Here is a 72,089-nt window from a genome sequence, read left to right as displayed (position 1 = left end):
ATTTATTTTTTGCAATTTAATTCTAGCAATTTAATTTGTTGTAATTTATTTTCTTGTGATTTATTTGATTGTGATTTAAATTATTTCTATTTAATAATGTCAAAGAGATTAAGACGTGGTGCCGGTAGTAGTAGTCGTACTGTTAGGGGTGCGCTTAATGAGGAAACATTTGTGGAAGAAACACCTAATTTAGGTATTGATGTTGGTGGAAATAATTCACTTTTAGGTCATGAGACAATGCAACAACATTTTACCGACACTTTTAATGAAGACTTAGATGATGATGATGAAACACAACCCCCCGAAAATCCCATAGGAGATACAGGTCCTGCACAATCACATACACAAGACAAACCGCCTAGAACTCGTAAGCCAACAACTAAAGTTTGGAAATTTATGACTAAGGATAGGGAAAACCAATCAGTTACATGTACCATATGTGGACAAGTATTTAGTTTTAAGCAAGGAACTGGTAAGGATGGTGGAACGGGTACACTAAATGCTCATATGAGAACCAAACATATGGATGTTTGGGGAGAGTAAACGGGTTCAAATGTGGGGGGGATTCAAATGACGATAGACCCACGAACCGGTAGAAATTTTAAGTATGACAAGAAAAAAGAACGCGTAGAAATAGCTAAAATGGTAGCTTATGATTGTTTACCATTTTCCTTTCCCTCTAGTTTGGGGTTTGTTACTTACATTCAACGTTGTTATAACCCGTTATTTGAGGGTATTCCTAGAAGTACTTGTAGAGCCGATGTTATAGATTTGTTTAAAAAATATAGATTTTATTTGCGCCATGTATTTAATTCTTTAAATTGTTATGTTTGTCTTACCGCTGATTTGGGTCTTAGTATTAACCATTTAGATTTTTTTGCTATTACATGTCATTGGGTTGATGACAACTGGGTTATGCAAAAAAGAATTATAACTTTTTTATACGACGAAGGAAAAGGTCGTCACGATGGAAAAGTTTTAGCCGATTCAATGTCTACTATAATGAGATTTTTTAACATTTATAGAAAAACACTTTGTATTGCTTTAGATAATGCTTCTAATAATACAAAGGCAATTGGTCTTTTAAAAAGATAAATAAACCCTCCTCTAAGAAATATTTTTCATGTAAGATGTAGTTGTCACATTTTAAATTTAATTGTTAAAGATGGTCTTGTGCATTTTGATGATTCTGTTCAAAAAGTTAGAAATGCTGTTGCGTTTCTTTTTTGTAATGCTAATAGGGGAAGAATTAGAGATTTTAAGAATGCTTGTGTGGAAAATAACCTTAGACCTAGGAAAATTCAAGTAGAAATTGAGACTAGGTGGAACTTCACTTACATTATGCTACAACAAGCATATGAGTATAGGATTCCCATACAACAAGGTCACAACAAATATAATATTGATAGTGAGGATTGGTTAACTTTTAGGCATTGGGAAGATGTTAAAGAATGTATTGAACTCTTAGAAATTTTTTATAATGCAACTCTTGCTTTTTCTAGACAATTTTATCCCACGGTAACCGGAATTTTAACCTACTTAGCGGAAATAGCTAGAGTTTTACAAGAGTATAAATATATATAGTATATATATTAAGTATATATACTATAGTATATATAGTATACATACATATATATTCTTAGTATACCTAAAATATACTAAGAATATACTTATAAGTATATTAAGTTATATAGTATACTTAAACATATATAAGTATATATAGTATATATAGTATATAAGTAAGTATATATGGTATATAGTACATATATATAAGTATATATTAAGTTATACACATATATAAGTATATATAGTATATATTATATATAAATATATATAGTATATATATTAAGTATATATACTTATATAGTATATATAGTATATATGTATATATAGTATATATATTAAGTTATACATATAGTATATATATTAATTTATACATATATATATATAAGTATATATAGTATATAGTACATATATATAAGTATATATAGTATATAGTACATACATATAAGTATATATAGTATATATAGTATATATATTAAGTTATACACATATATAAGTATATATAGTATATAAGTATATATAGTATATATTATATATAAATATATATAGTATATATATTAAGTATATATACTTATATAGTATATATAGTATATATGTATATATAGTATATATGAATATATAGTATATACATTAAGTTATACATATATATAAGTATATATAGTATATAAGTATATATAGTACATATATATACATATATATAGTATATATATTAAGTTATACATATATTTAGTATATATATTAAGTTATACATATATATAGTGTCACACCCCATTTTAACCGGATAGATTTAAGGAGTATGACGTATTGGTGATTCCCGTTTATTTTGTTTTAAAGAGTCGCCACCTAATTAATTTCACGGTGAATTAGGACACCTAGAGATTAACTAAGGTAAAGTTAAAACTAAACCTCCGTTAATAGTCTGCTTAACCAGTGTGATTCTAGGTAAGGGCTCTATATTATCCTAAAGGGAAGGGGTTAGACATCCTTTAGAATCCGTTAACTTACGGTTATCCGACCAACTTAGGTTGATTAATTAAGGCTAGGGATGCAAATATAATATTTAAAGTTAAAGAAAATAGCTTATAAATACTACTGAAATTTTAAAAAAAATATAAACTATTGCTTGATATAAGATTTAGAGAAAATATAATAATTTATATAAAGGAAGATTTCAAACGTCATTTTGAATAAAACTTATAAAATTGCTAAAAAGATTTAAATAATAATGCTTCTTAAAATAAGATTTGCATAGAATATACAAATAGAAGAAGACGCAGGTTTGTACAGTATTTTAATAAATATTTGAAACAAACCAAACGGAGAGATATTAATAATTCTTTTCTGTGATTTTAAGAGCATAAACAAATATAAAATAACTAATGTGAATCTTAAGTAAACTCATATTATATCAATACACTTATATTATATCAATACGGTGTTATAGAAATGCTTAGACTTATTTTTCTTTAGAAGAAAATTATGATAAAAAAAGAACATAAATTTCCCTCCTTTTTCATTAATTTTTATTAATTATGTTTAGCTAAAATGATGTGCGATTGATTCCAAATTTTGAAGAGTTATTTATAAACGTAATACTTGATTTTATATTTTTACATACTAATGACATTTTGAAGGTTTAGATAAGAAGAACATAATTTCTTTCATTTAAATATATATATATATATATATATATATATATATATATATATATATATAATCATTTTTTATTTTTTTGCAAATAGATCTTTAAATAAATAAATATTAAACACTATAAATGGTTTTAACATGAAAAGAAAAAGAAAGAGTAAAATTTATAGAATTGTTTGTTTGTCTTTCTTGAACTAATTACCCTTTGCTAAAACTAACCCGCTAATTTATTAGAGTTCATCTAAGTTAAGAAAGCAAAACAAAGTAAAATGGGTTAGTCGAATAATACAAACTAAATACATAAAGTAAAATAAGATAAAAAGGATGGAAATTAAATGGATCAGCCCGTTTTAGGGACTGCGGCGGCTGTTTTTCGTTCGCTATTGGGCCTTGGCCCAAAAAGTCTTCTATTTTGTTGCGGGTTGGCTGGACACAAGAGAAAGTCGTGTTGGGCTTTTAGCCCAACCAAATGTGGAGGAAAAGTGAGTCCCTCGAACTCGTATGTGATGATCATGCATAAGACGAAAGGAAAAGGATTAGTATGCAACCAACGAAATGGTGAAACATGTAAAAATATACACCAAAAATAAGTCGGTTAGGTGATATATAATAGGCATATTTCATGTATACGCAATTCAGCCGCTACATATTTACGATATATAAACAGGGCAACAAACAAACTGAATCAAACTATATGGCACCTATTGTGCACCACACGTATGAGAGTTCGGATACGTGCGACAACTGATATATGTAGAGTATTCAGAGTATACTTGGTATATCTGCAAGAGTATACGCTGATATGCGACCCTTGTATACACTTGGTGTACACCAAGGTTCATATATTATGTATACCTCGAGATATATTATACCACAAACAGAAAATCAGATTAGAGAGTATACGAAGATAAGTCAACGTGAGTGTTTGGAGCATCAGTATAACCAATCAGACAGCGGGCATCAAAGATTAATTTCTGATAACTAAATGAGTAGCCATTTATCAGGAATGCATATGAGATTTCAAACCAATTTTCAGATAAGGGAGTTGAAAGCTGCAGACAAAACAAGCAGAAGCCAAACTGGACTCAAAATACCCTTTCACATTTTACCATTCTACAGACCATTAAAAGCCTCCGCAAATTAAGAAGTAAGTTTTAAAACTACAACTATAGTAAGGAATTAACTGGAAACTAATCTTTCCCTTTAAAGAAAACAGACTATAGGCCTGAGTGCAAATTCAACTTGTTTCGAAGGAAAAGAAGAAAGAAAAAGAAACACAGAATCTATCTTTGATTCAAAAAGATATAAAATTGATTCTATACCCAAAAGAGAATAAACCAAATACGTAGTTGTCGTCTTCCTAAAGCAGTTTTAGAAGGCAAAAAGGCCTGTTTTCATCACTACCTATTTTCAATCCAATATACGAATTCAGGCAGCGTAGTACTTTGAATACACTGAGCTACTTTGGGCTCTTCCAAATAAATATTCAACCTCACGGCCACATTTCTTATCAACTATCTCGGGTAAACACACATATGGGAAGCTTTATTTCTTAATCAACAGGCAAATACAAGACAAAGAAACATACATTCGTCTAATCCTAATATTTGATGTTCAATCCAAATGCATATTAACATCTGCCTTTGTCCAAAAAAAAGCTGACATTTGATCTTACTAAAACATGCTTTACACAATTTAACAGAGTACCTTACACATATGTGAACGACCTACAAACACATAAAGAATATAAACCAGCTTGAAACACATAAGGCAATGGCCACACACAGCCTTAAGATTGCTAATAATATTCAAACGATATACTGAGGATCAAATTACCCATCGGAGAGTGAAATGTACCAAACTCAAACTAAACAAAATAAAAACTGAACCAAACTAATCTAAGCAGAACTAGAATGACATCTATCAGTATTATCACATTGCCTCAACCTATGAAAATGTAAGCACATGAAAGCAGATGATACCAAACAGAGGCTGATATAAGCACAACATCGATCAAACATGATTATTCAACATACCGAATCTCTACTAAACAAGGCCTAGGCTACCAAATAAGCAGGAATTAAATACCCTCAGGCATGATTAAATTCAGCCAATAAGAAGAACACAACCAACTTTCACATATGCAATCCTAATTTAGACTACCGAACAACATAATTATACTAACAAACTTCGACATGCCCAAATCAAACACCTGACGATTCTTACTCCTTAACTAATACTGAAACTGAACAAATACATGACGACATGGGAAACTAACTCCTACAAATATCACATAAAAAAAATGAACTTCAAAGAAGAGGGGAAATTGCTGACCTTCTTCGGGTGCAGCGAAGTGGGTGTGGGGTTTCGATATCACTCGAACACTACAAACTCCGATCTCGAATTTATTCGGGCTCGAAAACGGTTGCTGGAAATGAAAGAGGACCAGAATAATCCTCTATTTCGAATCAATATCAAAACAAGATTAAAACTTATGAAGACTTAGTAATTTTTAGACGGGAATTTGAAGCGATTAAAAGAAACTCAAAACTTTAGGGGATTTCTGCAGCTAAACAAAATTGTTCTTGGGGAATTTTATAAATCAAAGATCTCGTTCCTGGGAGGTTCTTCCCGATCCAAAAAAAATCCCCCTTTTATCGATGAATCAACCCCATTTTATAGGGTTTTGGGTTCAAGACAAAAATGGCGAAAGGAACAGAGGGAGAAGTAACGTGGTTATGTCAGAGCACGTGGGGGTATGGGTGTGGTGGAGATGATGGTCACGTGGTGTCAGAGGTATGGGTGCGGGATGGGGGTCACGTGGTGAGGATGGAGTGGAACAGAGGGATGGCAGAGGAGCGACACGATGAAGTGGAATGGCAGTGAGGAGTGGAGATGTCGGGCGTGAGTGGAGATGATGGATATGGGTGTGATGATGTCGGAAAAGTAGTGGGGGTAACGTGGGGGGAAGAGGGTTGCGGCGCTAGGGTTTTGGAGGGTTAAGGGAAAGGGAAGGGATGAAGGAAAGGAGCGGCGGGCGAAAAAGGGAGGAGGGGAAGGGAGAGCCGCGGCGGAGATGAGAGGAAAGAGGGGAGGGGAGGCGGAGACGAGGAGGTGACGATGAAGAGGGAGGCGGAGGAAGGTGGGGGGAGGTGAAGCGGCGGTGATGAGGTGGGAAAGAAATGAGGGGAAACCCTAAAAGGGTTCCCCTTATTTTCACTGAAATGGGTCAGACCCGGTTCATTTACGGACCGGGTCAATTTTTAGACCGGGTATTAAAAGAATGGGCTAACGAATTAAAACACGGACTGGTCTAAAAATTAAGGTAAAAATATAGGCTGGTTAAAAAATATTTATGAATTGATTGGACTTTGATTTGGAATCCGATAAATCAAAATACGGACTGAGTGCGAGAAATAGTTTGGCTTCTAAATTTAAATAAAAGACTTGTTTAAATAACTTCTGTTAAAATATTGCTCAATATGGAATATGTTGTCATTAATGCTTAGATAAAAAATGGCGTTGTAATAGCAGTGCAATAATATTGCGAAAAATCCACAGTAAAATAAATACTATTATTTAATTATGCAAAGATAAATGCGATGCGTGTGCGTAAGCTGGTAAAATACTGAAATGATAAAAATTGTGAACTATAATAATAATAATAATAATAATAATAATAATAATAATAATAATAATAATAATAATAAAAATACGGTAAATAATAATAATTGATAGAATGATACAATGGCGGTATTGATAAGAGGCTAATAATTATAGTAAACATAATATATATTTTTTATTTTTTCCAAAAATATTAGAAGCTTAAAAATAGGTATTTTGGCAGAGAGACGGGACAAAATTGGGTGTCAACATATAGTATATATATTAATTTATACATATATATAAGTATATATAGTATATATAGTAAGTTATACATATATATATATATAAGTATATGTAAGTTATATATATATATATGTATACGAAAAATACTATTCTGTATTGCTGACTTGCTGTCAGGCTGTTAGTCAGTAAATATTTACACTTTAATTATAAAGTTGTATAACATATGTAAATATACCTACAATATACTAATAAATACTATAATATATATATATAATACAAAAAAAAAGATTTTAACTACTCCAAACCGGACCGGTTCCGGTTTGGAGTTTAAAACCGGTTAATCGATTCTGGTTTTTTAACCGGAACCGGCCGGTTCCTTAACCGGTTACCGGTTGGAACCGGTTAACAGGTATAATTATAGCCAAGAGAAAATTCTAATTTTCCTACTTACCGATTTTTATCCGAGTACTAGATAGTACTTGACATTTTCACTAATCTTTTTCTTTTCCCCTTTTCTGAGCATTTCTCATCTGAAAATACACACTGATAGATTTGTACAAAGGGTAAAATTTCTTACTATTTTAATCACATCACCAGACTCAATTAAAAATAATTAGAGTGAAATATTGGGTAAAGGGAGTTTTTAATTTATGGTTAATAGATGATTTTCACGCGTAATCAGTCACTTAAACATCTAACCTCATCTTATCTTCTTTCAAAGACTCGATTTTCAGACCCAAACGCTTTGTCTCCATATTGTTTACTCAAAGTTCAGTGTAGTTTGGGTGGTTAAACGATTCAATTAAATACTTCAGCTAACTCAAAGTTCATGTTATATTTCTATTCCGCACCTATATTCTCCCTACTGATCCCATAAATATGTTACCAATGTATTTTTCTTTTTTCAGTTTAATATCGTAGTTTAAACATAAATGATTATATCCACGAATGTAGGAAAAAAAACTGTATAACAAGAATGATGAGAGAGTATTTCTGATACGTGTTGTTTTTACTTATTGATAAACGCTTTCGTTATATTTTTCATACCACAATCTTGTAAAACTAATTTCAACGTGCAAGATACTAAATGTTAGAATACTAGATATCAATTAAGAGGGGTCAATTTTCCACTATCGACCCCGAGTCATTGTACTTGTTGGGATACATGTGCAATTTCTAAAATGTTTGTCTTCATGATCTCATAGGAGTTGGAAAGAGCTCACTAGATTAATAATATTTATCTTAATTTATTGTATATACCTATTTACGGCATAAAACATGTCGTGTGTGTACACTTCTTTGCATTTGTTGTAGTTGAAATGACGCTCGGTTACACTCAGCTATATATATATATATATATATATATATATATATATATATATATATATATATATATATATATATATTTTTTTTTTTTTTTGGAGTCAATTCTTCTTGGACAAGACATGGATATATAATATTCTAAACATGGTTGAGGACCTATCTCCTTATTTTTTATAATTGTTGATGCTCTATAATTGAGCTAAAAGTATACTCCATAGGCGTTGAAAGAGCATGATGTCTAGACTTTAATGGATAGCTAGAAATCGTTAAAACAATCAAGCATGTAACTTCACACAATAATATTATTATTTCTATTAGTAAGCATTAATTCAAGTAATAATATGTTAGCTACATATTTGCAATACATTATCTTGGATATTATTATAAATTATTTATTTATTAATATGAATATTTAAATAGTTTAATGCAATGTTCTAAAATATTTCTAATGTTAAAGAGTAGACATACTTTCTTTCTTTTTGGTTTATTAAAAGATTTTCTTTCAACAAACTTCAATATTATATAAATAAAAATAAATTATACATACAATATATATAAAAGTCGTATGTGCATTAGAGTTTTTTGGGTCTAAAACAAAACCTTTATTAGCCTTCTCCTTGAACGTACCACCCCTATATTAGATACAATATTTAGCTTGTTTTAGAAATTACCAGATTGCCAAATTGGTTGAAATACAGTCTAAAAATTGACTATTTTCGCCGTGGTTCAAATGGTTTCACGTTCATTGAAATCAACGGGTCAAAAAGGGCTTTCGACGGAACGGTTGCTAGTAAAATAGAGAAAGTAATGAGTATAAGACACTATTGAAAGATTTTCAATTCATTTATGTTTATCTTATTAGAAAATTAGCTTATCAAGCTGTCCACGCTTTAGTTAGGGCGTTATTTCTATGTGATGATACGCTATAAACATGGGTTTTTATCTATATTTTGCCTCTTATTTACTGCACTCTAATCGTGTTTGAGCTATAATGTTAGTATTTTATACTTATTATGTATATTTTCTTGTGTAGGACTTGTTCCCGAGCAAACGAGCTAAATCGGAGTTAAACGAACAAAAAAACCACCAATTGTAGGAAGCAAAGATTTAGTCATTATGCTGCCAATGGGTGAATGAAGTAACAATTGATATTAATGAACACGTGAATTGGCAAGTGATTTGAAGTTATATACTTGGCAGCCAATCAAAATGGAGGGCACATTAATTTTATCTATGTAGCAACGACAAAGAACAATTGAAGTATCCACTGGAAGTGCAGAAGTTAAGAAAAAAACGCACAGGTGCTGGAAATTTACCCTGCCGCGACGCACAGGGCGGGGCAGCCCGCGTCGCGGTAGTGTATTTTGTGCAAAATTTTTATTTCGAATTTTATGAAGGGTATTTCGGTCCGGGCTTATTTTTGGAGGGTTTAAATACCTAAAACACTTCTTTTTGACGGCCATCTCGAGGGGAAAAGGCTTAGAGTTTGATAGAAGACTTGACTACTTTAGGCAATTGATTCAATATGAAAGTTTAGATCAAAAGTTAGTTGTAATGACTTCTAGTTTACTTTCTTCTTCTACTATGTTTTCATTTGCTATTATGGAGTAGTTTATCGTAGGGTTTTGACGGACATGGTTCCTTGAGACTTATTTAAGAATTGATTTCGTTCTTGCTAGAATATTCGTTTGGAGTTTTGAACGTTATGCATATGTTTTCCTTATATTGGTTAATCGAAGGAGAACTACTTTATTGAATATTTATGCTAGTATATTGTTGTTTGAGTGTAATTCTTTTGAGTAATCGTAAGAGCTTTCTTGAAGTGTTCTTGAATCAAGATAGGAAGGTATTCGAGAGAAGTTTTCCTACTATTAAATTCATTCGATGGTTCTAGCATATGTTCTTGAATTTAAATTAGTCTATTCTTGAATATATTTGATTTATTCGAAAGAAGAGGCGAATATTGCAGGTAGACTAATTATTCGTTGAAATCGAAAGAGTCAACGAACCTTAGGAAAAGAACCTAGAACGCTTTATTAATCTTGAATATTTCTTTTGCACCAATCCTGTCATCCGCCCTTAATTCTCCTATTGATAGTAACCCTTGATCCATTTCCTCATTTTCAGTATTCTTTTAATAGTAAATTAGTTACTCGTGGTTCACACTACAAAGACTCTAAAGATTTGATTTCTTGAATAATACTTAGCAAGACTTTGTTTGATTTATTAGTAACACCAATCCCTGTGGAGACGATCTTAAACTATACTATTTTTTACTAGCGAAGCGCTTAAGGAAATTATATTGTGATTTGCGCTCGTCACTATGTCTAGCTTGATGAAACGGGTCCCATCATCTTTTATTTTTGATGTGCTCGTTTTTTATTTAAGTAATAATTGAGAAAATATCTTTTAAAAAAAAATGATTAAACAGAAGCAAAGACAAAAATCTAAATTAACAGATAAAACATCGAATCCGGAACCAAAATGCCCAAAAAAAAAACATTTTGAACCAAGATACCCCAACAAAAAAAAATGTTACCAAAATGCCTTTAGCGCAGTAATTTACTGTACTAAAGTACTTAAAGGGGACGGCTCCGTTAACTGCTATAGCGCAGTAAATTACTGCGCTATAGTCCGTCCTTTTTTTTTTCCGCCCTTTTTGATTAACCCTTCTTCCATTACACTTTTTAACGTACTTTGACCATAGATTAATCATGCTTCGGGACCCCGAAACTTCAATATTTTATATAGAACCCTACTTATTTTTGTGCTATTAATAAGGTAGGATCAATACATCAAGGATACACAAAAGCTCGGATGGCCGTTTTAGTGGTTGAAAAGTGCTCGAACGCCATTTTCGTTTGAAGGCTCGGTGACATTAGCTTGAAGTTCTTTACGAATACTTAACTTGTTCATTAATAATTAATCAAAAGTTAGTCAAAATGACAGCATTCATACAAAAAAAAAAACTAAACTTAATTAAATTACACCATTCATTCATAACCTTGAGTAGATGAAAATACTTAACATACTAATTAATAAGAAAGCCAAACTTTTTAAAATACAATCATCAAAGTAAGAAAAAAACTTAAAAACATTCATCAATTAATGCCCTTGAGTTGATCTTCCGCCACCACCGTGAGATGTGCCGCCACCACTAGAGGTACTTCCACCACGAAAGTTTCCTCCACCACGAGAGGTACTTCCACCGCGAGATGTAGTTTGACCACCATATCGTAAGGGACATGTCACGACCCGACTAGGGGCTGCGACGAGCACCCAGTGCTAGCAGGGGCGGATGTAGTCAAGGCCCAGGGTGTTCACCCGAACACCCTCGGCAAAAAATTACAGTGTATATTTAGGGTCAATTTTCCGTGTTCATGTAGATATATTGACTTTTGAACACCTTGAACAAATGCAAAAATAGGTTCATTTGTTTTTCCGAACACCCTGATTGAAAATCCTGGATCCGCCACTGAGTGCTAGCCCACCCGAGCACCCCCTTAACTTATACTTATGCTTTCATTCATTCGTCAAACTAGTCCTTTTGGACGACATTACCATTATATCGTAATTGGCATCTAGGCCACATCAAATGTACATGGGCTAATGTGGCCGACAAAATGATATACAAAACATAGGCCGACAAGGCCAGACATATCTAACCATATACACGTGACTACGAGCCTTTAAGAAGAGTATGACATAACACATGAGCGGGACAGGACCCCGCTATGCCCATAATTATATACACAAAAAATGAGTACCCAAAAGCTATGGCTCCGAAGGAAATGGAGCTCTGCTATGTAATCTCTGAATAAGCAGCTATGGATCAAGTCTGTCTCCCTGCACACCTGCGGGCATGACGCAGCGTCCACAAACAAAAGGACGTCAGTACGAAGAATGTACTGAGTATGTAAAGCATGATCAATATCAATATGAGCGCATAATAGACAACATATGAAATAGCATAGGAGGGAAGACAATAATAATCATCGTCATGGCACTTACTTGCTTTCCATAGGAACATTCCGTTTCTATTGCGTATCCGCAGACATATATTCATATCCGTACTGTATTACCCTCATAATCATTTACATGACATATTCGTACTTTTAATGATGTCATATACATAGCATATACACATATATACAGGTATACATAGCGTACCCGACCATGAAGGTTCGGTGTTTCATACATACTTGGCCAACCAAGGCTCAAGGTTATATCTACCTGGCCCTACCAAGGCTTCAGGGTTATCCGTACCATCTGCAGATGTGTACGCGCGTTACCTAATCATATACATACATATAAACATAATCTACCCGGCACTATAAGCTCGGGGTTTCATATAGCCCTTCATAGGCACACATACATATAATAGCCCGTAGGCACCTTTAACATCATTAGTATTATCATCATCTTTACTATCATCATCACTATCGTTATGTCAATATTATAGGCTTACTCGTCATATGAGGAACGTAGCACATCGTAGTACATATCGAGGATCATGAGCTTACGGGCTCGGAAGATCAATCATTTGGAGACAACATACTCATAGAGGGAATTTAGGAATTTGGCCAAGAACCATGCCTTATGAAAGAAGGGTTAGCCTTACATACCTTTTCATCGAACTATTCTACGCTTGCACGTACTCCTCCGATGCTTCACGTTTCTACCTTCATTAAGGTCATACTATCATTAGAATTGACAACTAGCACACATGGCTAAAGCTAGAGAAAATCGGACAGCATTTCCTTTACTTATACGTCATTCCTCCATATCGTATCTCAACTACCAAACATCAACAATACATTCACTATATCATAACAATAGCCTTTAATCATGCACATTACCCATATTCTCAATTTACTTCCAATTATCCACTTCCAAGATCATAACACATGATTTCGTCCGTCCACATACAATGTCTATTCCATGATCTTAATGTCATTTATAACACATTCATATCACAACTCAACAACAATCATGATTCAATTCAAACTATGTTCTCAAAACGTCACTATTCATCATCCTTGACCCATTTTGCTATACTCTTCTAGTGACTAAGCATTTCAACTATCAAACACCTTAAACAATATATAAATATCATGAATCTTACCTTAGATGTTGTAGGAACGAGCCTTAGTTGATAATATTCCACTTTGAGCAAAACCCTAGTTTTCCTCCATTTGGATCTCTTGACTTTAGATGATCTTTGATGGGTTCTTACTCTTGATTCACTTATTTAATGTTGTTGATGGCTTATAATCTTTGAAAACTTGTATAATAAATGTAGAGAGATGTTTTAGAGAGAGAGATGAAATGTGGAAATGATTTTGTGAACTTGGTCCCTTATTTAATAACATTCAACTGATCTATCGAATCCATTATACGGTACGTTTTACGGTCCGTATAACCATTATACGGTCCGTAAAGTTTATCGTCAAATGAGCCTGTCCTGCACCCTTCGCTGTGACCGTTTTACGGTCCGTAAAATGATTTTACGGTCCGTATAACTGACCGTAAAACTTCACCAGCGAGCAACCTTCTCTGTGATGGTTTTACGGTCCATTATACGGCCCGTAAAACATTATACGGTCCGTATAATGAGCCGTATAACCCATCAGTCCACTGAACTTGTTCTCGTCACTTCGTTTGATCTCCGATCCTTATGGAACCTTCTTAACACTTGTTCAACACTTCATTATCGATCTAAGGGACATTATAACTCTTCTCCAAGACATCATTAAGTCTTTGCTAACTCATTGCTCGTAATTCCTTTTTCCCATACTTATTAAATATTTTTGCCTTCTCTTGGCAAATCCTCTTCCCTCATCTCTAACATCTTTAAGATCTCAACTAGGGTTATCAGATGCTATTCCTTACTAGATCGTTCACTTGCGTACCAACGGAAAATTTTTCAAGGTGTAACAGGACACTTGCGCTTATCATGACCAACATAATTGTAAAATGAGCATTTTCGAGTGTATCTCCCCGGCGGAACATCCATTTCATTATGAATATGCGAGTATGCATTCTTTCTCAATTTACGGATAAATGCTTTATTTGCAACCATTGAAAATGGATCCGGTGGCCAATAACTCTCACTGCCAAGTGGATAGAACCTTCTAACATACGTTCTTGCACAATTTTCAACTGTATATTCCTCAACCATGTACGAGGAGGCGTTCTTTCCCATTGTGATAAAACACTTGAAGGCATGAGAGCATGTCATGTGATATGATTGCCACTTGCCGCATGTGCATGTTCTTGGAATCTCACACATTGTGTGGACATTACCTCCTTTACCTTGGTGCACACTTGTTGTGAGTTCAAATATGCGCTCTGCAGGGTTGTACTTCATCCGGTCATGTTTCTGAGCCTTATATTTGTGGTACTCGAACAGTTTTGACGGTTTTAGCATCCATCTTAGACCTTCTGTTGCATATGCTTTGGCCTCTTTTGATCTAGTGACGAACCGCTTCACAACCTGCTTAAATGTCATTCTCACCATTGCGGTGACGGGTAGTCCGCGTGCAGATTTTAACAAGCCATTGAATGACTCAAAGCTATTTGTTATCAGCATACCCCATCGCCTACCTTCATCCTGGTGTAATGTCCATTTGTCTTTATCAATTGCATTCAACCAGTGGAAGGCTTCCTCATTCGCCCGCCTAATAATGTCCATCTGCAGGTTAAACTTCTTCTCCTGATGCTCTGTTGTAGCCGCCCACATCCAATTGCAAAGTGCTGGGATTCGATATGCCTTTTGGAAGTTTGCCTTCAAATGCCTTAAACAATAACGATGGTAGGCAAAGGGTGGCTGCCACCCCTGCAAATTGAACATATTGTGCAATATGCCAGCATTTCTGTCTGATATCACACAGATTCCCATGCGATCCTTAATAACGTGTTGCCTTAAGTAGTTCAAAAACATACCCCACGTACTAATGCTCTCATTAGCTGCAATTGTAAAAGCTAGAGGGAATATAACTCCATTTGCATCCATTCCAACTGCTATTAGCAGTTTTATGTCATACTTCCCGTACATATATGTTCCATCTATTGATCTTACAGGCCGACAATGAGCAAAACCATCAATGCATGGTTTGAATGCACAAAACACAAAATCAAAAATATTACCGGGCACACCAGGCTTCGATTTGAGCTTCCATTCAACAACAGTACCATGATTGAAGTGTTGTAGAGCCGCCATGTATCTCGGCAACTTCTTGAAAGAGCCCTCCCAATTGCCGTAGACTATATCATGTGCACGCCTACGCCCAAGATACGCCTTCCTCCTAGTAACAGTTTTGCTATGTACTTTCAGGACGGCTGTAACACAATCTTTAATAGGGAACCTCAAAAGTTAAAATATCAGCATATAACAACGAGGAACATTATATTAACACCAAAAATAAAATAAACTTAGGCGAAAGGGATACCTTGGGTTTTTTCCAATGTCGCCAACTAATACACGCGCAATCAAATTAGTATCTAGATTGCAATGATCATATGGGAGGTCACCCATATCACAAGTGTGCTTTGTGTAGAACTTTGAAATAGTCCACATCTTTTCAGCAATTTCCTTACCACGGAGCATCCATTCGCAGCCTTGATATTTTCACTTGCAGACTAATCGCCAAAGTTTTCGTGTGGAATCGTCAACTTTAAACTCCCTCATCCCTTGGATGCAATAAATCTTAACAGCCCTTTGCAATGATTTTTTGGAGCTAAAAATCATCCCCTTTCCACAAACTTCGCCGAATATGATCATCATCCCTAGTAAAGACAAAGGCATCTGGGCGATCTTGAAGATGATCAAGAAAGGGGATCTCATCGGAATGCCACTAAATCGGCGTCGACTCTTACTGTTGAAATTGGCTTTGCGGCTGAACCGGAGTCGACTCTTGCTGTTCAAATGATTGCTGTGAATTCAGTTCCTTCTCGTGTGCTGGACTATCCATCATGTCTTGCAACAGTTCTACTTGATGTTGAGGATTAGTTCCAACCTCAATCTCATCGTCACTTTGCTCATCGTCACTTTGCTCCGCATTAGGTATTTCCTCACTATCGCTGGATGATGTCACTATATAATTCGGATAATCCGGACCATCCATAGCAGGCCTTTGCCTATAATTTGGTGCAACCACCACATTCTCCCTACATAAGAAATTAGGGTGTTTTAACTACTACACATCAAATAACACTATTGATGTTAAAAAAATAGACGTATCGATATTAATCAACTGCACCGAAACTTAAGGAAGGACCATCACTTTGAGTTGTTGGATAGGCTGAGGATGTTCCAACCTAGTTCCTCCATCCCGATTGAGGAGACCGTCCGATATGATCCATATAAGGTGTATAACCCCTAAATAATATAATCGACATCATTAGTAGCATTCAAGTGCCACTACACATAATAATAATAATAATAATAATAATAATAATAATAATAATAATAATAATAATAATAATAATATTGTAAAAAATGAATATTTACCACTGCCCGTCAAATTGCTGACTTAAACTATCCAGAGGCATTTGGCTAGTCAAAATGCTTTCATAGGTACTCATGTCAGGGTAATTGTGTTGATAAGTAGGTTCCGCTTGAGTGCCTTCGGCCTGAATTATAGACGGGGCTTCCCGACGAGGTCTATTTAGGGGTTCCTCAAGTCGATTAATGGGCACCTTCTCTATATACATTTCAAGGACAATTAAAGTTATGCATTGCCTATAATCATAAGGCGCCTTCAAATAATCAGTCAAAGAATCATCGTCTTGAATGTACCACTGTCCATAACTAGTTACACCTTGCGGCGTAAATGACACTGGATATTTTCCAATTATATTTAGATCAAAATCACTTCTACTAACTTGTAGTCTATTATACAAGGCTTGGAGTAGTTTTGAGAATTTTAAGTCAAGTGGAAACTTAACATGGTATTTTGGGGGAGAATCGTAGCGTAAATTATTTTCCTCGAATATAAGTTGTTCGTCCCAGAATAAAGAAACGCTAATTCTTGGAACATCTGCCATATTTTGAATAACTGAGGAGGGATACAAAATGCTAAAACTAGTTGAAACTAAGAATTTTATACTTTTTTTTGCCTTATACGAACTCGGTATTAATAGGATTTGAAGTTTGAATATAGAACCAACGCATGCATGCAATTACAGTGTCTTGCAGTGTTACGTCAAATCAAATTATGTATGGAGTGTTGCATAACGCATGAAATAAGTGCGTTATACCAGTATAACGCAGTAAATTACTGCGTTATTCTGTCACAACGCAGTAAAATAATGCGTTATGTCAGAATAACGTACTAATTTAATGCGTTATACTGGTATAACGCATTATTTTACTGCGCTATGCCGCTGCATCGTATTGTCACCACAACTGTCAAATAAAAAAACGTTATGATTCGAATCAAACTTTATATAACGTAATTTGACGAATAACTGTTACCAACACAACATTCCACACAAAATTGAGTTACGATGTCATTTTTTGACCAATTTAGAGATATTAATCGTGTTATATCGTTCACTCCAGCAAACATCTTTGAAGCAATGGGTAGGACCTGGGAACTAGGTGATGATGATTTTCATTACTCAAATAACCATAACGACAGATTCAATCGAGAATACAATAATAAAATGAGAGAGGAGTGGGATTGGCGTGTTAGGGAAGCTGAAGCACTAGAACACAAGTTAGCGTCAGTAGGGCTTAAACGCCCAAGAGTCTGGAACCAAAATGCCCAAAAAAAACATTTTGAACTAAAATATCCTAACAAAAAAAAATGTTACCAAAATGCTTTTAGCGCAGTAATATAGCAGTTAACGGAACCGTCCCCGTTAAGTGCTTTAGCGTAGTAAATTACTACGCTAAAGGCATTTTGATAACATTGCTTTTTTTTTTTTTTTTGGCATTTTAGTTCCGGACTCATAAAAGATCCTTAGCTGCTTTAATGAATTGTAAATCATATCTCTGCCTTTGTGGTTCTCAAAAATCTTTTTATTTTATCATACATGTCAGAAACGTATCTCCAGCTCATCAAGGCCACGTGGCATGAGCTTTAATTGTCTGGATGACCCCAAGAAAGGGCAAATTAGTCAAAGTAAAGAAATATTCTATCTATCGTAGGGTCTAGCCGACATGTCAGCTCTCAAAATTGTCGGACTTGCCTTATTTCCACCAACAAAATTGGAGGGTCGCTGTCCCCACCTGTCAACGGCTAAGATTTCTATCCTATACTCTATTTGATTCTCTTTTGTAGATATATTAAAGTTTCGAGTTGGAAATATTTTTATAAATTGAAATCGGAAGAAAAGGATTGTGACAGAGTAACTTGTTCCGATGATAAGCACCTTCTATTTCTAACTTCTAACTGAAGGTTGTGAGTTTGAGTGAAGTAAAAAGGGAGCTCACGAGGGGAGGGCTTAAAAAAAAAAAGAGATTGTAGAAATTATATATGTTTAATGTTTTTTGAGTGTAATACTGGTTTTAACTCACAAATATTTAGTTTTTACAAATGTTTTTGCCCAACTGAAATATTATCCAAACGTCTACTTGTTTTTTGATACTGCTAATAAATTTGTGAATGTAGAGAAAGATTTGTGAGTTTAAAATTTTGAAAGAACTTACGAACCCGTATTATTTATGTCGTAGTCGAAATAGAATCTTTTTAAGTTGATATTAAAAAATGTTTCTGATAGTACTTTGGTTGGGATATATATATATTTTTTTAATTAAATTAATTCCATAGACCATTGTCTATAGCCATTGGGGGGTTTGACGTTGACCCCCATTGGTTGGGATATTAAATATCTTAAAGTTTGTGAAAGCAACTTTTGTTTTTTGATGAATTGAAAGATGAAGATTTTACTTGAAATAGCCATTCAATATTTCACCTGAAATTAAGTATCATGTCCAAACTAATTTTGCATGATAAACTCTCTTTTCTTTTTTTAATTTTTACTACTTCATCCGTCACATAATAAGTGTTACCTTAGTAAAAAACACGCATATTAAGAAACCAATGATGCAATATGAAGTTTACTAAATTACCTCTATATAATAAGCGTAAATTACTTTTTCCTCTGATTAGAGCATGCACAAGTAGTAATCTTTTTGACATTGAAAATCCAACAATACCAAATTACTATGTGATTTTCCCATCATCATTTAGATGTTACTTTAACTTGTTATTTTTTATCTAAGGGTAGAGTTGAAAAAAACTAACCAATTTATATCTTGATTTCCTAAGATAATATTTCTTCTGTTTCAATTTGTTTGAACCTATTTCCTTTTTAGTCCGTGCCAAAATGAATGACCTCTTTTCTAATTTGGAAAAAAATTTACTTTATTAATGATTTACAACCACACAAATTTTCAAGGCTTATTTTGAATCATAAGTCTCAAAAGTCTTTCCTCTTTTTTAAATGTCGTGCCCAGTCAAATGAGTTCATATAAATTGAAACGAAGGAAGTATTTATTATGAATAATTTTTTTTTTATTAAGATAACACTCGTTATGGGACAGACCGAGTACACTAATTAATTTTGAGATGAAACAGGATGGTCAAGTCAAGAAGCTAAATGAGTCAAAAGAGGGAAGCGCATGCGCAAGAACAGGGATCACACGTGAGATGGCGTCTGGCAGCGTACATAACTTTTCCGTGCGCCAATATGAATATCACTGATTGGGATGAGCTTTTAGGTCAGGGTTTAGTTGAAGACTGATCTATTCCTTTTACTGGTTGTTTTTTTCCTTTTCTCTGAAAATTTTAAGAAAATAATATATAGAGGCGAAAATAGAATTTTGAGTTTATAAATTTTAGATTCTACTGTTCTAGAAAAAGAAAGTTATTTAATCTTTATTAATTATTTATTTATATATTAAGTGAATTTTTTTAATACAAATATAAAATTTACGCCAAACTATTGATTCTGTCAAAATCGCAAGTGGAAGTCTATATATTTATGATTCTTGGAGATTTTTTTTTTTTTTTTAAAAAAAGGTTCCGAGAATATTATTGTCAAAAGAGGATAGAAATAGAGACGGAGTTGTGATTTATTGTTTATGGATTCTGTCGAACTTGCACTTAGCTCATAGGCTCATAGCTCGTTTTAGTTAGAAGGTTTATTTTTAATACAAATATAAAATGTAAGTAAAAATTACTGGATTAATCCGAATCCATACCTAATACTATATCTTCCTCTGATCACGAATCATCTCGAAAAGAAAAAAATTGTTCTTATGTAAAAAATGGTTATAGCAACCTCTCAAACAACTGGGACAAAATTCTCACAGTTTGTCCCTCAGCATCCTGGCAATTTGGTCATCTGATTGGCAAGAGAGAAAAATTCCTGAGTCTTTTCTCTTCTTTTAATGAGATGTTTTTTGCTTTTTGAGTCAATTGCAACTCTCTTTGGATGTTGTAACATAAAGTAATAAAGTTGGTCACTGTTTGCATCTCTTTTTGATCCTTCTAGTCTAGGCCCATATCTATGTCGGATCAATCATGCTCTTTCGGATTATTAGAATCTGAAAATCTAAAGGATGATACGCTGTTACAACATTTAATTTGACAGAATTATTTTCACATAATTTTCAGAACCAAAGAAAATATTGTAACAAATATATATAAAATGTGACCACGAGTCTAGAATAAATGTTACAATTTGGATCTCAACGTACAGATTTTGTTCATGTTATTAGTTGAGAGAAATAAAAATGAAGTTGATATTTAGTTTTGCCCTTTTAGTTTCACCTTCTTTAGGCAAGATCCATGAAAGGAGGCACTCGGGGGATATAAAGCAAACATCATTTGTATCTTGGAAGACTACTGATTACAGACAAGCCAAAAAGCAGTTAATCATAGTTCAGCACACTAATGAGTGTCACCAAATCTTTTAATCTAGTACTAGCACTAAGCCAAATCCCAAAAAGAAATTTTAAAAAATGGATACCATGCTAGTAATTAGGGGGAGAGCCCTTATTAATTGCCATGGACATCCCTGTTTGATAGCCTAAGTAGGGCCATTGGTCCAGCAGCAGCATCATTTATTGGCTAATATAAGAAATGTTATACAAAGCATAAAGCCAATACTAATAAGGAGCTGGGTAGCAAGACATTATCAAATCGTGTTTACTTAAGTCTTTCCTAATTTGAGCAAACACAATGTATTGGTTGTTTCCTCTAGTGAAGGAAAAAGGGATTTCCCCAACTCTTTTTCTTCTATGTTTTGAAAAACAAGTTATGATGATTATTCCAGAGAAAAATTGATCGATAGTGCTTGGTCGAAACTTCCCATAGTTAATTATTAAATTCTTCTTAATCATACATAAGACTGATACTTATACTGAAAAAGAAATAAAGAAAAACCCAAAGGTAGTGAAACAAGATTATACAATATCTAGATGGTCCAATACTTTTGTTTTGTTTGTTGTTTGGGAAAGTCTCTAACCCTAATAGAGTTGGACAACACAACAATGACTACATAACTCTCTTTCTCCTTCCTCTTGTATTGGTTCGAAGCTCTTCCATGCACCTCCTGTTGTTGATGTGTCAAATGAATATACAGTTGATATCGTTTTTGATGGATCATCGACGGTCCGATAACCTGCCAAGAAATACAAATGTGTCCCAACTGAGGCCATTGTTAAGTATAGTCGATGAATAGGTTGTCCATTTTCTTCAAAGGGGAAAATATTCTTTTGTGAACCTTCAACCATGTACCATATATTAAGTTTCCCGTCATAGACCTCAATATGACCTTTCCATGCATTAAGACAGTCCCCAGAGCTAAATAGCCTACCATCTACCTCTACAATTTGATTAGCTGGCACATCCAATTGCCACATCCCTGCCACAAGGTCCCATTGTCCCCTTGACATGTCATACAGCTCAGCTGAACAACGGTCCACGTATTGCGAAAACCCTCCACCTTGTACAAATCCACCAACCACGTGGATTTTCCTTTGCCACGTCACACCAACACATTTGCACCTTGACCTATTCATGTTAGGCAATAATGTCCATTGATCATTAATTAAAGGATCATAAACCTCAGATGATGAAGTGCCCCTAGCACTACCTAACGTTGACTGCCCTCCAGCTACATAAATCTTATTTTCCTTAACAACAGATGCAAAATTGTAACGCGGTACATTAAGTGGTGCACATTTTGACCACTGATTAGAATTAATGTCATAACGTAACACCGATGATAGCACATCAATGTCGCTATCAAAAAATTCATCGTTCCCATATTGGGCATTTTGAGTTTTCTCTTTTCGACAGAGTCGACCACCAATAATATAAAGTGAGTTTGAGGCTGAGACCATAGCGAAGTCCTTGAGTACATGGTTTTCGGGTAAATCAGGGATCGATGTAACATAACTCCAAGTGTTGTTAGAAGGATCATAACATGCTATCCAATTTGTGACAGTGGCATCACTTGTCACAATTGTCGAACAAAATGAGGCAAAAATAGAATACCTCGACGTGGAATTTTCTGGCGATTGCGGTGCTGCTCGGGATGGGGATGGGAAGGTAAGAGAACCCATAAGTTGACTGAAGAAAACTTACCCACCCTCGATGTCTTCAAATCAAGAATTGATGAGAGTTGTAGTAACTAGTATTTTTGTGTTCAAAGGATGATAAATATGTTCAGCTTCATATATGTAAGATTTTTAATTATAGGACGGATAACCCTATGAAAAATTGTTTGTTAGCATCGTTAATGGTAGCATCCAATGTTTGCAATCTTATGCTTTTATTAGAATGTATCGAATAGTTTGATTCTTACTGATTGTCTTTTTTATTACTTGGCATTAGCCTAAGGCGGTTACTATGAGTAAGAGGATCTTAAAAGGATCTAACATTTTAAAGGTTTATCGAATACATAGAAGGAGAAAATTTTGTTGGTTCATAAGGTAATCATCCATCAACCTTAAGAAACATCATCCACGGGCTTCACATGTAGCCTGTAATTTTGTCTTTCGTTATAACTCTTTCTTGGGCCATATATTATAGACCGGGGAAGAAAATCTTATCATTTCTGTTTCAACAATACAACAACTAGACACTAGCAATGCAGGACAATAACAAAAATGTCCTTATATTTGGGGTATGTTTAAAGTAGTTCCTGAAATAGACTCCCGAGCAGTTTTGGTCTTTTTAGTTTGCCAATAGTGACCACTGTTGGCTTCTGTCAAATATTTTTGTCTGTTAGATTGGAGCAAAGTTACAGAAAAAGATTTAACTAGAAATACTAGGAAAGTCTCGACAAATTCTAAAACCGAAAATTATCGAAGGCGGTGTGATATATATAGGAAGTCTATCCTAATAAAAAGATAGGTGGCTAATTTGATGACGGAATATGTAATTTACGGTTCACACTAAAACAATTTTACCGTAGTTCCATGACTTCCCTATAGAAATTTAAAACCATGAGAAGATAAAATTAAAGAGAGTAGATATGGAAAAAGTAGATACTCTTCCACAGCAATTATGCATCACTAAAGTATGAACACATATGGCAAAACTTTTCCTAGGGAGGTTACCATATCACTGATTCAAGAGCTGGGAAAAAATGTATTATTAAATTGCTTGGAGCGGATGACTAAGAGATGATCATCGCATGCTCGTTTTTACATAATATTTTATGTATGCAATAAATCATGTATACCAATAGGAGTACTTATGTTTACGACATTTATTTTTTTAGCATAATTAAACCCCACAAGAAAATATATTTATTTTAGGTCTGGAAACTCCCACTATGAACTTTGGGTGTGCATCCCACTCTGAAAAAGTTAGAAAAAGGTAAAGGGAGCAAATCCAAATGAGATACTCTTTTATGTACCAATAAATCAGACTAGAAATAGGATAATATATAGTAGCACTATTAAAGGGTGCAAATTACATCATGTGCGAATCTAGCAACATTGTAGTTGTCGAGCCCAGCATGGATTCGGTGCTTTACATATTGTATACTATTGCACTTTGCTATTATCAAGAAACAACTTCTTTTTTAAGTAGTATTAGTAATACGGCACAAATATGCCCTTGAACTATACGAAATTGCATATATTTGCCCGTCGTTAAAAGGTTGGTGCAAAGATGCCCCTAACGTTTTTTTTTTGCTATATATGCCCTTGAGTTAACGGAAAATATTGGAGGGCATATTTGTTCAATTTCGCATAGTATAGGGGCATATTTGATCCATTGAAATTCCTGAATATTATGACACAAATAGTTCTCAGATTTTTTTATAGTGCACTTTATGCTAGCTAATGATTTATTGCAACTGCATTTTGAAACTCCACACTTATCGTACAACCCCTCACTTTTCTCTCTTATTCTTTCACTTGTTTATGAAATGTCGGAAGCTTCGATTTCTTTAAATAGTTGTGGAAGGGTTTGTGGATGTGGAGTTGTGGAAGGGTTTGTGGACATGGAGTTACTGCACTCCATCTCACTTATGGACTTCAAATAATTCTACTAAATTTCGATTATGCGTGAAATTCGCGAAAGGGCCAAACCACATTGAATGTTACGTAAGAAACCGTATAAATGCTTAAAATGTGATACTCTTTCTATTATTATTATCAAAAATTTTAGCACTGCGGGAGACATTTTTTCATGTGTCATAAGTCTAATGTAAGTTATCTCCTATTTTATGTTTATGTTTTATTGCGGCAATTGTTGCATCCATTATCGTGTAGATATTGGGACTGAGAAGACGAAAAATATCCAGAAAGAACTATCCAGATCATTAACAAATTGAAAAATAAAAATGATATTATCATTAGTAAAAAATCTTTTGAAAAGGAGAAATGGTGCTCTTGTTTGTGAAAACAGTCTTTAAAAGATGGTTGTAATTGCATCTGCTCTTTTAGTTGTATAATTTTGATGTAATGCAATAGTGGATGGATTGTAATTACAAATGTTTTTTTATGTTTTGAAATGCAATGATATTTTGTACCATAATATTCAGGAATTTCAATGGATCAAATATGCCCCTTCACTATGCGAAATTGAACAAATATGCTCTCTAATATTTTCCGTTAACTCAAGGGCATATATAGCAAAAAAAAAAAAAAAATGATAGGAGCATCTTTGCACCAACCTTTTAATGACGGGCAAATATGTGTAATTTCGTATAGTTCGGGCGCATATTCGAGCCTTTGCCGTTAGTAATATCTTTCCCTGTCCTTTTTTTCTAATATTCAATGAAGATCTTCTTTTATCTTCTTTAGGCTTGCAGGCCTACTACTTATATAAACACAAATGTCTTCGAGAAACACTTACATTAACAAGAATTCACAATTGAAAGTACAGTGCGCCAGTTCGAATTTCGTGATTTCTTAACCACTGGTAGACGGTAGTTACTACTTACTACCGGTGTTTTAAAAGGCGGAGGCGTAAGACGGGGCGTTTTACATACGCCTCGAGACACGGGGCGTAAGCCTCATGGGTATTTAATTTTTAGTATTTTTTAAAATAATATAATTACAATAAATATTTTTAAATAGGTAAAATTACATAAAAAAAAAGAAAACTATAAATAAATGAATATATATATATATATGTATGTATGTATGTATGTGTGTGTGTGATTGCGCGCGCGCGCTTGATCCTCACAAAAAAATGATCAAAGCAATCCATTATACACCGCTTATAACTTGTAATTATATATAACATAATTTTACAAGTTTAAATAATACAATGAAATAAAAGCTATTATGAAATGCAAAACAATTCTAACATTTTAACTTTCAAACACGGAAAAAAACACAGTTTCTTAAAACACTATTACTATCATACTATTCATTTTATCTCCCTATAAGCAAATAATCAATAAAATTTATCAATATTACAATTAAAACATAACTTCTTCATGAACAAAAAATAAAATTATATGATAATTCTGATACATAGGACTTATGACCAATGACAGGTGAAAATATACAATTCCGCTATGTGTTTTTTTTTTAAAAATTAAGTGATATTCACTCTCACGACGTTCTCAAATAGAAAATATCCAATACTACGACTTGTTATATGAGTTACACCCAATCTTCTATTTCTATAGATGAAAAACTATTAAGTATCATTATTTTGTTAAACAATTATGAGGGTGAATGATTTTAATTAAGGAATTTAAAATATAATTTGTGTAAGAATTGTTAGGCGAGCCCTGGGCGTTGGGCGTTAGGCGTGTTTAGGGCGTACGGTTGGGCGCTTAAGGCGTAAGCCTCATCGGAACTAAGCCCCGCACGTTAGCCCCAGGGCGTTTTGCCACTGCCCTGCCCCGAGGCGAGCCTCGGGGCGAGTCCTGACACTGCCTTTTAAAACAATGCTTACTACTAATTGTTTTTCCGCTTTCAATTAAGTAACTACATGAGACAGAAAATACATATAAAAGCACTACGTATTTGAAGTTTGAACTGATCCCGTAGCTCTATCTCTCAACTCCCAACTCCACTTAAATTCAAATGTAAAGATTACTGGAGTAATAAATAAGGATTAGTCCAATTTGCTTGTTGTATTAAACCATGTTACTTTGAATATTGGAAGGATCTATTAGAAGTTTGTAAAAACTAAATTCTACCACGCACAATTACCTTCTGAAACCAATTCATAAAAACCCAAGCTAAAAATCGAAGTCGAACTCCATTTAGGATGAATCTGAAAACAACAATCGAGACTCAAGACAATCCAATGAATTCTGAGGATGCTGCTACCAATGATTGTGGTGGAGCGCTAAATGTCTCTTCATCATTAATAAGAGATATCAAATTCGAGCCTCAAGAATGAAGTCGCCTTTGGTATGGATTGCTTTAACCCCCAAGTAGAGCTTGCTGATGCGAATCCAGATTTATCTAGTCCCAAAGCCGATATTGGACACCGAATGGGAAACAAAAAAATTGCGAGGATAATAGTGTTAGTGGGCTCAAATAATCTAATTGGGCCCATCTACTTTTCGTTTCAACAGGTGGGCAATTTGCAAGATTGCCCTTCGCTGGGGTGGTCTTTAATTTTTGCCCCTCAAATCAGTGGTCTTTAATTTTTATCCTTCGCTAAAAGCTCCTTGGTTCCGGCTTCAAACCCCCGCTCAGTAAAAATTTAAAAAAAATCGCAGGGTATAAGTTGGGTTTCAAACTCTGCTTTAAGGCCTAACTTTTGGGGTCCAACTTATGCCTTGCGAATTCCAACTTCTGCCATGCGAATCCCAACTTCTGCCCTGCGAATTCCAACTTATGCCTTACGATTTTTTTTTTTTATAACTGAGTCTGGATTCGAACCCAGGATCTTTGGTGTTAAGCGAAAGACAAATATTAAAGACCACCAATTTGAGGGACAAAAATTAAAGACCGCCCCAAAAGAATGGCAATCCGAGCCAAAAATGCGAATTGCCCTTCTTTTGGGGTGGTCTTTAAATTTTGCCCCTCATATTTTCGGTCTTTAAATTTTGCCCCTCATATTTGTGGTCTTTAAGTTTTGCCCTTAGCTTGGATACCTGAGGTTCTCGGTTTGAACCCCCGCTCAGGCATAAAATAAAAAAATAATTTCGCAAGGCAGAGCTGGAGGGAGTGTATGCCGAATCCGGCATAAAGTCCTTAAGGAAAAACTAAAGTTATGTCGGAGGAGGCATAACTTTTCCTCAAGGCATAATTTAGTTATGCCTTATGGGGCAAAACTTTTTCTTAAGGAACTATGCCTTATGGGGCAGACTTTTAATTAAGGCATAACCAAAAGTATGCCTCATAAGGCAGAACTTTTCCTTAAGGCAAACTTTTAGTTATGCCTTAAGGAAAAGTTCCGCCTTATGGGACATACTTTTAGTTATATTTTATGGGGCACACTTTTAGTTAAGGCATAACTAAAAGTATGCTCCATAAGGCGGACCGTTTCCTTAAGGCATAATTAAAAGTTTGCCTTGAAAAGTAAATATATATATATATATATATATGTCTCAAGGCAAAGTCTGCCCCCTCCGGCATAACTTTAGTTTTTCCTTAAGGATTGTATGCCGGATTTGGCATAAAGTCCTTAAGGAAAAACTAAAGTTATGCCGGAGGGCGCATAACTTTTCCTCAAGGCATAGTTTAGTTATGCCTTATGGGGCAAAACTTTTCCTTAAGGAACTATGCCTTATGGGGCAGACTTTTAATTAAGGTCTAACCAAAAGTATGCCTCATAAGGCAGAACTTTTCCTCAAGGCAAACTTTTAGTTATGCCTTAAGGAAAAGTTCCGCCTTATGGGGCATATTTTTAGTTATATTTTATGGGACACACTTTTAGTTAAGGCATAACTAAAAGTATGCCCCATAAGGCAGAACTTTTCCTTAAGGCATAATTAAAAGTTTGCCTTGAAAAGTAAAATATATATATATATATATATATATATATATATATATATATATGTCTCAAGGCAAAGTCTGCCCCCTCCGGCATAACTTTAGTTTTTCCTTAAGGATTGTATGCCGGAACCGGCATACACTCCCCCAGCCCTACCTTGCGAAATTATTTTTTTATTTTATGCCTGAGCGAGGGTTCGAACCCAGAACCTCAGGTATCCAAGCGAAGGGCAAAATTTAAAGACCACCCCAAAAGAAGGGCAGTCCGTGCAAAAAAATGAAAAAATGTCAAGGGGTTAGCTGTTATTGGATTGAGCACAAAGCAGTCCCAATATCAAATATGGCCCATTTGAGTAATAGTGCGAAAAATGGCCCAAGGAATGTTCTTGAATTACACTTTGTTTGAATTGTTGTTACGTATTGTTTCATAATGTAATTATATCCTATTGTGTCGTATTGAACTATATTGTTTTGACTAATACAACATTTGGATAGATCGTATCGTTTTCCGTCATTATATAATGTTAGACATCAACGATTTCAAGGATAGACTTACAAGAAAAGCAGGATAGTATAGAACTATCATAAAAAGATAGGATTTAAGGATAAAATATGATTAAAAGAAAATGAATAAAGACAAAATGAGAAAAAATAAATAAGTTAATGACGCGATAACACTAAATCCGTTGTTACACAAATTGAGACTTTTCGTTGTTATGTAACGATGAATTTAACAATACAATACAATACAATAAAATTTAAATAACAACCAAAACAAACATTGTATTTAAAATAACAACATAATACAATACAATAACAAACGTCCAAAACAAGTAAAAAATCAAAAGGGAGAAAAAAAGGAAAGAGAGATACGTAAAAGTTACAACACCTCCATTAAGCTAAACCTCATTGGAAACTTCAGGGATATATTTAACCTCTTTATCTTCAATGATTAAGTCAGCATTAGCTTCAAAATATTGAAAAAACTTCATATTTTGGTGTTAGGTTAAAGAACAGCTTTTACCAAAATGTGGAAAATGAAAAGGTTGAGATTTTTTTTAATTTATGGCAAAAGCTCTTCCTAATTTTGACGCAAATGCCTCCTAAAAAACAGAGGTATCAAGTGGTGTATTAATAATTAAACAAGTTACATATAACACCAAATTCACAAGTTCTTGATGGAATAAGTATTGGTAAAAAATCACACAAATTCCAAATCTCCAAACACAACATAATGAAAAGCACAAACGGATTGAATGATTGTATAACCATGATTCAGATAGGAAGGTACAACTAGGTCCGTGTACATCAAATTAACTGCACAACCTGCTGCCAATCTAACGTACAACAACATACCAGTGCAATCCCGGAAGTGGGGTCTGGGGTGGTTAGAGTATACGCAAACCTTACCCCTACCTTGGGAGGTAGAGAGGCTGTTTCAGATAGACCCTTGGCTGCTGCCAATCTAACGTATGCCTGAGAAACCATAAATTTCAATGAAAATGAAACAACCAGTGACAAGTGGTATAAATAAAAAAGAGTACAAGGTCTTCTTGCCTTAGCTCTATTCAGGGATGCAATGTGAGTCCTATTTTAGACAGAGGGGTCTTCAAGTGATGCAGTCGACATATTGTTTACGCGAGGATAAAAAGCTTTTTCATCAAGCTGGTTCTGTGCCCATATCCACACATCTTCAATAGGCTTGGAAGCTTTGGATCTGTTGTATAACCAAGATGAATCATTAAAAGAGCATTTAATAGCTTGATCATCTTTAAATAAAATGTTCAAATTAAACTATAACAATAACTCACCACAGAACTGTGTAGAGACCTATATCAACAGTAATTTTTAATGGAAATGGGACTAACCCTTTTCATGACTTTGGCTGGTGAGAATCGCTGCATTTACCTCGCTTGCAGTCTTTAGGCGCTGCGATACATCTAGAAGCTCTCCAACCGGGCAGTTAGATACATCTTCGAAAGCTAGTAATGCAACAGTCTTCTCCAAATCTTCTAAGAAGGTTTGCTGTAGAGTTATTATAATTTAGTTAATAGAAAAAACATGGAAACACTTCTCCAGTCAATAGGTTTTAACGTACAGAAAATAATTAGTCCAGCCAGACAAGATTTGAGACGCAGATGGTATATGAAATTTAACTGTGAGTCAGATTGAAGACTTCCTTTTCTCCTTGGATAATATAAATTGAGTGAAGATGTATGTTGCATTTTAAGGAAGAAACTTACGGAAATTACATCGTATTTAAAGACGAATAATTACGTTTTCTTCTCCCCTTGGAGCCAGTTCCTCTTGAGCAAACTCCAGAGCTTCTTTAACCTTTCCATTCCTTATCAACTCTATCAGCCTTTGCTGTTGGAGATGGAAAAAGAGTTGGGGATTTGTATCCAATATCTGCAATCAAGAAGGCAAACTTAGGATACAATCAACTCAACTACCTAAACATTAGCACTCGTTTGCGATCAGTGTTGTCAAATGTCAAAGGCGCGCTTAAGCCCTGAAGCGGGGCTCAAAACATGTTGAGCACTTTGCCTCGTTTTATGGGCGCTTCAGTATCGTCATCAAGTCTATAAGGCATACTTTTCCTTACCAATAAGCATAATCTTGAAAATGCGATACTAAACAATTGATATTTTACTTTATCGTATTCTTTTTTTTTTTTCAATTTCTTTGTCCATGTATTTGGTATTCATGCTTATGATTATTAATCTTGGACTACGCATACATATTTGTATTTTTTTTCTCTATTTGCATCTTTATTCATTAAAGCCCCACGCTTTATTTGCGCTTAAAGGCCCAGAGGACCTTAGAGGTTTTTTGCGCTTTTCGCTTTTGATAACACCGTTTGTGATTACCTTCTAAGTAGCAAGATTTACTAGGGTGTTAAGCTCAGAAGATCACAAGAGAAAAGATACTAGAGACGAAGGAAAGAAAATAATTGCCTTGTTAAAGATGGAAACAACTAGGTAATATATCCATGTCCAGTTTCCATTCAATTTCTTTGCTGGTTCAAACAATTTAGTAACTAAGGTGTGGACGCTTCTGAAAATGATTAATGGTATGTTGTGGGAAAAAAGATAGAGACATCAAACCATATTTTGTTCTAACAATTGGACTTCTATATAAAGCTTTAAAAGAAGGTAAATCGTGTGGATCTCCTCTTCAATTTCCACTAATTGTAGGATAACGTCTCTCATTAACTTTTCATTTGTAACGAAGAGTTTCATAAGTTTGTCTAAGAATAATATTTCTTTGTCACTTTAAGTTTGTCTAAGAATAATATTTCTTTGTCACCACATTCTGCTGCTGATCTTGATGTTAATGATGTTTTACAGACAATACGTTTCAGTATTATACCATAGCACTAGAACCAACTACTTTTTTCAATGCATAATGATATATTGCAGTAATTCTTGATCTCACGATATATATAACCCTTTATCATGTTCAAAATCCCTTTATATTGAGAAATTTCTTAAGAAACAAACGAGGAAGAGTAAGATTTTGCTTGTTTCCCTAACAATTTTAAACATCTTAATTCTAAGCTCTTCTTGAATATCAAAAGATCATATTGTAGAAAAAATTTGCTGGTTTAGTTTCTGGTTATATCAAATGGTGGTGCTAAGGAAGAACAAGAAAGAGCTAAATAAGGAAAAGATTGGTAAAGATAGAAGTTTGTTTTAAAATTTCCAGAATTTGGCTAGATGAATGACATTTTTCACGGGAGATACCTGGCGTAGGATTTCGATTGACCACTTATTTTGAGAGCTTTCAGTTATACATCACATTATTACTTCAACTCTTTGGACCACTGAATCTATAGTAGTTCTAGTATTCTTACATTCTGGCGACTATAGATACATGATGGATCTACTCCCTGTTGTATCTTAGGTCCCATGATTAAGCATTATGATGAGTAAATGGTGTTGATTTACTAAGCAAGATAATTGTTTTTTAAAGAAGGTAACATTTACTAAGCAAGATAATTCTTGCAATGACTAAAAAGCTTAATCGGAGTCAACCTGAATTAAAGACGAGTTTAGCTCAACCAATACTTTACTAAGTCGAGGCAACTGGACTCTATGATGCTCGGACTCTCCAAAAATGTTGCTTCACCTATGCCGGATTCTCCGAAAATTCACTAATTCTCGAGGATCGACACGCTCCTCCAACAACATTTTTGAAGAGTTCGAGCAACATAGTAGAGTAGGTCTCGTCACCTAGGATAGCAATGGGCGGAGTAAAGCTCAAGCTAGACTCAGCCGAGTCCCGGAAGGCTCAAGCTTAAATACCACTAAAGTAAATTTTTAAGATAGCTTGTTAAGGTAGAAGAAGGTGATAAATTAAACTTGTTGCCAGTTTTCAGTAATATCCCAGTTTGGCACAGAGTGAAATATTGTGATCTTGAGGTCATGGGCTAACTCGACCGTAGGGAGAGGGGTTCAAGATGCCCTCGTCTAAGTCTGTCTATTTCTTTCTTTGCTTTAGGAGCTCGTAGGTCTCAAGGGTTGATGATGGGTAAAATGGCAGTAAAGAAATACCTTGGCTTTTTAATACCTCTCCCTCTATATAAGTAAGACAACATCAAGTTTAAGAAATTATCCCCTCCTCCATTCATTGCTCAGAAATATGGCTAATTCTAGCACAATGCATCTTTGCTTCTTTGCCATCTTAATTCTTCTACTTCCATCAACAATGGGTCAATCAGAAACGTATATTATCCATATGGATTCATCAGCCATGCCAAAAGTTTTTTCTAGCCGTCATGCTTGGTACTTGGCCACTCTTGCTTCTGTATTAGACAGCTCAAGTCTTGACAGTACAATTAGCAGAAACTCCCTGGCCTCCTCAAAACTAGTCTATGCTTATACTGATGCCATACATGGTTTCAGTGCAAGTCTTTCTCCTTCTGAGCACGAAGCCATCAAAAATTCTCCAGGCTATGTTTATTCAGTGAAGGACATGACAGTAAAACTTCACACGAGCCACACGTCCTACTTCCTTGGCCTCAACTCAATGTCTGGTGCATGGCCAAAGTCAGACTATGGCAAAGGTGTTATCATTGGTGTAGTTGATTCAGGGGTTTGGCCAGAGAGTAAAAGCTACAGTGATGATGGGATGAGTCAGGTTCCATCAAGATGGAAAGGAGTATGTGTAAGTGGCACTCAGTTTAATTCTTCTTTGTGCAACAAAAAGCTCATCGGAGCTCGTTACTACAACAAAGGCCTACTTGCTAAAGTGAAAAATCTTACCATCACAATGAATTCTCCCCGTGATACAGATGGACATGGAACTCACACTTCCTCAACTGCTGCAGGAAATCTTGTAGAGGGCGCATCTTACTTTGACTATGCCCCTGGCAGTACTAGAGGCGTGGCGCCAAAGGCTCATGTGGCCGTGTACAAGGCTTTCTGGGGTGGAGGTGGTGCCTCATCTGATATTCTGGCTGCAATGGATCAGGCAATTATGGATAAGGTGGATGTCTTATCCTTGTCATTCGGCTTCGACTACCCACCTCCACTATATATGGATACTGCTGTTATCGCTGCATATAGAGCAATGGAGAAAGGTATATTCGTTTCCGCCTCAGCAGGAAATGGCGGGTCTTACGATCGATCTTTAAGTAATGAGGCACCTTGGATTCTCTCTGTTGCTGCCAGCACAGTTAATCGCGCCCTTTTCAGGAATTTAACTCTTGGTAATGGAGTTTCAATCGAAGGTTTCTCTCTCTATGCTGGGAATTCCAGTTCAAGCGATACCTCTATTGTCTTACTTAAAACATGCTTAGATAAGAAGGAATTTCAAAACGTCACGGACAAATTTGTTGTCTGCCTTGACAAAAACGGGTTAATTGATAACCAAGTTGACAATGTGAGAGATTCAAAAGCTGCTGGTGCTATCTTCATATCAAATGACGTTGTCACATACGTGGAATTATTCATCAAAACAGAATTCCCAGCCGTTTTTTTGAATCTCAAAGATGGTGATGAAGTTTTGAAGTACATCAACTGCAGCTCCATGCCAAAAGCAAGGATTGGACTCCAAGGGACACGAATTGGTGTCCAATCAGCACCAGCAGTAGCACATTTTAGTTCGAGGGGACCATCAAAGTACTGCCCCTTCATCCTCAAACCCGACCTGACAGCTCCTGGTGACTTAATACTAGCTTCATGGCCTCCAATAGCATCAGTGAGTGACAAATTTGAACTTTACAATATATTCAACATTGATTCCGGTACATCAATGTCATGTCCACATGCTGCTGGTGTAGCTGCACTTCTGAAAGAGGCGCACCCTGAATGGAGCCCTGCTGCCATCCGATCAGCCATGATGACTACAGCATATGTGTTGGACAACACACAGAGCCCCATCCAAGACATAGGTCAACAGAATGCTGCTGCCACACCCCTTGCTATAGGAGCTGGCCATATCAATCCTGATAAGGCAATGGATCCTGGACTCATCTATGACATAACTCCGCAAGATTACATTAATCTTCTTTGTGCTCTAAATCTGACATCGGAACAGATAAAAACCATCACTAGGTCCTCTTATACTTGCTCCAGCCCATCATTGGACCTAAACTATCCATCATTCATTGGCTATTTCAATAGTAACAGCAGCAAGTCGGATCCTACAAGGATACAGGAATTCCAGAGGACAGTCACTAATGTAGGAGATAACGTGTCAGAATATACAGCAATGCTGACTCCAATGCCTGGATTTAAAGTTAGCGTTGTTCCTGAAAAGTTGGTTTTCAAAGAGAAGTATGAAAAGCAAAGCTACAAGCTGAGGATTGAAGGTCCAACACTAATGAATGATTCTCTGGTTCATGGTTCTGTACGCTGGGTGGAAAAGAGAGGTAAATATGTGGTGAGGAGTCCCATTGTTGCCACAAGTCTAAAGGATGATCCTTTTTTCAGAACACACTGATTACTGAATATACGCTAAGTTGTCTTCTGAGAATATGATATGCAAAATACATACTTGTGAAGTAAAACAATATGGTTCACAATATTATTGCCATGTCAGACAGTAAAAGATTCTTCAGGTTGATGAAATAAAAGTTTCTGCGATGATTACTTGAGTTTCTCAATCAATCTAGCTCGTCAAAACACCTAGCTGATATGTTATAAACTTAAACGAGCATAGAATAAGATAGACTTTGTAATAAATGTTGAGGCCACCATCTATCCAAGACAAGGGGCCTGAATAGCAGTTCCCTAAGGAGGAAAAATAATTCAAAGAAATGATCATCGAGTCGCATTGAGTGCACTAAAATATAGGCAAGTTTTTTCGTGTTGTATCACCTACGAAAGTTATGTCTCCCTGAAATTATTCAAATTGAAAGAGAGAACTACTGCAGTTCTGCAAATGAGAAACCATATAACAGTCCCCTAAGGAGAAAAAAATCCTGCTAATGGTGTTGTTGATCAGGCTCACTATCTATAAATGTCGAGAGTTAGGAGTAAAATCGTGCTAATAAATAGAAGTTTTACAGAGTTTGCTTAAAGGGAATAATTTTCCCATCAGAAACACACTAAGAATGAAATATCATCAAACAATGATGCTTTCGATTTTTGACAAGGAGGACTAAGTTATTTAAACAAACTAAACAATCTATTTAACCAAGAGCATTGCAAGCTTTCTTCAAATTAAGTACAAATCCAAATAAAATAAGCATTAGATCATCACTGAAAAAACCCTGCAGCACAGAACAACAAATTAAAGAAAGAAAATCCAACATCGTTTTGGTTCTTCGGGAACATAACATCTCTGATCTGATATCAGCTATGGGGGACAATTGATATTGGCTACATAGAAGCAACATTAGATTATCTCCTAAATTTTCAAAGAAAAGATAAAGAGGGCCTGGAGCCCATTGCCATGCGTAATAGCATAGGTTAAAAGATTCATCTCAATGAAGAAACTAGATCATGGTCCTTTTGGTCTCATCTAAGACAACAAATTATAAACTAGTTTCCATGTCATCAACCAGCCGGAAGTTCGCATGCAAACTTTTCTATATAAATAGGAAGCGTTCAAATGTTCAAAGTCAGGTTAGACAATAACTTTTGTGCAGTTTGCATCAGGATCTTCTTTCCTATCAAATTTGTGTTCTTTCAGCTCTATCCAAAAATATTTCTTTTATCAAGAAAAGGCACAGGCTAGCGATGAAGTAAAAGAGCAAACAGAAAATAGAAAGGATAAGCAACAATAAAGTAAACCTCAAACAACATTATTTACTGGAGTCAAACTAACAAGATTCCAAGAGTGAGTATCAAATGCCTTGAAGGCTTGAACTTTCACCTTAGCATACTAAAGCAAGATGCAATCCGATGTGTTTTTTATATTCTTAAGGTTTTAACTGCAAATTTTTAAAAGTTGCATGTTTTTAATCGGTAATTTAAAAAAGTTGCATTAAAACCATAAATCTTCCATATGAAGAATGATACTCACTCTTGGAATCTTGTTAGTTTGACTCCAGTAAATAATGTTGTTTGAGGTTTACTTTATTGTTGCTTATCCTTTCTATTTTCTGTTTGCTCTTTTACTTCATCGCTAACCTGTGCCTTGAAGGCTTGAACTTTCACCTTAGCATACTAAAGCAAGATGCAATCCGATGTGTTTTTTATATTCTTAAGGTTTTAACTGCAAATTTTTAAAAGTTGCATGCTTTTAATCGGTAATTTAAAAAAGTTGCATTAAAACCATAAATCTTCCATATGAAGAATTCTCTCACATAATACTAACCCCAAGGGCAACTGCCTATTTCATGCTATCAGCTTATATTAAAGAACTTCTCTGTAGTCATTTCAAACAAAGACAATTTATTGTCCGCTCAATTATATGTTCATACAATAGCTTGCTCAAGCAGATTCATGATCAGAAGACTCTTAAGATTCATATCCACACATAAAGTACTGTGATTATTTATGAAGAACTTCAGACAGAATTCAAGCTCTTAAGAAGGTGATAGGACAGTTTTGCTTGGCCAAGTTATTGTTACCATAAGTTAGAAACAAACAAAAATAAGTTCAGAAGAATGATTTATAGATCCCTTGTAAGAAGGGTCAAAGGCGTTCTTACCACAGATTAAAAGATGGATTAAGAAAAATGATTAACGGATTCTATTCTCAAAAAAAAAAAGGATCAACGGATTTCATTTACTGTTTGCACTAACTGATGGCATGTGCTAGCAACAAAGACTACAAACTTTTCTAAGGAGTTTACAGTTCCACTGGGAAGTGCGCAACAAGGACATTTAGTTAACTTCTGGACAGAAACATAAGGTAACAAGGACAAACACAAAGGAAAAAAGCAAATATAAATAATATAAACTATGAGGTAACCCAATGGTTGATGCATGACGTGAGTCTAGGTGGACTAATAAAGGTCCAGGCAAGATAGCCCAGACACAACCCATGTCCAGGGAAAAAGGCAACAACAACAACCCAGTGGAATCCCACACCGTGGAGTCTGGGGAGGGTAGAGTGTACACAGACCTTACTCCTACCAAAGTAGGACGGCTGTTTCCGAAAGACCCTCGGCTCAATAAAAAGCATAAAAAGAGGTCAGATAAGGCTAAGAAATTCAAAGCGATATGTAAATGCAAATAACGAAAGCGACACAGATAAGATAGAATAATCAAAATACAGGAAATAACAGATAATAACATAAATCAGAGCACAAGAAATTATACTGCGATAATGCGCCTACTAATAAGGAAGAATAACGAGATTATCTACTAGCCTTCTACCCTAATGTGGGTCCTCCACACCCTCCTATCTAAGGTCATGTCCTCGCTAAGCTGTAACTGCGCCATGTCCTGTCTAATCACCTCTCCCCAATATTTCTTCGGCCTACCCCTACCTCTTCTGAAACCATCCATGGCCAACCTCTCACACCTCCGCACTGGGGCGAGTGGGAAAAAAGCAAAGAGGAACTACGATAAGTGCTTGATCACATCCACTCTTGATTCAACTAATAGAATGTCAGGTTAGCCAATTAAGAACAAGACTTATATTTAGTGCCCCTTCATTTTCCCTCTTCTACTCATTGATGAGCAAACAGTTAAAGAGTAAAACTGAAAACAGAAATGAACATTTGTCTACAGTGCTATGGAGACTCATAAAGTTGATGTATCTTGAAAATTGTTCCATCAATCTTTTTCTTTTACTGAGTCACAGAAGAAAAGTGTTCTCCACAGCTGATGCACTGTGAATAGGTTCCCCATCATCTTCTGTTCTATTAACTTCCCCGTGTGCTGCCACTCTCTTGGAATTTCACTCTAAACACATACAGCTAATGGATCACCCAACTATCTCTCAGAGACACACAAAGAAACATGGAAGCTTTACTATGTTTTACATACAGAGTGGATCAGCAACAACAACAACCCAGTGAAATCCCACAACGTGGGGTCTGGGGAGGGTAGAGTGTACGCACACCTTACTCCTACCAAGGTAGGACGGCTGTTTCCGAAAGACCCTCGGCTCAATAAAAAAGCATAAAAAGAGGTCAGATAAGGCTAAGAGATTCAAAGCGATATGGAAATGAAATAACGCAAGCGACACAGATAACATAAGATAATCAAAGCACAGAAAATAACAGATAATAGCAGAAATCAGAGCACAAGAAATTATACTACGATAATGCGACTACTAACAAGACAGGATAACGAGACTATCTACTAACCTTCTACCCTAATCTGGGTCCTCCAAACCCTCCTATCTAAGGTCAGGTCCTCGGTAAGCTGTAACTGTGCCATGTCGTGTCTAATTACCTCTCCCCAATAATTCTTCGGCCTACCCCTACCTCGTCTAAAACCATCCATGGCCAACCTCTCACACCTCCGCATTGGGGCATCTGTGTCTCTCCTCTTCACATGCCCAAACCATCTCAATCTCGCTTCTCGCATCTTGTCTTCCACCGAGGCCACTCCCACCTTGTCCCGAATATCCTCATTCCTAATCCTGTCACTCCTGGTGTGGCCACACATCCATCTCAACATTCTCATCTCGGCAACTTTCATCTTTTGAACGTGAGATTTTTTAACTGGCCAACACTCCGCCCCATACAACATAGTCGGTCTAACCACCACTTTGTAGAGCTTGCCCTTAAGTTGTGGTGGCACCTTCTTGTCACGTAGCACTCCGGAAGCAAGCCTCCATTTCATCCACCCTGCCCCAATATGATGTGTGACATCATCGTCAATCTCCCCGCTGCCTTGCATAATAGACCCAAGATACTTGAAACTACTTTTCTTTTGGATGGCCTGGGTACCAAGCCTCACTTCCAAGCCAGCCTCTTGAGGTGCTTCACTAAACTTATACTCTAAGTACTCTATCTTGGTCCTACTCAGTTTAAACCCATTAGACTTCAGAGTATGTCTCCAACCCTCCAGCTTAGCGTTAACTCCGCTACGAGTCTCGTCGATCAGGACTATGTCATCCGCTTAAAGCATACACCATGGCACCTCACCTTGATAATATTAAAAAAAATACAGAAGAGAACACATGCAAACCAACAGAAACTCTAGAATTAAGCCACTAAATAAAAGATTTGTTTATACTGAGTGTTACATAATATATATAGACGCATATTCATATAGTATACATAGATAGCACCATCATAAGATATTTAGGGATTTTATGATTTTGTTTCCTTAGATAGATTTACTTGTACACCTACAAATAGCTCACTCTTGGAATAATACCATAAGTAGATTTGCTCCATTGTCTCTTTACTTTACAAGATATCACGCTACCCACATGGACACGATAATCAACAGATCAAAGCAAAAGTAAAAGAATGCATTAGAAGCATAATTAAAAAAAATTAAAAAAATGGAGCAGACATACCTCAGGATTCAAATCATTAACCTTCTCAATTGCATCGTCCACATTACCAGACTGCACAGCCTTTTTAACAGCCATTCGGTCCGTGATGGTAACAAGATCTATATCAGCTATCAACTCATTAAGGAGAAACAAATGTTAAAACATACACAAACAATAACATACATGTTGGTATTATAAAACATAACATGAGCATTCAAAAAAGATGCCAACAAGGATACGATTCGTTCCAGATTCCATTTTGAATTTTTCTGCAGCTTCCACATAACCTTCTGTAACAAGAAAATTCATTACTAATCTATTCGTATCGTCTTTTCTAATATTTACATCATTGAGTCTTTTCTCCCAATCATCTCTAGTGATTAATTTCTTCGACGTAGCCTGCAAATAAGGAAAATGGAAATTAAAATAGAGATAAATAAATAGATAGCTGCATTTTCATTACAGAATTAAGTTCAACAACAGCAAAATTTGATCTAAACAGTGATAAGAAGAATTCATCAACAAGTTAAACAATATGCAGCTTCCTACCATAACATAAGCAAATACAACTGACTAGATAATAATAAATACGCGGTTAATGAAGCAAATAACTCAAGCACAAACTTCAACACTGTAGAACCTTATTACTAAAAGTTACTCTCCGTTCACTTTTACTTACTGTGGACTTTGCATACCATTAAGAAATAATAATAAATGGAGTGCAAAATTTACGACCCATATTAATTGGTGCATGTTTTTAATGGATTTGAAAAATATTTTGAATTAAGTAATTAATACTATGAGTAAAATAAGAAAGAGAAATTGTCTTATCTAGATATGCTAAAAGTGAAAATCTATTTTTAGAATACCGCAGTGCTAAAACTACTCATATCCATGCAGTTAAGCAAGGTTGACCAGGAAATGCAAGATAATTTCTAAAGGAGTAATTCAAAATTGGGAAAAGTAAAAGTTAATTGACGTAATAAATTACCATGCTTCAATTTCAGTTAATCCAGAACAATGACATCAGTTTTCAATATTCCAACTTGAAAATGAATGTGGGTACTGTAAAAGAAGATTCTGCAAGTTTCCTTGTTAATTTGGGAAAGAACTGAAATGGAAGGTCACTCAAGTTACCACAAATGCCCTCCTTTGGTTGCTGTTACAAGTAAATTATTCATGTATTAGTCGCGATTTAATTGTTATATTACACACCGTAATAAAAGTAGGTGTTGGAATATCAGTTTATATTTTTACATAACTAAATTATGTACTATAAATTGTGACTTAATTTATACAATATTATTTATATATAATATGATAGAAGATTAAATAACTAATACATGAGTTAGTATAATATATGAATAATTAAACCGTATAACTTAACATACATGACCAAGTCTTGCATACCTCATATTAACAATCAAATGACCATTGGGAAATTACCGAAGGCAATTATTTACGAATAGAATGGTATTACAACAACAACAACAACAACAACAACAACATATCCAATGACATTGGATAAGCGGGGTTTCGGGAGGATGAGACTGTATGCAAATCTTACCTTTACCTTATGAGGGGTAGAGAGGCCGTTTCTAATAAATCCGCGGGTTAAGATAAGAAACAAGTTTGACAAATATGAGTAAAAATTATGATGAAATTACGTAGAAAAGATAAATATTGACAATAGTAAAAATTAATCCAAATAAAAGAAACAATAGTAGTAACACAATTGGAGAATAATTGTATTACAATAAAAGGTAAGTATTACATTTTATGTAAGCTTTTAGGTATGGAGTTTGTTTAAGTGTATCATTTAGTTAATACTATTACTCCATTAAGAATAAGTATATCAAGGAGAGAATTTAAAAGTAAGTTTTACAAAATAAAGAACACATAACATTACGAAAATCTTCTCCTCGCGACACCCTTGGAGATAGAGAAAGTAACTTCCAACACAAAATAAAACTAGAAAGCTAGGAGATTAAAAGTCAATGCAATATGTCTTTTTTTGTTTTGTAGGAAAGATAAAAACTTATATTAGATTAAAAAGTCAAACACAATATGTCGTTGTTATAAAACCTTGTATCAATTGGATGTCCATTTAAATTTGTGATTACTTAACTTCCTTTATTAAGACATTTGAACAATTTTTTTTTTTTTGGTTAAAGCTAGAAAAAGAAGTATTTGAAGATGAAACTGAAAAAGAGTTTTTGGAAGTTATACTTGCTTGCTAAAAATGTCACACTTCATTGTACTCAAGCTACTCTGGTTGTTTTCAACCTATCAGTAAAATTATTGGCAGTTCTTTTGATAATTTATTTTATAATTACTAAAAGGAAATTAAAAAATAAGGGAAGGGAATACAAGTGAGAGAACTCAATTTTTATCAATAAGGTGAAAGTTCAAAAAAATTAAGGAACAATCCTTTAATGATAGAAAGTTCCAAGTGGAATTACGAACGGCAATGAGGCGGGCCAGGGGCAGGGCGAGGCAGTTTTAGACTTATATGGTAATGGAGGGCGGGCATGTTTAGCTTATGCAAGTGCGATGTGCATGGCAGATAAAACAACTTTTAAAATCTCAAAACAGGTGTGATGCAGGTTGAAAGAATCCCCATCTGGTCATTATTTTAGTTTCTCATTTTTGTCTCTTGAGTCAAGGTAAGGGTAAATATCTCAAAAAGTCATTGAACTTTGAGAAACTATGTAGTAAAGTCATTGAAATTTGATATATATATTAATAAAATCACTCAACTTTGGCCTATTATCTCATAAAATCACTCAACTACATATGTCATTAAAAAAATCTAACATGATAATATTAATTAATTATTTTGTACCATGTAGACGTGGGTCTCACAATAAAATAAAATAAATTCATATCTTTATACCCACACCCACACCCACTCACCAACCCTTCATCCAAAACCCATTTTTCCACAATAATAGACAATGAATATTATAAAATATTGAAATTAAGATTTATTTATACGAAAAACTGTAAAGAAAAGTACCATAAACTGTAAATTTTTCACATAAGATAATTAAGAATGTTAAAAGGTTCACTTAGTTTATATTGTGAGAAGTATAAGTGAAAAACATCACTTTGATCTCTCTCTCCCTCACACACACAAATAAAAGATACTTTATTTGTTTTGACAAGTGTCTAATTAAGTGCAGCATGGTGTAAAAAAAGATTATGAAAAAGGGGAACTTCTTGTGGGTTTCAAAAGTTCCGTGTGAAAGCATCGACTCAAATGCTTAATTATTTAAGCAACACATAACAATTTTGAAACAAAAAAAGAAGAGCACTAATCACAGCTGATTCATTGAAATTAAAATAATTTTAAACTATTTTAGTGCTTGAAGTTTGTAAGGGCACGACAATAATCTATATTATGGTATAGCAAATCATCTGTGTAACTAAGACATAATGTCAGTACAAAATTGAACAAATATATATATAGGTCTTGATGGTGAGAGCTTCATAATTAATCTACATTAATTTTAACACCAATAAAATTCGTTAATAGTGAAACCGATAAACATGAAAAGAGAGAAAAAAAAAACAACTTAAAATTGCACATAGCTAGTCCGCCAAAAACCAAGAGGAGAGGATGCAAAATAGTGACGATATGGCTTTGAAGTATTGGGAATACATGCAATGTATTTAGAGCCCGTTTGGATTGGCTTACGGCTTAAAGCTGTTTGCAGCTTATAAGCTGAAAAAAATAAGTTGGGGTAGTCCAACTTATTTTTTTTGGCTTATAAGCTGTTTTCAGCTTATAAGCTGCTTTAGATAAACTAAGTCAAATGGGTCCAATTATTTTTTTGAGCTTATTTTAAGCATAAAATGACTTTAAGCTGGCCAGCCAAACACTCAAAAAAGCTGAAAACAGCTTATAAGCCAACTTATAAGCCAATCCAAACGGGCTCTTAATCAAAATAAGTTGTTGTTTCATCTAAAACAAAGAGTTATTAGCCCCACTGATTATAACAAATGTTGACTCATAGACACAATCGGATTTAATCAAGGACTTGCAAGTTCGATAAAAATCCAATGCTTTGAACGTTGATTTATATGTTTGTGAAAAAACAAGTTTAATAAATACATATTTATATATTTCAAAATTCACTTTCTCATTTTATAATTTACGAAGTTTAAATTATGAATTCACCCATCTAAAAATATGGATTTATTTTATTTTATTGTGGATTTGGATGAAGGGTTGGTGAGTGGGTGTGGGTATAAAAATATAGATTTATTTTATCTTTTTGTGGGGCCCATGTCTACATGACACAAAATAATTAATTAATATTGTCGTGTCAGATTTTTTAATGACATATGTAATTGAGTTATTTTATGAGATAATAGGCCAAAGTTGAGTGATTTTATTGATATATAGCAAAGTTTAATAACTTTACTACATAGTTTCTCAAAATTTAATGACCTTTTGAGATATTTACCCGTCAAGGTGAACACATAAGCTTTACAATTTAAACTAATAAGTTATAATTTTAATTCGAATCTGTAAAATAATTTATGCCTATCAAGTAAAACAATAATTGTAGTAATTTCTTCTGATGATAAACTTCACAATTCATTTATAAAATTTTAATTGTTGAATTTCTATTACTTGGATAAAATCAGAGTGATTCGATTAGGCAAACTTGAAGGTCTCAATATGTATCTGTTAAAGTGATAAATAGATAAAAATGACTAAGACTGAAACTTAAGAGATTAGATATGCAATGAAAAAAACACCATATGCATTCCAATTTAAAACTTGTACAAATAAGTCACTTGGATATTTTAGTAGTCATTTAGAAAAAGTTTGATGAGAAAAAAAACACGTACGGTAGTCAAAAAAATTATGCAAGACACATCTCACCAGCATTTTAACTTAATATTGGTTGAATTTTTAGCAAAATAATAAAATAAAAGAATTCCATGCGGGGCGGGTTGAATTTTTTGCCGGTTAAATCAAATCCGCCCCGCCCCTGCCTGGCCGTTCCCATTCGCCCCTAAATGGCATGACATGAATTTTCCATCCAAATATAATTCTTCTGCACTCTCATCACAAATGGTCCCGTGGTCTAGTGGTCAGGACATTGGACTCTGAATCCAGTAACCCGAGTTCAAATCTCGGCGGGACCTTTCCTTTTTTCTAAATTTTTTAACTTTGTGTTCTGCACAGAACTAACTAAAGACTTAATCGTGTAGCTATAAGGAAAACACTAGAGGAAGCAGAAGCTATCTTTTCAAAGACTTATAATCCATTTTTCTTTCTCTATACAAAAGCAGCAGTATATAATTTACTACCCCCCCCCCCCCCCCCCCCCCAAAAAAAAAAAAAAAGCAGCAGTATAAGATATAGTAATTGATGTCTAGCATTAACATGGAAATAGAATTAATTGCTTCATACATAATGGCCATAATCCTACACAAACTATTGACGCTTTCATGACATACCAAAGCCACTACTACAGCAAAATGTAGTTGATATTGTAATTAAACATAATTTAATTGCTCGCATTTACAAACTAACACTAGCACAAACAGCCATACTTTCCAGCATCACTCAACAATATATTAATCCACAAACAAATAAGTTGTCAATTGATTCAATAAACAAAGATCTAATCTTGAGTTTCTGAAGTATGCACGTTTGACGGAAGAAATGACACAATAATCAACTGAAAATGGAACTAGAAATGATGGTGTTCAAATTTCATAGAACAATTCAGCTAGGCATCTGTCATTCAGACATGCCAATATATGACTACGAACAACTTCAACAGTTTCATCAGTTTCTCCAAACAACATGGAATGCATCATCCCATCATAAATCTTGATTATCTTGATTGTCTTGTCTGTGCTTGATAGACTATGTAATAGTCTATGTAAATATTGTAAATATTCTCTTCCTTATGTATAGGAATTAGGTCCTATAATTTAGCCTAGTATCATTCTGATAGGGAGATACCTACTTTGTATATAATGACTTTCATACATCAATACAAATCACGGATTGATTTCCTACATGGTATCAGACTAGGTTTCTCCTAAAAACCCTAGCTTCCTACACCCTAGCCGTCCACCTCCCTCTTCTCTCCTAACCCTAGCCGTAGCCGCCACCCCTTCCTCCTCCCTTTTCTCTCTTCAATGGCTGACACCAAAAATTTCCATTCTGCTTTAAGCGTCACGAATGTGAAATCTTTAATCCCAATCACTCTAGACATGGAAACCGGCCATTATCACGAATGGGCGACACTATTCAAAGTTCTAGCCTGTGTCCACTCCGTACTTGAACACATCATACCACCAACTGACACCACTGAACTCACCGCGTACAACGCAACAAAGGCGGCTAACCTTCCGCTCTGGAAACGACTAGATGCGGTGGTCCTTCAATGGATATACGCCACCGTATCCCATGATATTCTTACCTCTATTCTCGTGGCGGATGATGTTGTAGAGAAGACTTGGAATCGAGTTGCTCAACTTTTCCAAGATAACAAGCACTCAAGGGCAGCGTACCTTGAAACTGAATTCACCACCACAAAAATGGCTGACTTCGGATCGGTTATGACCTATTATAATAGGCTCAAGTCTCTTGCGGACCAGCTTGCCAACGTGGGGTCGCCAGTGTCCGACCAACGTTTGGTCTTACGCCTCCTTGCAGGCTTACCCGAGACATATGCACACTTTGTCACCACCATCTAGCAGAAGGATGTGCTGCCCTCTTTCTTTGAAGTGTGCTCCAGACTCAAGCTCGAAGACGCAGCTGCCAAGGAACGTGCCCGCGATTCCAGTCCCGCGGCTCTACTTGTTGATAATGATACTCTCTCCCCGCCACCTGGCGGTAACAATAATTCAACTAACTGTCGTGATAATAATCGTGGCAGGAATTCTAACAGGAACAAGGGAAAGGGGAACAACAACAACAACCGCGGGAAATCCGGCCGCGGCGGTGGCGGACAGACCAACAACGGCCAGTGGCTGACGGGACAGCCACCGGCAGGGGGCTACTACTGGCCTGCCTGGCCGCCCCAGCAGTGGCCAATGCCCCCCTGCCCGTATCTGACAAGACAGTGGCAGCAGCGTCCCACCACACCGCGGCCCGGCAGCGGCATTCTCGGTGCGGGTCCACGACCTCAGCAGGCCTATTCCATGCATGATCCGACCTATTCTGGGTACACTCCGACAGACGTGGAGGCAGCCATGCACACTCTGTCCATGCATCAACCGGATGATAATTGGTACATAGACACCGGAGCGACTTCCCACATGACTGCTGTCACACCCCGACCTTACTAGGGTGTGATGGGCACCCGACCCCATATCTGGAGCCGAGCGAACCCGCTAACTCTTATTACATAAATAAACTCTTGTATCAATCAAGAATAGAATACATAGTAAGCTCTAATTTTTTTTCTTCTTTTCATAAGTACAGTCTATCATCATGTGGGACTCGTGACAGGAAACATAATAACATATTGGCTGGCGAAATCGTCTACAAAGCTGACACTCTATACCCACGACTCTGTCTGCAAAGTCTCTAACATCGAACAAAAACATCGTGGCTCATATACTCTGACTCGGCAGCACTCCAGAACAAGTGGAGCCTACCAACCCCGCTGGAGCATCTCCTATGCTAGCTTCAACTCGTCTGGGTGTACCTGCGCGGCATGAACGCAGCCCCCGAAAAAGAGGGGTCAGTACGAACAATGTACTGAGTATGTAAGGCAAGAGTAATAACATAAGATCATGGTAGAAGACATAGAGAATAGTATATGGTAAGAACATAACTTGTACCTCTGTTTGCCTCTTAAGGCAGATATCATGTAAGCTAACTTTCCCTTTTTGAAACGACATATAAATATTCACATGTAAACTGCCCAACCATATAGGCACGGTGTACTTCTATCTGAGCATATCATGGGACAAAGAGTAACCTGAACATATGAGTGCCCCTGAGGGCGGATGCCATGCATGCTTTATCTGGTCACGTCATATCATGTCGTGTCATATCATATCATGTCATATCATATCATATCATATCATATCATATCATATCATATCATATCATATCATATCATATCATATCATGTCATATCATATCATATCATGTCATATCATATCATATCATGTCATGTCATATCATAGCACCGAACAATGTCGGCTCGCCCACATAGCGCCGAAATACGTCGGCTCGCCCATATATCCTGCGTCCGGGATGATAACGCCAGCTGACCAGGTGGCAATGAAACATGTTTCCCTTCCCATTTCCCCATGTATCCCTTCCCCCACCCCATGTACATATTCATATCTCATATACTTATGTCATATAAGCATACAGAAGAGCCCAATGAAAATCATGTATCCATCGGAGTAACGTAAGGTCGGTGACCTCCGATTACATTATGGAACAATCGTGATCGCTTTGTCTCACCTTGAAGGAACGAGTATTTTAAGGCGAGACTATCAACGGAGAATAGCGTTGAAAGAAACATAGAATGAAGTCATGGATGTCATAGAATCAATTCATCTGCTTTGGAATCTTTAGAAGATAGTGTCATAACTAAGGATTAGGATTTAAGGTCAAGAACTAGTTTGTTACTTTCATACTCATATTGAATCCTTAGCTCAAGACTCTTAGTCATGGAATCATTCTTGTCATACTTATCATAGACATATTCTCTTCCTTACATCATCGTTATCATTATCATCATAGAAATATTCTCATTAGAATAGTTGCAGTACTTGTCACTTGATAACGGAGCGATAAGAAAATCCGGGAACAATGGGCCCACCTCGGGTCAAATGAGGCGGCGTACCAAATTTACGTACATTACCTTTGTTGACACCCAATTTTGTCCCTCCTTTAGTTAATTCTATTCATTCGGACGTCTAAATTTATTGACGAGCTAGATACTTTATTTTTCACTGCTATTTATATTCGCTACTTTTTAACATTACAAGTATTAATTTATCACAAATTTTAAATGTTCATCGTCATTTCACTTTCGGGTTTTAGAATCGTTAAATTAATTACAAGACAACACTTTGTAAATCCTTACTTTCTATATACTGTTGACACCTAATTTTGTCCCGCATCTCCTCCGAAATACCTATTTATACTTCTGGTATTTCGAGAAATTAAAAAATATGCATTTAAGTTTTACTATAATTATTAGTCTTTTATTAACACCCACGTTTTATTTATTCTTCTGCAGTTTATTATTATCATTATTATTATTATTATTATTATTATTATTATTATTATTATTATTATTATTATTAATTACTAATCATTATTATCAGCGTTATTTTTTGTTATCAATTATTTATCATCATTATCATCGTTATTTTATTATTAATTATTATCATTATTTTATCATTAATTGTTATTTATCGTTATTATTTTTTATTTATTAATTGCTATCATCTTTATTATTATTATTATTATTAATTATTATCATTTTTTATTATCAATGTTTGTTATTTACCATTATTATTATATCTACTATTATTTTTTTATCACCATTATCATCAACATTATCATTATTACCATTATCATTGTTATTTAGCAGTATTACTACCGCTATTTATTTGCTACTATTATTCAGTATTATTGAAATTTGCATTTCTCAACGTTTCTACCAACTTCCGCACACACATCACATTTATTTCGCACATTTAAATGATAGCGTTTGTTATTAAATATTATTGCACGGTCATTTGCGACATCATATAATTTTTACCCGGGTCTTTTTATAATTACATATTTCCGTATTAGGTGATATTCTGGCACCCTTAGTACATCGTTAATCAAAATGAGTCTCTTATTCAAATTTAGAAGCCAAACTATTTCTTACACTCGATCCGTATTTTGACTTACCGGACCCCAAATCAAAGTCCGATTAACTCCTAATATCTTTTAGACTAAACCATATTTTTTATCTCAATTTTTTAGACCAGGCTATGTTTTTAATTCTAGACATTTCTTTCAATACTCAGTCCAAAATTTGACCCAGTCCACAAATGGACGGGGTCCGGCCCATTTTCACTCAAATTAAGGGAAAACCCTAAAGGGTTTCCCCCTTCACTCTTTCCTTTCCTTTTCCCTCCTTCTTTCCGCCTCCCACTCTCCTTTCCCATCTCACTCCGCTCCCTTCCACTCGCCGCCTCACGCCGCTCCCACTCACCCCCTTTCCCTCCTCCTTCTCCGCCCACGTTCCTCTCCACTCACCTTTGTCCCCCACGCCTCTGTCTCTCCATCCCACTCTGTCCCACGTTCCCCTCTCTCCTACGCTCCTCTTTCCCTTCTCTTAAACCCTATAAATTGTTGTTCTTGAGTGGTTGAAAAGGGGGGGGACCCGAAAGATCCCAGGGTTTTCTTGACATCAATTTGAAAATTCCAAATATTTATTCTGTTTGCTCTGTTATTATTTCGAAGTTGGGTATATAAAATTAGGGGGGATTTTGGAACGAGCAAGAAACGGGGTAAGATCGAGAAACGAAAAGGGAATCCCTACACTCTGTTTTGTTAGGGTCTGGTTCGATCCATCAAAAAAAAAAAAAAGAACACATTTTTTCATTACTACTTTAAAGTTGGGATTTTGTGTAGATTTCGTTTTGTTTCGAGTTTTTTTTTTAGCCGCTAGAACCCTGTCTGAAATCTATACTTTCGATTACTATATCTCGGCGTATTCATTTGAAGCACATAAAGGTTTTGTTGGTTTTCTATTCGGCTTTTACTTTGGAGTCGAGTGTAGATCCGCGGCTTCACGCCCCATTTCACTGTACCAACAAAAGGTAACATCTGAGACCATTGCATTTTCTAATTCCTGAAATATATAATGATAACGCTTGTTTGACTTGTTAGAAACCATGTTTTAGGATATTACATTTTAGCTTGTATGGAAATGTGTTGTTTGGCCTTGACGATATGCCGACATCTTTCAATTATTCTAAGACTCATAATCATTTGGCGATGTCTAGTTTGTGTTGGTTAAATCCAATTCAGTGATGTTGTGTTAAGATACGGGGTTAGCATATCAATTCTTGGTTTAAGAATCTGTGTCGGTCAGCCTGTTTCTTTATTTTAGTCTCATGTTTTCTTTAATTGTTATTAGAATGCAAAATCTGCATCTGTTTATTATCTCGTTATCAACGGGTATTGTCTGTAACAGAAATCATTAACGAAAATAATCTCGTTTTGATGTGCACAAAAACTCAGTTACGGCATCAGAATCTTTTTGTGTTTTCCTTGTTGTGAAAGGAACTACTGTGATTTGTTACAACAGATAATCTAACACAAGTTCAATACAATTTACTACATACAATGATCTAGTTAGTTCCACATGGTCGAAGCCCTGCCATTTAAATCTAAATATATTGATCTTATTTAGCTAAGCGTGCTTGCATGTCTTGGTTCCTATCCATCATTGGCTGTTGTATGGTTGGCTGCCATTAGGTGCTATGTTAGCATAGGTCTCTTGTTTCATTTGTTGAAGGACTACACCATGTTTGGCTTGATTTGTCTTAATAAAGATGATATGCCTTACTTTTGATTTGGTTGCTGAAACTGGGACTGTAGTCGAAGGAGAAAGACTCCTCTGTTTTGCTTAGTATTGAAACTGCCATGCCTGCTTAAGTCAGTTTAATACAATGAGTCATTTTACGATTAAGTATCATTGTGTTTGTTTGGTTTGATCTAGTCGAAGTATGTTTTTTTATGTTGTCCTAGACCCAAGGCCATGCCCAGTGGAGATTAAATGGCACATCTCCAAACTGACCAGGACCTTCAAATGCTCCCTTCTTAGTGGCTTTATCCAAAACTATGAGGCTGGCCCCTTTAACCTACTAATAGGTTGTTTCCGCTATATGTGAAATCTTAAATTTTGCATTTGTTCAGTCTCAATAATATCTTTAAGGCTAGAGTATCAAAATATTTTGAATATTACGTTCTCTGTGTTTAGTTGATTCCCTGAATGGTCTTAATGTTTGCTGTATGGGTTCAGTTCGATAGAACGATTCGAATTTGGATTTACTAAACTCAGAAATAAAATTTTGTTTCTACTCAGAAATGGTGATTGTAAGATCTTTGTTCGAGTTTCTCGGTCTTGGTTTATTAACGAAGTGCTAAAGATTGGCTTAAAAGAAGAAATTCATTTTAATTTATTGGTTAATCTTTCGTCTGGTTAATTTGAAAATGTAAAAGGCAGGCTTTATCTGTTTATAATGCCTGAGCTCTGAACTTTCAGCTTTTTTATCTTCAACTAAGAAATCCTTTCTTGTAAACTGAGTTTCGAATCCAAAATATCCTTAAGGTGCTTTTTGTAGACTGTTATTGCATTAGAAGGATTGTAGCCATAATGTTCGATGCCAATTTGTTATTTAGCTGACTATGACTAACTTAAGGGATTGAGAGAATGTTTATTTGAATGCACAGTATTATGGGATGAAACCTTGTAAAGGATTCATGCCTTCCTTTTTTTTCTCTGGAACCTGCCCTCTTCAGTTTTGCTCTGTTTTTTTTTTCTCTCTCTCTGTTCTTTACCACATTTTAGAAATGGTCCGAATTTGCAAATATCCTTGAATGCCTTTGTGTTTGCCAAAATCAGTTTTGTTGCGTGTTCCTTAGCATGCCTGCGAGCCTTGAGTCAACTTTGGAAGCTCTTGCACATTGAACAAATATTATCTTCTTCTTGCCTCATCATCGTCATTCGTTGCTTCATGCTTCATTCATAGAGTGTAGATGCTTCTGTCGTAATATTCGTTAGTGATTAATGAGGTTAGTAAAAGGAGCAATATGAAATTTGTACCATGGGTGATTTCCAGTTGTAATATCCGTTGTACTAATACCATTATATGCCTATTGGAATAGATATCTTCAATATCGGTGTTGTAAAGAAAATTCAGTACTCCAAACGCTGATTCCATGGACGATGTTTCCCACAAATTTTCTGTTGCTTCTCATTTCTCGCCTCTTTTTGTATGTGCCATGAAAATTAGCATGCACCACTTGCCAAATTTCTTGACAATTAAATAACTGACTGTGCGGGTCTTAGGTACTTAGTCATGTATATGTTTATAGGTTCTTCCTTGTACGAACATGTTGACGCGGATTAAACGAAACTGCTGCTGCATGTTAAGCATGTTAAACTGTTGTTGCTGCGAATTAAACATGTTTCTACTGCAGTTTTGGGCTTGAATACAATTGCTCTTTTATTGCACTTTGAGTCTTTCTCTATTGCTGCTTAGTAGCCATTTTGGACTTATATGCCTCTAAATCTTGGAATGCTTGGCTGGTACGGTTCTAGGGGGGAATAATCACTAAAATAGTGAACCATTTGAGCATTAATTATTAGTTGAAACGTTCTACTAAGTTTACTTGGCTTAATCCTTTCTAAAAGCTGTTGTATTGATGCTTCATTTTGTTGCTGTGTCTTCTTTGAAATTTATGCTAATATTTACCCTTTTCTTTACATGTATACATCGGAGAAAATGGAGTCCTAATTTGGGACTCATCATCTGCCGCATTCGGTGTTGGGCCAAAACCCAACGAAATCTTCATCTCGAGTCATCCTCAACCCGCAACATACAAAAAAAAAAATTCTTGGGCCATGCCCATATAGCAAAGAACCTAACGCCACAAGCCTTTAAATGGGCTAGGCCCATCTATTTTCTCTACTCTATTCCCTTTTTTTTTTGTATATTTGACTTGCACAGTATGACTAACATTTTTTTGTTTTTTTAATTTAGATGAACTTTAGCAAATTAGTGAAGTTTAGTTTAAATAATGGGTAGTTAATTCAAAGAGCTTCATTAGTTTATGTCGAAATTATTTATTATCCATAATATTTATCTTTTAGAATAATTGATTTTCAAAGTATCATGACTATATATTTTTGACTAAAGGAACCATAAATTATACTTACTATTCTGGAAGTTTTAAAACGCCCCAAATTTTACACTAACTTAGCTTTTCTAAAAAATAAAAGGCAAATTAGTTTCAACGGATAACTTTCCCACTTTAATTCCTTTCCAACACTTGAAATACATAATTGTTTTTAACAACCTTAGCACAATATATATATATATATATATATATATATATATATATATATATTAAACTACTAGTCTTTATATGAAGCCTTTAATATTTATTCAACATTAATCTTACAATAACTCTTTGAATTTGTGAGTCGGCATAGCTCACTTTTCTCCGAATACATATAAACATTACATATTATGTTTCTTTTAGTTTATTTTAACTAAACTCTTTATACAAATTATTGTGTTTTCTACAAGTATTATTTTAAACAATACTATTACACTTTCATTTAAAATTTTAACAACATTTATAAGTTGTATTTTAAAATAGCATAATGAGTATTCCTTTATACAAATTATTATTTATAAGTTCTATTTTTACAAATAGCATTTTTTACATGCTTATCTATAACTTTAGCCATACTTACAAAGCTACTTTCTTTTCTATAATACTATATTTACACCTAGTCTAATTAATTATAAGTCCGGTCGGTTAACCATTGTTAATGGGTCTTAAAGGGTGCCTAATACCTTCCCTTTAGACTAATTGAACCCTTACCTAGAATCTTAAGTTTCGCAGACCTTAAACAGAGTTAACTTTAAACATAACTTTAATAAACTTTAGGTGTCCTAATTCACCGTAAATAATTAGGTGGCGACTCTTTAATAACAAACAAAAATAGGAATCTCTAATATGTCGTACTTCTAATTTAACTTTAACCCGGGTTAAAATGGGGTGTGACAACCTTTCATGACATCACTTGTGAGAGTTTTAAGGTAGTCGGGTCATATTTATGCAAGTTCTAGATGTTTAGGAGGTTTTTCCAGCATTTCGCACCCTTTCTAATTCAATTCTACTGAATGAAAAAGGGGAAACTTTAGGTGCGGATTCCGGAGAATAGAGTTGTCCCCGAGGTTCATATCCAACCTAGTATGTCTAAGACATGCCAAAGAAGAAAGGATAAAACCTTACATACCTTTTTCCGCTCCTCATGCTACTCCAAATTCAAGTTGCAAATCCGCCAAAATCTACAATTTGGTCACATTTACCAAACCTTGATTAGAACATTTAGAAGTGGAATCTTAAGGTAACATTTGTCTACCGAAATTTCGGCAGCACTTCCCCTATAAATACACCATCTCCAAAACTTCAACTTAGCCAATTTTAACCAACAACAATCCGGGAATTCAACCCGGCCAAACGATCAACAATACCAACAATTTTCCTAGCAACATTTCAATATCCAATTCTATTCAATTCAATTCACATAACTTTCAACAACACAATCAACATATTACTTTACCCGAAACCTTCCAATTCAACAGCAACGATGTATATCATCATAATTCGTGTATGCTAACTCCAACAACAACCTTCATTCTTCATCACATAATCCGTAACGGCGACAACTAGAATGTCAAATAACATCAATTTTCGTTAACTTACCAAAACACCTATTAATTGACCATAACCACTTCTTACATATTTTCATGCATTTTCATCCATCTCTAGACATTTCCACAACAATAACATACTACATAAAATCAACTCGTTCTTCTCATGCACACAAAGCACACATACGACCAACTCATGCAACATAATACTTGGCTACAACTATCATCCACAACTCGACAATCAAATTACTAAATAACATTAATTCATCATTTCAATCCAACATCACACATATATTCGGCCAACATACAACTCACATATTTTCACTTAGTTCATTCATTCCTTCAACCTACAACATATATGAACCATCCACAACACACAAAAGAGATGAAATCTTACCTTTTTTTCTTCAACTTCTCTCTTGGCATAAGGTTCCCATCTTACACCACAAGTGTTCTACCTCCTCCAACAATCACTCCATGTTGTAGAGGACCTCCAAATGAGCTAGAATATTAGGAGGAAATAATTTTTCCTTATCAATTTTCCATGGCTAGATTTTGCTAGCCATGGCCGAAACCTCCACCCCTCTCTCTCTTTTGTTTTTTTTTGTTTTTTTTTGTTTTTGTGTCTTTCTTTCCTCTTTCCTTCAATTAAAAGATGACCCTTATATATATATATATATATATATATATATATATATATATATATATATATATATATATACATGCCTTCCACCACCTTTCCATCAATTAAGAAAATTTTGGCACCTATCCCTTTCCTTTTTCTTCTAGAGTTTTCCTCTTTTTTCTTGATTTTTCTTTTCTTTTCTTAAATTTCCTCACTTGGTCAAAGAAGACCAAGTGTCTTCTTTTGTACACCTTATTCCATCTATATTTACACTTTGCTCCCTTCACTTATGAAATGGCCACATGCTCCTTTTTTTATTTTCTTAGAGAATTCTTCCATTTTCTTGAATTTTCTTAAAAATGAATAAAGAAGACTAAGTGTCTTCCTTTGTAAGCTTTGGTCCATATGTCCTTATAAGTTATAATTAGGCCCCCACTAATTAATAGAAATGTGGACATATGCAACACATGCCACACGGCCAACTTGGGATTTTTCATGAACTTTCTTGAACACTTGTGAAATTACCATTTTACCCTTAGACTTCCATGATATTACCACGGGCCATTTTGTGAATTTTCCTCTTCGCCCTTAGTGTTTCTCAATATTCCATATCAACGATATTCCTAATTAACTTTCATAACCCACTTGCGCATTAAAATAGTTTTGGAAACGATCTTGCCCGCAACATTCCACGGCTTCTTCAAATCATTTGTACGTATGAAGTACGGGCTATAACAACTGCCAACTCAGGTACTCTCACGTCTTATTTTAATTTGAGCAATAATTCTGGAATCATTGTTGGTAATGGTAGCACTATTCCAATTTGAGGCTATGGTCATGCATCCCTACCCCCACCTAATCCTCAATTACGTCTCCGAAATGTCTTGCATGCTCCAAAACTCATCAAAAACCTTATTTCCGTACGTAAATTCACTAAGGACAATAATGTTTCTGTTGAGTTTGATCCTCTTGGGTTTTCTGTGAAGGATTTACCGACGGGGAGCCGCCTAATGAGATGTGAGAGCACCGGGGAATTGTATCCTATCATTGCCACAAATTGGACCACTCCACCATCCACCTTCATTGCCGCATCACCTAGCTTGTGGCATTTCCGACTCGGCCATCCGGGAAATGCTATCCTTAGTTCTCTTCGTAGTAATGCCTTAATTGAATTTAATAGGGCCCAAACTTCTTTTTGTACCTCTTGTCCTTTGGGGAAACATGTTAAATTGTCATTTTATGATTCATTGTCATTTACTACTATGCCGTTTGATATCATTCATAGTGATTTATGGACATTTCCTGTTTTAAGTTCTAATGGGCACCACTATTATGTTTTCTTTCTTGATGATTATAGTAATTTTCTTTGGACTTTTCCAATCTCTAACAAGTCCCAAGTCTATTCCACTTTTCTATCTTTTAAGGCATTAATACGGACTCAATTCGAAAGAGACATTAAAAACATTCAATGTGATAATGGGCGGGATTTCGCCAATGGGCATTTTCAATCTTTTTGCGACTCAAATGGTTTAAATTTCTGATTTTCTTGCCCCCATACCTCTCCTCAAAACGGCAAAGCGGAAAGAAAAATTAAATCCATTAACAACATAGTGCGAACTCTCCTTGTCCTCTCTTTCATGCCCCCTCTTTTTGGCATCATGCTCTCCAAATGGCCACATACCTCCTTAATGTACTTCCCACCAAAGTCCTTGGGTATAAATCACCAACTCAAGTTCTCTATCAACGAACCCCCTCCTATTCCCATCTCCGGGTTTTTGGGTGTCTATGCTATCCACTTTTCCCATCTCCAACTATTCATAAGTTACAAGCAAGATCCACCCCATGTGTATTTTTGGGCTATCCATTGAATCATAGAGGATATAAATGTTATGATTTATCCACCAACAAAATCATCATCTCAAGGCATGTCATCTTTGAGGAAACTCAATTTTCCTTCTCCAAATTGCACTCACCAACCCTAACTTCTTATGATTTTTTGGACCATGGAATTTCTCCATATACCCTGCATTTTCTGTCACAGCCTCCTCCACCCGTTGTTCCCTCGGTCCATCCCCTCCCCCCCACTGCCGAGCAACCCCTCCCCCCCGCTGCTCTACCCGTGACTGCCCAGCAGCCCTCCCCCCCCCCCCCACTGCCTAGCAGTCCAACCCCACGGTCACAGCCTCTACCCCCCACTGCCCCACCCGTGACTGACCAGCAGCCCACCCGCATGGTCACTAGAAGCCAACATGGGATTCTTAAGCCCGAACAACCGTTCAACTTAAATACTTCTAGCACTCCCTCCATCTCGCCTATCCCACGAAATCCTGTCAGTGCTCTAAATGACCACAATTGGAAAGCTGCCATGGTTGATGAATATAATGCTCTAATTAGTAATAAGACGTGGGAGTTGGTTCCACGTCCCACTAATGTGAATCTTATTCGTTCTATGTGGATTTTTCGTCATAAAAAGAAATCCGATGGTTCTTTTGAGAGGCACAAAGCCCGTCTTGTCTGTGATGGCAGGTCTCTACAGGTTGGAGTTGACTGCGATGAGACTTTCAGTCCGGTTGTCAAACTGGCTACTATTCGCGCTGTCTTGAGCATTGCACTTGCACACTCTTGGCCCATTTATCAGTTAGACGTCAAGAATGCTTTCCTACACGGTAATATTATTGAGACTGTTTATATGGATCAGCCTATTGGGTTTAAGGATCCAAAGCATCCACATCATGTCTGTCTTTTGAAGAAATCGTTGTACGGACTTAAGCAAGCTCCCCGTGCATGGTTCCAACGCTTTGTAGACTATGTCTCCACTATTGGTTTTTCACATAGCCGATCTGATCACTCTCTCTTTATTTATTGTCGAGGTTCTGACATTGCTTACATTCTGCTATATGTTGATGATATTATTCTCACAGCTTCCTCAGATGCTCTCAGAAAATCCATCATGTCTCTACTTAGTGCCGAATTTGCTATGAAGGATTTGGCCCTCTAAGCTATTTTCTGGGTATCGCTGTTACCCGGACTTCACACGGCATGTTTCTCTCTTAGAAAAATTATGCAGCAGATATTATAGAGCGTGCGGGCATGACTGCCTGTAAGCCAAGTCAGACACCGGTCGACACCAAAGCCAAACTTGGTGCCACGGCCGGGCCTCCTTGCGATGATCCCACCCAATATCGTAAGTTGGCCGGCGCGTTGCAGTACCTTACATTCACAAAACCAGACATCTCCTATGCGGTTCAACAAGTATGCCTTCACATGCATGATCCAAAGGTTGCACATATGCATGCTCTTAAACGCATAGTCCGATACATTCAAGGTACTATTGAGTTTGGTCTCCATCTGTACAAATCCTCCATTGCCTCTCTTGTTTCTTATACAGATGCAGATTGGGGTGGTTGTCCAGACACTCGCCGATCTACATCAGGTTACTGTGTCTTCCTTGGAGATAATCTCCTCTCATGGTCATCCAAACGGCAACCTACTATGTCTAAGTCGAGTGCCGAGGCCGAATACCGTGGCGTCGCTAATGTCGTCTCTGAGTCCTGTTGGCTTCGCAACCTTCTTTTGGAGCTCCGTTGTCCCATCCGGACAGCTACATTGGTTTATTGTGATAATGTTAGTGCCATATACCTATCAGGTAATCCAGTTTAGCACCAACGCACTAAACATATTGAGATGGACATACATTTCGTACGTGAGAAAGTTGCCCGTGGAGAAGTTCGTGTTCTTCACGTCCCGTCCCGCTACCAGATTGCAGATATCTTCATTAAAGGTCTTCCGCGCGTGCTCTTTGATGATTTCAGGGACAGTCTAAGCGTACGACAACCTCCCACTTCGACTGCGGGGGTGTGATAGACTATGTAATAGTCTATGTAAATATTGTAAATATTCTCTTCCTTATGTATAGTAATTAGGTCCTATAATTTATCCTAGTATCATTCTGATAGGGAGATACCTATTTTGTATATAATGACTTTCATACATCAATACAAATCACGGATTGATTTCCTACAGTGCTTTTGCCCTAACAATACAATTCCATACTCACTTCTAGATCAGTAACAACATCGGTAGTGCCATGTAAGATCAAGAATGGAAGATTTACATCACAGAGTTTGCTGGTAACATAATCAATCACACGCACAAGTAGGGGTGGGCGTTCGGTTTTATCAAACTTCGGTTTAGCTATTTCGGGTTCAGTTTTTTGAAGGTGGACACCAAACACCGAACCAAACTAGTTCGGTTTGGTTCTTTCGGTTTCGGTTTTTTAAAGTTCGGTTCGGTTTCGGTTTTTTCAATTCGGTTTTTTTAATATAATATTAGAAGCGATTCCATTGACACTAATTCATATTCTCAAAAGCAATAAAACATAAAACTGATAAATTGAAATCAAAATCAAACAAACAGGATACACAAGAACAGAAAACTATAATCATGACATAGGATTACTAGGTGTTATATACATATCGTAAGAATAATTAAGAAAACACATAAAGGACATACATTAATCCTAAAGAGACATCCTAGTTATCTTTCTTTGTTAAGGATATTTGATTTTTTCAATTGAAGTGGAAAATTAGGGATACAAATGCAAAAGAAGACTTATTACAATTGAGTTTTTTTTGCTTTAAACTTAATGGGCCTGGACTATTTTAATTTTTTTGGGTAATGTATTAAATTTCGGTGCGCGTTCGGTTTTTCGGTTCGGTTTTATCAAACTTCGGTTCGGCTATTTCAGTTTCGGTTTTTTGACGATGGACACCAAACACCGAACCAAACTAGTTCGGTTCGGTTCGGTTTTTCGGTTTTCGGTATTTATGCCCAGCCCTACGCACAAGCTCAACAACTGTCCCCAGTCTTGGTTTTCCACCATATCTGTTTGGGTTCATCCGTGCAATATTTTTTTTTCTCTGGGACTTTGACATATGAAAGTGTTTTATAAGAATATGAGTTTGTGCTTGTAGACATCGAAATTTTAGTTGAATTAATCCATACAAATTTGGATTAAGTTCTAAGCTCATGTTGACCAAGTCAAATGTTATACCCCGTGTTTCCGCATATTCAGAAAAGTTGGAAATAATTATGATTTGTAAGGAATAAGGTCACATGTTGATTTAATCTTATATATGTATGTTATTTATGAAAAATAGTGGTGTGGAAATACGGAGGAAGGCCAAGGGCAAAATTGGAATTTTGGAAATCCGTTTCGGGGATTACAAAATGAGAGTTTTAATGATTTGGGCTCAACAAAAATTTAAGAAAATTGAGGCCCAAGCTTGAGGGGGGTGGCCGGCCAAGAGGCTTGGCCCAAGCCCCATTTAAATGGTCATGTGATTTTCATGTGACCATTTAATCAAGCAATATATGTTCATGTATATCCATAGAAGTTTCAAGAAATTAAAAGAAAAGAAGAGAGAGAAAAAAAAAAGGAGCATTCGGCTCCAGAGAGAAAGAAGAGAGAAAAAGAAAAGAAAAATTTTCTAGCCCTTCAATTCTAGTCCAAAAATTGTAATTTTCATATATTCTTAGTGAGCTCAAGGTGTTCTTCAAGATGATATAAATATCTTGGCAAGAAAGTGGTTGTGGTGGCAAGAAGAAATCATTGGAGGAAGGTAAGAATTTCATGCTTTTGCCATGTTATGGAAGGTTACATATATGTTATGGTATGTAGAATTGCATGAATATCATGAAATTGTGGTGTGTGTGTGCATGGCCGTGTGGTTGTGCAAGTGTGTGCATGGCCGTGTATGTGTGTGTTGTGGTGTAGGCAAGGTTGAGCTAATTTTATGTTGTATTCTAGTTATGGTTGTTGTGAAATCTATATTGGAAATGAAAGTTGAATGAATTGGGTTGAATTGGAAAGTGTGGATGTTGGCCGTGGCTATGGAAGAATTTGAGATGGTGATGAATTGTTTTGTTTGATATGTTAGTTGTGTTGTTATGATTCTTATAATGTAAATAGAGGAAAAATGATGTAAGTTTGCATTGATTTGGAAGTGTTGGAGGAATTATGGCATTATATTGGAAAGTAGACTAATAGTGTTATATTATGTTTTATTGTGATTGTTGATGTTGTTGGTGTTGTTGGTGGGTTGTTGTTGAATATTCCGAACCGAGTTAAATTCTCGGGGTGTCAAATTTATAGGGGAAGTGCTGCCGAAATTTCGGTAGCCAAGTATAACCCAAAGATTAAAATGTTAACTTTCATGAATAGTAACTGGTAAAAGTGACCATTTGCAGTTTTTGGACGAAACGGGAATTGAGATTTGACGAGCGTAAGGCGCAATCCAGGTATGTAAAGTCTTGCCCTTCTTTCTTTGGCATGTTCTGAGTGTAACAGACTTGAAAGCGAGCCTCGATAGCGTTTCTGCTTCTCACACTCCGAAATTGAAAATAGCTCAAAATCATTCAGTAAGATTGAATTGTTCCTTTCTCTTTTGTCGGCAAAATTGTCTATATGTGCGTAACTTCCATAAACGGAGTCGGAATGACTTAAAATGACTATGGATGACCTCATAAGGTCTATTAGTCACCATTTACGTATACCACCTAAGTTCGGCCCAAGGTGGGCCCACAAAGCTCTGATATTTTCTCTATGGCTCTGATTAACCTATTTCTGTCCGAACCTTGTATGTCTGCTATATGTCAAGTGTTACGACTATTCTTGAGAATCTTGTAATATATCTAGACGCCTGGTACGGTTCTGGACACGTTGTTCTGATGATATCTGTCGTGCCATCCCACATGATATATATGCGTATATACTATGAATCTTGTCTCATTACTTCGATTTGACCTACCATCTGGACTACTTCGGTTTCATTGAGTCTGTATAATGGTCTGTATGCATATGGTTTCTCATTAATCTGTTCGTGGATGCCTCAATGCTTCCTTCACTGCGCCCGGGCCAGGTTCTATGATTCATGCACTTCCACTGCATTGTTCACCGCGTCCCTCGGATGTACGGGCCGGGATCTGTTTATATCTGATTATGTGATTTGTCGGGGATGGCGGCCAGGATGGAATTTGATCTGATCTGTCTGTCCACCGCGTCCCGTACTAAGAGGGTCGGGTTCTGTTACCGCGTCCCTTATAAAAGGGCCGGGATCTGATTTATGATATGTATATCTGTATATGATTATGACTCTGCATGCATGATTCTGTCTACTACAGTTCTGTATGTCTGATCTGGAGTATGATTCTGTCTGTCACACTTCTGGAAAATATGATCTGGATTATGACTCTGTCTGTTGCACTTCTGTACGTCTGACATCTGATTCGGCTTATGACTCAGTCTGTCATATTTCTGCACTTCTGACTCAGTTTGCGATTTTGTCAGTCACACTCTGCACTTCTGATCTGTGTTATGATTCTGTCAACTATACTCTTCCTTCTGATTCATATCACGACTCCGTCGGCTATGCCCCGTGCTTAAGATATATATTGTGGATCTGTCCGTATACTCTGTGTTTCTACTTCGGTTTTGGGTTCGAGTTTGTCCGTTATATTTCTGTATTTCTGATTCAGATTATGATTATACTTGTTACATTCCGCTTTACATACTCGGTACATTTCCGTACTGACCCCCTGTTCTTCGGGGGGCTGCGCTACATGCCCGCAGGTACAGACGCACCTCGAGATACGCCACCAGCTTAGGGTACCTGTTCTGCTGTTGGAGTGCTCCCTTTTGATCCGGAGCATATACTTTTGGTATATATTTTGTTCTGATGTGTATTCTGTACATTTGTCTATTTGGGGTACGACGGGGCCCTGTCCCGTCATCTATTTCTGTTCTGTTTGTAGAGGCCTGTAGACATGGTTGTGGGTTATGGGTTATCACTGTTCCGGTAGGTATGTGTGATATTGCGATTTAAGTTACTTCGCTTGCTATGGCCTTAACGGCTTATGTATAAGTCTACGTCTGTATATATATTTTCGCGCGATGTATTCTGTAATCGTATGAATCTGTGTATGTCTAATCCGATTAATTGGCTAGTACGCTAATTCTGTCAGGTAGGTACGTACGGGTGCCCAGTTAGGACACCGGTCGCGGCCCACGGGGTTGGGTCGTGACATCAAATTTTGGTTAATAAAGTCGGATTAATTATTTAAGTCAAAATTACATTACTTGATTGAAAATTACATCTTGTTAATCCATTACGTTGGGCCTTTACAAGATGAGCCCAACCCATATTTTTCTAGCCCAAGGTCTGCTAGAATTTGTTGGAAACCAAAATACCCCTAAGCTCTAGCTCACACCTATATAAAAGGGTCACACATTCCCTTTCGAAGGCATCTTGAAAGTTGCACAACATCTTAACTGGAGGCAAAGGAGAGAAACACATTTACATACGTCTTCTCCTAAGGTCTTCAACAAGAAGGAGAGTTTAAGAGACGTCTTCCCTCAAGAACAATCCAAAGTGCTACTCAAAGTTCTTTTAAGATTCAACACATCAACACAAGTCCATCCTTCATTCGAGAAAGACGCTACATTGGCCCTCGAATCAAGAAGAACGACGCGAGGATTGGAATCAAGGGATACATCCAGAGTTGTACTCACAAACTAATCAATAAAATGATGTTTTCTTATATTTGTTTCATGATTGCAGTTATTTATTTTCTGCTAGCAAAATTCATCGCGAACAGTGTTTTTCTAAATCATTTAAAAAATAACTCCATTAGTAGTTTGTGTTAGATCAATATTTTCAAAAAATATTTTTACGTGTAAAATTACGAAAAAGGAAATTACCCTAATTTTTAATTTGATAAACATGAATTTTTGATATGCTAATTTTATACTTAAAAAAAAATACTACTTACTTTTTGGACAAGCTGGGTTTTTCAGCTTCTACTTAAAATCTAAAATAGCATCTGCCAATTCTCAAAAGCACGTAATTTACAATCAAAAAGTTAATCAAACACTTTCATGATCTAAGATATTCTTTCTAAGAATGTGTCTTAACATGTTACTACTATAAGTTAACGTGGTAAAACTAAGCTAGTATAGGATTCTATTTTGGCGTGTTGTCTTTGACGAGACAATTTTTGCCTTTTGGATTCACAATTCTTTCGACTTCACAATCAAAAAGGGTTTTCATCTAAGTTTGGTTTTTAGCGAAGACCAATCTTTTCGCAAAAGATGAGTTGTTCTCCCAAGATATAATATGTACTCAATATTGCTTATTTTCTAGTCTACTGAACTTTGGGAAGCACTGTTTATTGGTCTTATGAATAGTGGATGCCATTTATTTTTATGGGTTCCTTTCTAATCAACTTGTGCTAAGTCATAAACATGACACACTTCAGCGACTTATTTGGAATCCTTTCTCGTGTTAGCTATTAGAAGGGGAACATCTCTTCCACTTTGTTGACTTGATGCAGACTAAACAAATTGAATTTCGACAATGTATACATTTAGACAGCATATTTAATTTGAAACTGCTTTAAAAATTATGTCTTTCTTCGTATCTTAATGGCATCCGTTAAAACTTTTGCTATGTATGTCTTTGTGAATATGTAAGGGTGGAGAACCTTAAATTTACCTTCAAAGTTAAATAACTTATATAAGGAGGAAACGAGCGTGAATATATATATATATAGTAGAAACAACAATGATTCAGATATTCAATTGATTTAGGTTGAGGCATCATTGCAAGGTACTATATTAATATTGTCAGTGATATTAGCACTTTTTATTTTAAATTGTCTCTGTTTTCACATGACAAAAGAACCAAGTAGTTTCCTTAATCTTTTCCAAAATGTTGTGCTAATTTTCAGGATTTGCATTTGCATAAATTTAATTATCTGATGCCCAAATGCTATATGATTTAGAGTAATTGTTAGGCAGATTAGTTTCCACTGAGGTGAATCCAATCATAGGGTGAATTAAACTAGTGCTGATTGTAGATGCACTTGCACCACGTCATTAATTAGATTAAGACACCTCACAACCTTTTTCATATATTGTGTTCTCATTATATCCTGCTTGGCTTATTATTCTTCAGTGTGCAAGATGATAAAGTAGTTAAAAAGATTGTGGAGAATAGTTAAAAAGATTGTGGAGAATTGAAAACGACAAAACAAAATTAATCCAGAGAAAACAAATTAATGATTCTGTTTCAGACACCTAGAATGCCTACTTAGTGGGAGGAAGAGACTTTATGTTTTAAAGTAGTATTAAATTTCTATCTTAGAGCAGGTTTGGATTGGCTTATAAGTTGGTCAAACCAGCTTATAAGTCATTTTTAACTTACTTGGGTGTTTGGTGAAAATAGAGAACAACTTAGATTAAGTTAAAAAGTGCTTAAAATAAGCCAAAATCAAAAAGTTGTTCAACCTCAACTTATTTTTGTTTGGCTTAAAATTTATTTTGGTTTGACCAATAACTTTACCATTTTATCCTTTATATTTTCTATTAATTCCAATATTACCCTTACTTCTAAAAAATTTTAAGCACTTTTATCCAAACATGTAACTGCTTATTTATAAAATAACTTTCAGCACTTATACTCAAAAGCCACTTTTTTTCAGATAATCCAAACGGGCTCTTAGACACTCGGTCTATAAAATGGTAGGATATAGGAAATCCATACCATGTGCTATATTACTTTTTTTTTAATTATTATTATTATTATTTTACATAGAACTCATTACATTATAAGTATTTGGTGAAATAGTTGATTGCATGTGAACTGATTCAGACACTACTGTTATGAAAAATAATTTTTCTTTTAAAAGCTGAGGTGCACTTTGTTTTATTTGATTTATAACCAATACAGAGAATTTACTGATATATAGTTCAACTGAAATTTGTCAATGGTCAAGGAAGATGGCTTACATTTCCCTAATGATCATATTACCTATATGTAGCACATGTTTATAGACTTACAAATTACAATGTATACTAATCATGCTCCCAAAAATTAAAAACTTGGTTAATGGTAAGCAAATAGAGGTGCCTTTGGAATGTGCAAAATCATGAAAAATATATAAATAATTTGATGGTTGAGGACTTGAGGTCATATTTTCCTTTGATCGTGTTGGACTGTTGCACTACAAACAAGACTATATAAAGTGGTTCATTGGAATAACTGTTTGGAGAGCTTTGGCTTTCTTATTATCATGGTCATTTCGAGACAGCTTATTCATATTAACTTTTATCTTATTTCATCTTAACTTTGGGCGTCAGTGTTCAAAGTTTTGACCACCCAAAACTTTGTTGTTATTTGACTTGTTCGTAGCAGTAGTTAGTGATTGAGAAGAGAATAGAAGATAAAGTTTGTTGGGCTAAAAAACTTTAAAATATTTTTAATATTGTGTGATATTATTTGTTTTGGTTAAACTCGTACAATATTCTTTTTCCCATATCATTAGGAGTATCTAATACTTTATAAATAACTTTTTTTTTTCTACTTTTCATGTGGATTTTTTTCACATACTCAGCAGTCTCTCCCTTAAACTAAGTCCACATGACTCACCACCATTCATGGGGTAATTTGGAGATTTACTGCTTGGCTAAAACAATCGAAATATATTTTTAACATGGGTGATATTTTTCAATTTGGGCTAAACTTGCACGATTTTCTTCAAAAAACTTCACACCATCAAAAATTTCCTTACATATTATAGGTAGTTTTTTTCTTTTCCACTTTTTATGTGGGATTTTATTCACATTTCACACGCAATTACCTCGCATTTATAGAACTTAAAATGAAATTATTAATGGAAATTCTTAGAGGGGAAGTCAAATTTGACCGTCTGCTTTCTGTTCCTGCAAACTTTTCCCAACTTTCACCAAGTCTAAAGTGCAAGGGTTTGTATGCTTATTAGAATGTCTAGTCGTATGGCAATAATTACTTCCATTTTCATGGTAGCAAGAAGTGTGAGTGGGACTCTGAATTATGCTTATCACCATTATTCATATCCTAAATCCATTCAAATAAATCCTAAACACAAATCTCATCTAGAAATTTCTCTTCAACCTTTGAAATCTTCAACGAACTTCTTGTCAAAGATTGATTAGAGAATCGAATAAAAAACTGACCCAATCCACGTCGTATTTTATTTGAACTTTTCCTTTTAATTAGAGCAGAAAGTACATAATTCGTTTGACCAAATTAAATGGCTTGTGTTCCCTAGCAGTGTTGATAGGTCTAACGACCCCCACCTCCTTCCATAGTATACTAATTGATTATTCAAAGCAGGACCATTCTTTTTATTTCCACTTTATGTCTCTGCATTTATTTGATTCTTAAACAAGAATGTCCGGCGTAAAGCTTGCTTTCTTTTCTCTTTTCCTAAGGGAATTTTTGGTGAAGTTATATTAATTTTACGTAGAACTGAACATGATAAGAGAGTAATTTTGAATATTCGATCCTATGTAAGAAATAATTCATAAAGGAGAAGGGGAAACAACCTCTATTTATATAAAATAGCGCAAAAATTACAGATGAACAGAGCTACTTAGATCGTATTTATCCTCAAACAATCAAGATTAAGGCCTTGTCATTTTATTTATGACATTGGTCAAGCCACTGCCCTTTCAGGCTGTAAATCAAATCTAAAATTTCAAATTTCACTATCATGTCAATATATATTCTAAAAGAACAAAGCATCTATTTGATTAATTTCACAGGAAAGACTCAAAACTTTAGATCTGATGTCCCCCTTGAATAGTGAGAATCCATGTCTTATGGATTACTATTCTGCTAAATCTATCTTTTCACATTTAGGACAATATTAAAAAAGATACATATATCCATTTATGCTTAAATACTAGTCATAGGGATTTATAGACTTCTTGACAATTATCTCGTCTTTTTGACATGCCATTTCTTTGACTCCTGGCCGTGGATTAATGCCTGAACTATCTTCTATTGCTAAGAGTAAGAGAGTGTCTCTTCGAAACTTTATTCTAGAGCCTTGGATGGGCTTATGCTTATAAGCTGCAAACAGCTTATAAGTTAAAAAAAAAAAGTTGGATAGTCTAACTTATTTTTTTTGGCTTATAAGCTGAAACAGCTTATAAGCTGCTTTAGATAAACTAAGTCAAATGGGTCCAATTATTTTTTTGAGCTTATTTTAAGCACAAAATGACTTTAAGTTGACCAGTCAAACACTCAAAAAAGCTGAAAACAGCTTATAAGCAACTTATAAGCCAATCCAAACGGGCTCCTAGTCTTTTCTTATAGGGGAAAAATGTGGGGATATCTAATAGACGGGTTAAGTTAAATTTGAACGGATTAAAATGAACATAATTAATCATTAATCAATGTGTAGGTTATTGAGATGAACTGAATCAAGATTGGCTACACAACCTATTGTAATTCTATCTGCTCAACTCTTAACCAACTCTTTTTTTATTGTTTTCTTACAACTTGAATAATTACCAAATAATTTTTCGTTCTTTATTATGACAAGTTCTAATGTATCAAACGAAAGAAAATTGTTTTAAGAATATTTTGACAAGTTTTTTTATGGTCAATTTAGTTACATATTTAGCCCAAAACACTTCTAAATAAATTGATCCGGATTGGGCTCAAATTGACTCGCTCTAAAAATATGCTAGCCAAATCTTTAATTTAGGTAAATTAGCAGATCATATTTTCATGAATTAATTTCATTGTCCAAATATAATTTCTAGAAGATGGGACAACCTCTTCTTTTGATTCTTTTGGGGTGTCATAATTATTTTGATACCTTCCACTCAGCTGAGATAAGATTAAATTACGTGGTCTCCCTAGCTAATCATTGAATCAAAACTATTAAGGACCGACGAACTGCCACGTTTATCATTTTAAGATAAGAGTTGGATATTGATTAGTAGCGTGAAGGCTATTTAGGGACTGTTTCTGATGAGTACTTCCTCTAGTAGCCTATCCAGTGCATTAATTAGATTTCTGTAATTTCAAGAGCCTAATGAGTCCATTATAGTTAAAGATAAAACCTAGATTCAACCCCTATCGATCCTTAAGTTCTGTCCATGTCATTTGACATGTATTCAATATTCACTTCTCAAGAATTTCTTAATGCTAATTAAACTAATGGTATGGGAGAGGATGATAAGGCATGAAATTAATCAGGGATTCCTCAATTTCTACGGTTCTCTCTCTTTAAAAGAACTAATTTGCTGTAAAAGAAGAACCATTCTAACATTAATTATTATAAGCATAAAGGATATAGCTATTCAACCATGCTGTTAATAATCAATATAGAAAGTAGAAACTGTGCCCTCTTCCTGCCAAAATCAAAAGATAATGTATTTAAGTTATATACACGAGTGGTGTAAGTTTTTTTTTTTTTTTTTTTTACTATTAGTGTAATAAGTTAATTTGATATAACAGGTTTTCCTTTTCTATAGGTTACCCGTTACAATATCAGGCTTAGTATGATAGTTATTTATTTGTAGGTCAATTTTACATGATGCATGATAATGTATATTTTCTATGCGCTATCGGTGCATACAACTTAAGCTCATAAATAATAGATAACGTGTCATTATCATATCCGTAATGGTTTAGTTTTGCCTTCGCTACACATTTGCTCTATTCATATAACCATAGCTAATCATCATGTATATTCCCTTATCACTAACGAAACTCCAGCATGAAATGAGTGAATTTCATGTATTCGATTTTTTGAATAAAAGGTCAAATTTACCCCCTCAACTGTTGATTATAATTTAAAATAACCTTAACTTTGAGCTTATTAGGAGTCTTTAGGAGTCAAGGACAAAAAAAAGTTTTTTTATTTCTAACAACAAGGATAATATTGGACCTAAAGTTAAACAAATGGCATAATTACTCTACTGCCAATAGTAGGACGAATTCAACTCTTTCCCCTAGATAATATGCCCAAGTTCTCGCTCTCTACAAAATTGAAGCGCCTTAGTGCAATCAATTTCAGTATGCCAATTTAGAGCCCGTTTGGATTGACTTATAAGTTAGCTATAAGTTGTTTTCAGCTTTTTTGAGTGTTTGGCTAGCCAATTTAAAATCATTTTGTGCTTAAAATAAGCCCAAAAAATTAATTGAGCCCATTTGGTTTAGCTTATCTAAAGCAGCTTATAAGCTGAAAACAGCTTATAAGCTGCTTTTTTTAAGCCCATCCAAACAGGCTCTTAATTTGAAGAGAAAGAGGGCATAAATCCTTACAATCTCAGAATCAAGGAGAGAAGGAGGCGAAGGATCCGAATTCACTTTTTTTTATTTTATTTGTTACCACCTTTGAATAAGTTACTCCCTCTGTCCCAATTTATATGATATAATTTTAGTAGGCACAGAATTTAAGAAAGAAAGAAAGACTTTTGAAACTTATGGTCTAAAATAAGTCATAGATATTTGTGTGACTGTAAATCATTTCATGA

General features: G+C 35.4%; 2 protein-coding genes, 1 long non-coding RNA gene, 1 other non-coding gene and 1 pseudogene across 4 annotated transcripts; 3 read left to right on the top strand and 2 right to left on the bottom strand.

Annotated features, from left to right (window-relative positions):
- Positions 1-21,865: 21,865 nt before the first annotated feature.
- On the bottom strand, positions 21,866-22,966 carry LOC132624583 (uncharacterized). Its single transcript, XM_060339341.1, has one exon. The coding sequence runs from the start codon at positions 22,964-22,966 to the stop codon at positions 21,866-21,868; it is 1,101 nt and encodes a 366-aa protein (XP_060195324.1).
- A 6,660-nt stretch (positions 22,967-29,626) lies between these two features.
- Positions 29,627-41,796, bottom strand: LOC132622389 (protein GID8 homolog; annotated as a pseudogene).
- Positions 33,212-35,865, top strand: LOC132623258 (subtilisin-like protease SBT3). Its single transcript, XM_060337991.1, has one exon. The coding sequence runs from the start codon at positions 33,413-33,415 to the stop codon at positions 35,714-35,716; it is 2,304 nt and encodes a 767-aa protein (XP_060193974.1). The 5' UTR covers positions 33,212-33,412; the 3' UTR covers positions 35,717-35,865.
- A 3,921-nt stretch (positions 41,797-45,717) lies between the features above and the next one.
- On the top strand, positions 45,718-45,789 carry TRNAQ-CUG (transfer RNA glutamine (anticodon CUG)). The gene has a single exon. It is a non-coding gene; the product is annotated as a tRNA-Gln (tRNA).
- Positions 45,790-50,728: 4,939 nt separating this feature from the next.
- Positions 50,729-54,535, top strand: LOC132623772 (uncharacterized). The gene is made up of 2 exons (XR_009576420.1): positions 50,729-51,453; positions 54,145-54,535. It is a non-coding gene; the product is annotated as an uncharacterized LOC132623772 (long non-coding RNA).
- Positions 54,536-72,089: the final 17,554 nt, after the last annotated feature.

Source organism: Lycium barbarum, chromosome 12 (assembly GCF_019175385.1).
Source record: "Lycium barbarum isolate Lr01 chromosome 12, ASM1917538v2, whole genome shotgun sequence".
NCBI lineage: Eukaryota > Viridiplantae > Streptophyta > Magnoliopsida > Solanales > Solanaceae > Lycium > Lycium barbarum.
This window is presented reverse-complemented; position numbering and strand designations above follow the sequence as displayed.

Excerpts from the sequence above, each read along its gene's own strand:
- LOC132624583 (XM_060339341.1), bottom strand. The coding sequence starts at position 22,966 with ATGGGTTCTCTTACCTTCCCATCCCCATCCCGAGCAGCACCGCAATCG.
- LOC132623258 (XM_060337991.1), top strand. The coding sequence starts at position 33,413 with ATGGCTAATTCTAGCACAATGCATCTTTGCTTCTTTGCCATCTTAATT.